At 52.1% G+C, this 68629-nt stretch overlaps 14 protein-coding genes across 14 annotated transcripts; 7 read left to right on the top strand and 7 right to left on the bottom strand.

The window, feature by feature from the left end:
• Positions 1-19409: 19409 nt before the first annotated feature.
• MYCGRDRAFT_99354 (uncharacterized protein) lies at positions 19410-20417 on the bottom strand (the record flags this gene model as incomplete). The annotated part of the gene is made up of 3 exons (XM_003855176.1): positions 19410-19541; positions 19595-20197; positions 20260-20417. 3 exons carry the CDS (start codon positions 20326-20328, stop codon positions 19410-19412), a joined length of 804 nt encoding a protein of 267 aa, XP_003855224.1.
• Positions 20418-20673: 256 nt separating this feature from the next.
• Positions 20674-21671, top strand: MYCGRDRAFT_103520 (uncharacterized protein; the record flags this gene model as incomplete). The annotated part of the gene is made up of 3 exons (XM_003855178.1): positions 20674-20999; positions 21049-21342; positions 21471-21671. Coding segments are annotated over 3 exons (576 nt in total), but the record flags the coding sequence as incomplete, so codon positions are not given.
• A 724-nt stretch (positions 21672-22395) lies between these two features.
• Positions 22396-24774, top strand: MYCGRDRAFT_91287 (uncharacterized protein; the record flags this gene model as incomplete). Its single annotated transcript, XM_003855179.1, has 5 exons — positions 22396-22807; positions 22857-24014; positions 24073-24181; positions 24236-24327; positions 24380-24774. 5 exons carry the CDS (start codon positions 22396-22398, stop codon positions 24772-24774), a joined length of 2166 nt encoding a protein of 721 aa, XP_003855227.1.
• A 741-nt stretch (positions 24775-25515) lies between these two features.
• On the top strand, positions 25516-26790 carry MYCGRDRAFT_91286 (uncharacterized protein; the record flags this gene model as incomplete). The annotated part of the gene is made up of 2 exons (XM_003855180.1): positions 25516-26209; positions 26285-26790. The coding sequence occupies 2 exons, from the start codon at positions 25516-25518 to the stop codon at positions 26788-26790; spliced, it is 1200 nt and encodes a 399-aa protein (XP_003855228.1).
• Positions 26791-30568: 3778 nt separating this feature from the next.
• Positions 30569-30961, top strand: MYCGRDRAFT_91285 (uncharacterized protein; the record flags this gene model as incomplete). The annotated part of the gene is made up of 1 exon (XM_003855181.1): positions 30569-30961. The coding sequence occupies one exon, from the start codon at positions 30569-30571 to the stop codon at positions 30959-30961; it is 393 nt and encodes a 130-aa protein (XP_003855229.1).
• Positions 30962-32534: 1573 nt separating this feature from the next.
• Positions 32535-34958, bottom strand: MYCGRDRAFT_37351 (uncharacterized protein; the record flags this gene model as incomplete). Its single annotated transcript, XM_003855175.1, has 2 exons — positions 32535-32637; positions 32701-34958. 2 exons carry the CDS (start codon positions 34956-34958, stop codon positions 32535-32537), a joined length of 2361 nt encoding a protein of 786 aa, XP_003855223.1.
• A 5949-nt stretch (positions 34959-40907) lies between these two features.
• On the bottom strand, positions 40908-43030 carry MYCGRDRAFT_69186 (uncharacterized protein; the record flags this gene model as incomplete). The annotated part of the gene is made up of 4 exons (XM_003855174.1): positions 40908-41011; positions 41120-41230; positions 41321-42252; positions 42314-43030. 4 exons carry the CDS (start codon positions 42526-42528, stop codon positions 40908-40910), a joined length of 1362 nt encoding a protein of 453 aa, XP_003855222.1.
• Positions 43031-46252: 3222 nt separating this feature from the next.
• On the bottom strand, positions 46253-46791 carry MYCGRDRAFT_103519 (uncharacterized protein; the record flags this gene model as incomplete). Its single annotated transcript, XM_003855173.1, has 1 exon — positions 46253-46791. The coding sequence occupies one exon, from the start codon at positions 46785-46787 to the stop codon at positions 46419-46421; it is 369 nt and encodes a 122-aa protein (XP_003855221.1).
• Positions 46792-52590: 5799 nt separating this feature from the next.
• MYCGRDRAFT_91281 (uncharacterized protein) lies at positions 52591-53623 on the top strand (the record flags this gene model as incomplete). The annotated part of the gene is made up of 3 exons (XM_003855182.1): positions 52591-52817; positions 52871-53030; positions 53090-53623. The coding sequence occupies 3 exons, from the start codon at positions 52591-52593 to the stop codon at positions 53621-53623; spliced, it is 921 nt and encodes a 306-aa protein (XP_003855230.1).
• A 228-nt stretch (positions 53624-53851) lies between these two features.
• Positions 53852-54682, bottom strand: MYCGRDRAFT_26456 (uncharacterized protein; the record flags this gene model as incomplete). The annotated part of the gene is made up of 1 exon (XM_003855172.1): positions 53852-54682. A coding segment is annotated over one exon (831 nt), but the record flags the coding sequence as incomplete, so codon positions are not given.
• Positions 54683-55241: 559 nt separating this feature from the next.
• MYCGRDRAFT_69185 (uncharacterized protein) lies at positions 55242-56217 on the top strand (the record flags this gene model as incomplete). The annotated part of the gene is made up of 3 exons (XM_003855183.1): positions 55242-55319; positions 55372-55523; positions 55580-56217. 3 exons carry the CDS (start codon positions 55279-55281, stop codon positions 56215-56217), a joined length of 831 nt encoding a protein of 276 aa, XP_003855231.1.
• Positions 56218-56753: 536 nt separating this feature from the next.
• On the bottom strand, positions 56754-58148 carry MYCGRDRAFT_108377 (uncharacterized protein; the record flags this gene model as incomplete). The annotated part of the gene is made up of 3 exons (XM_003855171.1): positions 56754-57085; positions 57673-57787; positions 57842-58148. The coding sequence occupies 3 exons, from the start codon at positions 57881-57883 to the stop codon at positions 56754-56756; spliced, it is 489 nt and encodes a 162-aa protein (XP_003855219.1).
• A 2399-nt stretch (positions 58149-60547) lies between these two features.
• SDG2404 (histone methyltransferase) lies at positions 60548-63004 on the top strand (the record flags this gene model as incomplete). Its single annotated transcript, XM_003855184.1, has 2 exons — positions 60548-60779; positions 60840-63004. Coding segments are annotated over 2 exons (2397 nt in total), but the record flags the coding sequence as incomplete, so codon positions are not given.
• A 1560-nt stretch (positions 63005-64564) lies between these two features.
• Positions 64565-66653, bottom strand: MYCGRDRAFT_36290 (uncharacterized protein; the record flags this gene model as incomplete). The annotated part of the gene is made up of 3 exons (XM_003855170.1): positions 64565-64658; positions 64698-66382; positions 66459-66653. 3 exons carry the CDS (start codon positions 66651-66653, stop codon positions 64565-64567), a joined length of 1974 nt encoding a protein of 657 aa, XP_003855218.1.
• Between the last annotated feature and the right edge of the window lie 1976 nt (positions 66654-68629).

The raw sequence follows: 68629 nt of genomic DNA, 5'->3' as shown, positions 1-68629 counted from the left end.
TTTATGCAGTGTAACAACACCGGCGCAGACTCCGAATACACCTCTGAAAACACCACCTCCTAATACACTACTATAAACATAGCCCTTAAAACTATGCCTACTATTACTAGATACAGCTGTATTGTATCTAGCCGTACAGCACGACAATATAATACACTAGCCTTAAGGTAAGGATCCACGACAGCTATATATACGACAATACAATACAATACAACAAGGATACAATACAATAAGCTTACTGCTTGCCGGCAGACCCTTTACGAAGGATTTTCGGGTTTCGACTATAACTAACAACACCCGAGCAAGACATAGTACTGCCGCGGAAGAGGATAGTAAAGAGGAAGCGCGGAGGAGATAAGGTCTAGCGAGTTATCCAAGTATAGATTCGATCTAGACCTATCCGGCTCCTCTGATTCGTCAACCGCAAACTCTAAGCCCTACGTCTTGGTTAATTAACCAAGGTGGGTCCGTGTCCGGTCGCGTAGACGAATCAGCCGCGACGGGAGGGCCGCTACGTCCTCCCCTGCCTATTAGCTGGCCGCAAACTCTGAGCCCCACGTCTTGGTTAATTGACTAAGGTGGGTCCGTGCCCGGTTACGTAGATATAGAAGCGTACTGCTGAACTTTCCTACCTAGACTCCTCCCTCTCTGCTACGACCTCGCTGTCTCCTCTACTCCGAACTCCTCCATCTCCTAGACTCCGACGTGGATTTCGTGCAATCCAAATCTGCTAGCGGGCGAATGAAGATCTGATATATATGATATCGAAGATTGAAAACAGACAATTCTTCTTGTTATAACCCGCACTCGGAGCTTGTATTAGTTTCGAAAGAACCTGTCGTAAGGTTAAGAAGTTGGGTTCTAAAAGTATACGACGAGCCTCGAATTCGTCTGTTCGCCCCGACTAGTCGGCAGACCCTTAAGGAGGATTTTCGATAGTTAAGAGGAAGCGCGAAGGAGACGAGGTCTAGCGAGTTGTCGAAAGAGCCCTGCTCTAGACCCGTCCGGCTCCTCTAATTAGTCGACTATAAACTCTAAGCCCTATACCTTGGTTAATTGACTAAGGAGGGTCCGTGTCCGGTCGCTAGGACCAATTGGCGCACTGCTGAACTTCCCGCTAAGACTCCTCCCTCTCTGCTACAACCTCGCCGTCTCCTCCGCTAGGATTGCCTCTATAGCCTGCACTACGAACTGCTCTACCTCCTCCGCCTAAACGCGGATTGTATCGCTTTCCGGAGCTATAGCTGAAGTCTACCCTTCTCACGATATAGACGATGCTAGGGCAGGCCGGCTACAGATTACGGGTGTGGGCGGATTTCTCGCCTAATGCCGGGATAGGCGGATTTCTAGCCCACCTTGCCGCTGGGCGGATTTCTCGCCTAATGCTAGGATAGGTGGATTTCTAGCCTACCTTGCTGCTAGGCAGATTTCTCGCCTAATGCCGGGATGGGCGGATTTCCAGCCTACCTTGCCGCTAGGCGGATTTCTCGCCTAATGCCGGGATGGGCGGATTTCTAGCCTACCTTGCCGCTGGGCGGATTTTCCGCCTAATGCCGGGATGGGCGGCCTCCGCCTAAAAGCAAAACGGAAACTTCTAAGAATTATGGCTTTCTGCTTTTACCTCTCGTATCTCGCGTATATAGCTAATTTCAAAGATTCTAAGAACACGGAGAGTAACTCTAGTATAAGAAGTTCCTTTCTATGTGTCTATATTTAATTTGAGATCGTTGTTGTAGTGTTAAAAAAGGTCGAGAAACTTGAGGTGTCGCTGCTAGACTGTATGTCGGAATTTCCGTTTTAGCTTCTACACCTTAGGCGGATTTCTAGCCCACCTTGCTGCTAGGCGGATTTCTCGCCTAATGCCGGGATGGGCGGATTTCCAGCCTACCTTGCCGCTAGGCGGATTTCTCGCCTAATGCTAGGATGGGCGGAGAGCTGACCCAGCAGCCGAACACGTAAGCGGCCTACACCTCCTGCTCGACGCTTAAGAACAGCCACCGTAGAAACCTCTACGGACATAGAAGTCCTACGATATAAGAGCCTGCGACGCTAGCGCTACTACGTGTAGCTTTGTTACGCTTTCTACTAGGTGCCCGATAAGGAGGGGGTAGTGCTGAATGTAGGTAGGAATTACTACGACGGGAGAGCACTACACTACGTCGTCGAGCTCCTCGTTGGCAAAAATACGCGGATAGCAAGTCTAACGTAGATTTAACGGCCTATAGAGGACGGCTCGGGTACGAGAACAGTACGAAGGAGAATAGATTAACGAGAGTAGGGCGGAGGAGGAGGAGGGAGAAGACGTGGACATAGGAGATTCGAAAGCGAGACGGTAAGGTAATAGACGAGACCGGAGACGAGCTAGGCGAAGGGAGAGGAAGACGGGAGGATAAAGAGGATATAGGCCTAGTAGGATAGGATAGTATCGAGATGAGGACGATATAACGATGCCTAGAGAGGACGATATAACGATGCCGGGGATAGCCTATTCTTAGACTGGGGAGTGGAGGAAGAGACGACGAGTAGGACGAGTAAGTACGGAGGGGAGGGTGGCCCTTTATACTACCACCTCGTCGAGTGTAACGATTCTAATTAAGCCGTAGACCCTAGTAGACGGCGAGATAAGAGGATGGCTATCGACGATAACTATCGACGATCGTAAGGCTAACCCTGCTCGTAATTGTAAGAAGGACGACCACACCCCGGCCCTATAAGAGCCGGATGTGTTCCCTCCTCTCTGGAGCCTCGCTACTATCCGTTTACGCTCTTAGCCTCGGTTTTCCTCTGCGGTAGAGACTTCGAACTATCCGTAAGCACTCTCTGCCTAGGTTGCCCTCTCCTTCGAGTGCCTCCTACTACCGATCCCGACTCGTTACTTCGCCGACCTCTCCCTCGACGTTCCTTGTAGCTTCCTCCTCCCCTCTACCCTCGGCGTTGCCCTCTCTGCCCTCTAACCTTCGGATGTTATCCAAACCGTCGACGAGCACGGTACGGCCCTAGGAAGGTCTGACGGCCTTTGCGGACGCCCTCTAGGAGCTCTATAAGGGCATTATCCTATGCGGCGGCGAGATTAACTACTTTGGCGTCCTGAGGAACAAGACCGGACATCCCGACACAGAAGGACGATACTACCGCACCTTCGAGTATAAGAAGTGTTGTACAAACAAAAGGCGTACTGTTAAGGCGTGGATTAAGAGCGTTACCGCGGAAATCGGCTGGTCGAGACTTATACTTGTAGCGCAAACGATCCTGGACCAGCTTCGTAACCGTAGTAAGGATACAGCCTAGCTCGTTACCTAGATTGAAGATCGACTAGAGGAGCCGGTAACCGCGCCGGCGAAGCGAGCACTTAAGTCCGAGTTTTCGATCGAGACTGCGTCCGCGGATTGTCGGTTAAGGAAGACGATCCGGCGTAAGGAGGACGTGTTCCTAGATATTGTCTCTACAGATCTTCCTTCTACGAGCATCCCTTCGACGAAGATTCCGTCGACGAATCTTCCTTCTATAGACATTCCTTCTATAGACATTCCTTCTACGAGGCTCCCTACCGACATCCCTTTAACCGGGCTGCCTTCTATCGACATCCCCTTAACGATCCCTACTGTCCTCGTCCTAGAGACCGACCCTGCCGCGATTCCAGTCGACCCTGTACCGAAGCCTATCGTATAGATACCCTTCTTTTAGAAATACGCCGAGGCCTGCCTAATCCGCGTAGCGAAGGAGACGAAGCGATCGGTTGACCGCCTCCTGTACACCCTAGGCGAAGGTCCTCCTTATTGCTCGGACGAAGGTCCTCCTTATTGCTCGAGTGAAGATCCTCCGGACCCTCCTGGACCTAAAGACGGCGCGAGCGAGCACTAGAAGGAATCGAGACCCGCTACGAACAGAGCCCTACCGCCTAGCCGGAACGACGCGCGAGCGGAGTCGATCGAGGAGAGATAGTAGAGGAAGAGTCTTCTGTACTATTCCGTTAAGGAGAAGCGCGGAGGGAAGAGTGTTCCTCCCGAGGTGCGACCCTACGACCTCTTTCCTAGTAAGGACTACAACCTTCTCTCGCCCTTTTCTACGGCATCCGTCCCTCCTCCCCTTATGCCCTCTCCGGACACGCCCTCTCCTGCAAAGGCAAAGGAGCTTACTCCCTTTCTGTTCTCTTCGTCGGGACGGTAGAGGCCGTAGATCGCGGACCTAGCCGCGCGTGCCGAACTAGTAACGCCCTCCCCAAAAGCGAAGACCTTCTGGATTCTCTCCGCGGAGCCGAAGCTACAAACGAAACCGACCTCTCCTTTAGCGGACCGTAAGCGGAAACTACTCTAACCCCGCTTTGTAAACCTTCCTAGAAGATTGTCTGCGGATTAGGTCCGCGAGTTCGTTGATTGCTATGAAGAAGCCGATAACAAATTCAAAAGGCAAGTAGTGCGGCAGAAGGCAAAGAGTGCCGGCGTCTTCGACGAGTTTAAAGCCGAGCTAATACGGCAGGGGCTAGAAGAGGAGCCGGCGGGACGGGAGGATAGCCTAGGCTCGAAGAGAGAGACTCGAGGAGCATCCTCTAAGAGAGAGAGTCGAGAGGCATCCGGGGGAGGCGAGTCCTCTCGCGGGTCGCGAGACTAGGAGGAATGCTAGGATTAGATATATTAACATCCGGGGCTTGGGGGATAATAGGTAGCCGATCCTAGCGGCGCTAATTAACAACGACGTCCTCGACTACCTCTTTATCGTCGAGACCTAGTTCGTCGAGCATAAGAAGCGCTAAGCGGATTACCGCGTAATTGCGACTATAGTAAAGCCCGATATAGTGCCAAGAAAGGGTCGCTTGGGCTGTGGGATTCTGGTAATAGGGACAGTACGCGCGCGAAGTTAGCTCACCGGCGAGGCGTAGATTATTAGGACAGACGCTATAACCCTGCCGACGGACCGGGGAACGATTAGCGGAGTCTACTTTCCCCCTAAGTAGAAGCCGGATAAGGTCCAGTCTACGCTTAAGGCGGTTGCCGGCTCGGATGTCGTTCTCGGAGATATTAACGTCCACTTTGGTAAGATGTCTCTCTAGAGCAGGAAGGCGTCGCTGCTTCCGAGACGGAAGGTCGTCTCGTAATAGATCGAGGACTCCGCAATAACCTATCTAATACCGATCTAGGAGCCGATCACGATTGCGGACGCTATGTGCGAGAAACAACTAACGACTAACTACTGCTTTGTCCGCCGGACGCTGCTGCATGCGACGCTAGCTCTACCGCGACCGACGGAGAAGATGAATACCGACTATGTCTACTAGCTCTACCTCTAGCTAGACCTAACTATAGGTACTCCGGGTAGATTAGCCGTGCCGTATTAACTTCGACGCTATGCGATAAGCCGGCTAAACGACGACGATACGGCGTAGGCGCTCTGCTATAGCTAGGAGAGAAGGGCGCAGCATCGACAGCATCTGTACTATATGAGCGCCGATGTAGACAAGCGGAATGCGGAAATCATATCGCTCTGCCAGCAGGTAAGCGAAGCCGTGCTAGGACTCGCCTCTGCGCGTCGTCGAAATCGTCCTCTGGGTAGACAAAAGGCGGAGGATATAAGTAACGGAGGTGGAGAGAAGAAGAATAGAGACGGAGAGAAGAAGGATAGAGGCGGAGAGAAGAAGAATAGAGGTAGAGAGAAGAACGATAGGCCTCGAAAGGCGATAACAGACCCGAAGCGAAAGCGAGCTGAGGATAATAACGACGCTACTCGCAAGCTAAAGCGGCTACGCCGCTGTGGCAAGAAGAAGAAGGACTAGCGTCTTAAGGCGATAGCGAAGCCGAATCTAGACGCTAATAGCGGGACGCTCGAGACGGTCCGTCTCTATAAGAGAGCGTAGCGCCGCGCGAACGAGAATATACCGCTAGTGCCGACCCCGGCGGGGAAGGCGAGAGGGATGACGGCAATCGACGAGGTAACAGAGGGATTTGCCGGTCGATTCGTCTCGACAGCGACCCTCCTAGTACAGGAGATGTTTCCTATCGACGATCGATCCGCCTCGCTCTCCTTCTCGATCGACGAGATAATACAGGAGCTTACCTACTAGGATGCTACGAAGGCCTGCGGAAACGATAGGGTACATATCCGTCTAATGAAAACCCTCGCGACGACGAGCTTCCTCCGGATCCTGGCCGCCTTCTATAATTCCTATCTCCGGAATGGTAAGACGCCGCGGAGCTGGAACGAAACTGTCGTCTGTCTGGTCGTTAAGGATAAGACCCGATAGGAGGATAGTACGATGCCGGCGAAGGACGCTAATAATGTTCGTCCGATCTCGCTGGTAACGATGTTTCGAAAGGTCTTCGAGCGCCTGCTCCTCTAGCGCTTTAATAGCAGGACATAGGCGAGGATGCATCCTAACTAGGCGGGATTTCGAAGTCACCACTCTACTATAACGAACGCCGCAGTCGTCTACGCCTTCCTCAAATCGAGCCGGATTATATACGCCGTGTTCCTCGATTTTCAAGCCGCCTTTAACGTTGTAGATCATGTACTGCTCGCGGACGTTCTACGCTAGCGGAGATGTCCGGAGAATATGCTAGCTCTAATTGCGAGCCTCTGCTTTTTCGACGTCTGGTCCTTTGTCGTTTCGGATTGTACGGCTTCTTAGTAGTTTCCGCGGACGAGGGGAGTTCTATAGGGCTTACCCCTCTCGCCCTATCTATTTAACATCTTTATCGATAGCTTGCTCGAGGACTTGAATCGACCTAGGACACTCGCCCTGGCCGGCTCTTCCGACGTAATGCCCGCGGCGCCGCCGATTCTTCGCGCGCTGTTCTTCGCCGATGATAGTGTTCTCCTCGCTAGCGACTTAGACAAGGTGCGTGTACTAATCCAGATCCTCGAGCGCTGGTCCTCCGCTAACCGCATCGCCCTAAATATTAAAAAATGCGCCTATCTAGCACCGGCGTCTTTGTAGGAGGCGATCTACCTCTTTAGTGCGGAGGTACCGAGGAGAGAGGTATATACCTACCTCGGATTTCCCGTAACGGCGCGAGGGATTAACTTAAGGAGGCACCTTAAGAGCCGGCTCGAATAGGCCAGGAAACGAAGCGACTTCCTGACCCTCGACGCGGACGGTTAGGGCTTCGCGCATCGCCTGCGAGTCTATTAGTAGTATCTCGCACCGATGTTCGAGTATAGCGCGCCTCTCCTCGCGGCGTTTGCCGAGGACTCTCCTAAGTTCTAGGACGAGACGACTAAGGACGTTACGAAGCTGACGAAGTAGATCTCGGGTTATGCTTCTAACCCTTACTTTACTCGCAATCTCCTGGGAATCTCCGCCCTACCCTCGCGATTTAAGGCACTAAAAACTGGCTTTTAGGTCGTAAAGAAGCACGCTCTGGAAGAAAGTCCGCTGCGGAAGTTAGGATTACTAATCTAGAAACCTAAAGCGTTCTTCCGGCGCTTGACAGAGGACAAGCTCTACAAGAAGTACCGCAAGACACCCGAGTCCTGGCCTCGCGACCGAAGCCTTAGCGAAGACCGCCGTTCTGTCTAGCGGTTCCTGCGCTAGGAGAGAGAGGAAGATATAGCCGAAGAGGCTAAGAAGTGGAGCCTAACCCGGATTATACCGGAAGAAAGCCGCCTAAAGCGGGACTTACGAGGAGCCGATTACTTTTTAAAGGCGCCGCAGTCCTTCCAGAAGCGCTTCCTCTAGTATCGGCGTAGAACCTTCTATACCTATGGTTTCTGCGTCTGTACAAGCAAATTCATCTAAGGACACGAGACTTGCTACTAGGAAAACAGGACGAGCTAGCTCTCGAGGAAGGAACGACGGGCGAAGCAGAAGATGCATAAGAAAATGGGCACTACGAACACGAAGTTTACCGAGGTAGACTTCCTTCTAAATACAGGATGCTAGGAGCGAGCTAACGAGATCCTCGAGCGAATCTCGACGAAGATTACGAAGGAGGAAGCTGCGAAGGAGGAAGCGGAGGAAGCGGCGGCACAGACCTAGTGCACACTGTCCTAAGTAGGACGTTAAAAGGCTCCGTCCAATGAGTAGGATGTAAAGTGGCTCCGTCCGATGAGTAGGACGTAAAGTAGCTCCGTCCGATAAGTAGGATGTAAAGTGGCTCTGTCCGATGGGTAGGACGTAAAAAGGCTCCGTCCGATGGGTAGGACGTAAAGTAGCTCCGTCGACCCGGGACGTAAAAGCAGAGATCATCCCTCGAGGATAAATTGGGTGTTTACCCTATTAAAAAGGAGTCTCTTCCCTTAAGATAAAAGTAGGCGTCCGATCGGTAGGACGTTAAAAGGCTGCGCTGCGACGTGGGAGACGTGGGCGACTAGCGAGGCCCGGACTGGCTCCGCACCGGACGATTAACTCTATCCGGAAGGCCCAGCGGTAGATGTAAGGCGTGTACCCTAGATCTGCGGCTGCTTCCTCTCAAAGCCGGGGAGCGGGAGGAAGAAAACTAGTACCTCTATAGAGCAGTAGGAGGCTTAGAGGAAAGCGAAGGCGACGGCGTAGTAGGGGAGAGGAGTGGACGACGACGATCGCTAGAGGAGGAATTCTAGCCGAAGGGAAGACGGCTCTCCCTAAACCGTTCGGGAAGTACTTGTGGACTAGTGTGCAAGCGGCTCGATTGGAATCGAATGTCTCCGACAGTGGATACGCCGGACAGAGGGAGGACAGAGCTCCACCGAACAGTCTTAAAGCAGGATGTTCCCCCTTAACGAGACGGGGTTATAGTTTCGGGCGGATGAGGAGACGCACACCTTGTCCGTTACCTAGGAGGTTTGGAAACCTAAGGTACGATAGATAGTAAGCGATTGCTAGAGCGATATTGTGCGTTAGGATGCGGATTAGCCTATCGGTGGTCTCTCTTTTTGGCAGTTTGGTCAACTCAGGAGATGGTAAAAAGGACACCGTAAAACGTAGTTAGGCTAGGAGTAGCTGCGGTGCCGTGCATCGCGAGGCGCTTTACGTGGGAGCGTGGGTCTGTTTCCTCCCCTCTAAAGACGGCCAAAAGAGCTAGGAGCAAGGGCTTGGATGGGGCTTCAGTTCAGATCAGGTGCAAAGGTAGACTAGCCTATATAAACAAGTACAATGAACCCCTAACCCTAACCCTAAGAGGAGGAATTCTGGCCGAAGGGAAGACAGCACTCCCTAAACCGTTCGGGAAGCACTTATGGACTAGTGTGCAAGCGGCTCGATCGGAATCGAATGTCTCCGACAGTAGATACGCCGGACGGAGGGAGGACAGAGCTCTACCGGACGGTCTTAAAGCAGGATGTTCCCCCTTAACGAGACGGGGTTATAGTTTCGGGCGGATAAGGAGACGCACACCTCGTCCGTTACCTAGGAGGTTTGGAAACCTAAGGTACGATAGACGGTAAGCGATTACCGGAGCGATATTGTACGTTAGGATGCGGATTAGCCTATCGGTAGTCTCTCTTTTTGGCGGTTTAGTCAACTCGGGAGATGGTAAAAAGGACACCGTAAAACGTAGTTGGGCTGGGAGTAGCTGCGGTGCCGTACATCGCGAGGCGCTTTACGTGGGAGCGTGGGTCTGTTTCCTCCCCTCTAAAGACGGCCAAAAGAGCCGGGAGCAAGGGCTTGGATGGGGCTTTAGTTCAGATCAGGTGCAAAGGTAGACTAGCCTATATAAACAAGTACAATGAACCCCTAACCCTAAACCCTAACCCTAAACCCTACCCTAGACATCGTAATAGCGATATATAGCTTAGTATCGCAAATAGGGAAATAGGAAGTAAGGAGTATAGATACGTATTCGGAAGGCGTATAGGAAAAGGTTAGTAAGTCGTCGTCGATACCGGGGCGGCGGGAGTAGACTATTTAAAGCTCTCGAGGGTTTGCTAGACTATTAGTCTAGGAAATATTGTTACTACTAGCGGTGTACTATAGCTAATTATACTGTTTATATATAGTCTAGGGCTATATTCGATAGTCTCCTTAGTACGGGCTAGGTATAATCGTACGTTCCGGGTACGTAGGACGGCTAAGTATCTAGAAACTCGGGAATAAGGCGGGATCGCTTCTCGTACGGTATAAAAGAGTCTAGGGTAGGGAAATAAGGACTAGGGATACGTCTAGGGTCCGTAGCTTAGTATTATTTATTTACTAGACCCTCTTCCTAATTTAGTCTAGGAAACATCGTATCCTCGAAAGGTCGTACCTCTTAGACTATTCTAGCTAGCTAGAGCCGAGAACTATATATCGCATTCTTGTACCGAGAACCTAGTATCGGTAGATCTAGGTAGGGCTTATATACTCCCTAGTTCTAGTATAGGGTTCGTAGCGATATTATCTACTATTACCTCGGAAAGTAATACTAAAGAGCAGTCGGACGATCGGTACGATAGGGCGACGTTTCTTAGGGTATTTGCGACGCCTACGCTATAATAGCTAGTTAGTCTCGTTTCTTATAGCCCTTCTATCGAGAGCGCGGGACGGCTTACGTAACCGAGTATTCTCTAATGTCTAGTATATCTATTATAGCTACTACGGCGGTCGGTAAAGTTTTCTAGGTACTTAAGGGCTCTTTTTCTACCCTATTTCTCTTTCTTTTCTTTACGAGCGCCTCGTATAGGGTTTACCGTACGCCTAGCGTACCTACCTCGGTAGGTAGTCGGGTATAGGAAAAGCTATAGCCGTACGATTTTAGCCCTAGGAGGCTTGTTTTTACCCTATTTTATATCCGCTAGAGTCGATATTATCTCCGTAGTAGTGTCGCGTTTTAAAGGCGTATAGCTAAGCTCGGTAGCGTAGTCGTTCGTATAGGTATAGGAGCGATAATCTCTAATGTCTATTATATCTATTATAACTTTTACCGCGACCGGTACGATATTCTAGGTACTTAAGGAGGCATATTTACTCGCTCGTCCTTCTTTTTCGGAGCATATAGGGCACTACGGGCCGCTAAATAAGAGATAAAATACGGTCGCCGCTCGTCTCGCTTACCTTTACCGGTAGGTAGTCGGGTATAGGAAAAGCTATAGTAGTACGATTTTAGGCCTAGGAGGCTTGTTTGTTTGTTTGTTTGTTTGTTTGTTCCATTTACGTCCTGTAGGAGTCTATGACTATGTAGGACGGCTGTCTCGCGACAGCAGTCTATCTATGTACAATCGTTGTTCTCTCGTATCTCTTAACCTTAGGGAAAGACCCGTGCCTAGGATAGTAGCAAGCTAGTATCGAAGGACTTTAAAGAAAGACAAATAAGGAAAAGTAAAAGGAGTGTAGGCTAGACGGTCTCGTCTTCGCCTCTTGCTAGGTGCTAGGACCTAGAGGCAATCTTTGTATCCGAGAGAAAGGTAGTAAGGTGTTTCCGGAGTTCCTTATCTTCTACTATTTCTAGTAGAGATTGTGCTTATCGTAGCGGTAGTAGCCTAAATACATCGTAGATAGGGCAGCTACATACAAGGTGTTCTGCTGTTTCTCGTCGTCCGCAAGGGCAGTCTAGCGTCGTTACGTGTCTAAAGCGATAGAGATAGGACTTTAGGTATCCGTATCCTAATAGGATAGTATAGAAGGCACTAGTTAAAGCGCGTCTTCCTCCTATTCTATGTTTTCCTAGCGAGCTCCATAGAAATCGACTAAGGTAGCTATTTGTATTCCTAGGTACCTTATTAATCTCCCGTTGTCTTACTATTTCGTATCGGGTTTTCTAGACGCTAAAGAGATCGTCTTTTGCGTAGTTAGCCCTCTCGTATTCTACGAAATGCTTGTATTGTCGGAGTTAATAATAGAGTAGTTATATCTATGTTCTCTGTCGTTTTTGCGGAAGTATCTCTCTCGAGTCCTCGTGTCGGACTTCTCGCGTATCCGAAGGCGCGCTTTAGATAGCGAGTCTTACGGGGTAGTTTTCGGGTAGCTTTGCTGCGCGTAGAGAATATAAAATTAACTATCTCTCTAGGCGTAGATCCGGGGGGAAGAGATTTGACTCTACTTCGGACAGGACGTTTAGGGCGGTACGGAAAACGCCTAGGATCTTTCTACAAGCTTTACTTTGTAGAGATACTAGAGGTTTTATACTCTTTTTCGACCGCTACCAAACCGGGGCCCCGTAGTCTGCTATTGTAGTAACGTAGGCTAGGTAGATCTTTCTTAACGATATAGAAGATAGACCGCGTTCGGTATTTGCTAGTCTTTCTAATCGATAGAATGCCGCTTGTGCTTATGCCGATCTTATTGTAATGTACTCCTTAAAGGTAAGACCGGCGTCTAGCTAAATCCTAAGCCACCTTATCGCTTTCTTTGCCGGGCGAACAATATCGCTGTTTAGAAGAATTACTAGGCAATCGGACCCTTTCCCTTTCAAGAAGTGTACTAGGTCTGTCTTTGCTAGGTCGAAAGCAATCGAGTTCTTCTTTCCTAGGTCTATTAGCCTTCTTGCCTTACGTTCTAGTACCTTAGAGTTCTTCTTAAGGGACGTAGACGAGGTAGATAGTCTAATATCGTCGACGTAGGAACTAGGAGTAACTCCTTATAGCGAGAAGAATATGTCGCGCGTATAGATAAGAAAGAGGATAGGAGATATCGGGCTGCCTTGCGGAACGCCGATCTCTACGTCCTAGAATTCCTATATCTGTCTGTCGAATGCTATTTGTAGGCGTCTATTACTTATAAACAACTAAACCTAATGTATAAGGCTATGCGGAAGCCTTAACTAGATTATTATTCTTAATAGTCGGTTCTTTGCAACGTAGTCGTATACTCCTCTTACGTTAAGGAAGATAACCGAAGTCTTCTTTTTCTTTCTTCGATTCTCCTCGATTTCGTTTGTTAAGAGAAGCACCGTATCGATAGCCGATTTCTTCTTTCGCCCTCCTAACTACGAGTCGTATAGAAGGGGCTTCGTCTCTACGATAATCCCTAGGCGTTTTGCGAGTATTCTCTCGCTAATCTTACTAAGGCAGTTTAGGAGAGAGATAACTTAGTAGGCCTTAGGGACCGAATAGTCTAGTTTTCCCGGCTTTGCTAGAACTACGCCTGTCGCAACTTTCCAGCATCGGGGGTAGTGTCCTTCGTCGAGTAGCCTACTGTATATACGTAGAAAGGTAATAGGAATAGCGCCGTACGCTTTACTAATAATAGCTTACGTAATACCGTCTAGGCCCGGCGTTTTTCCTTTTACTATCTTCGTACTATAGGCGGCAGCGAGTTCCTCTTCGGTTAGCGTAGTCCAGCCCTAATCCCCGGCTGTATACGCTTCCTAACAGCTAGGTAGAGGTTCCTCGGCAGGAGGGCGCGGAAATAAGGCTTCGGAGAAGGCCTTACATTTCCCCTCGAAAGAATCTTCGTTATTTATTGTAGGTATCTGTCTTCGGCTGCTATTCCTAGTATAGGACATAGCTTTAAAGATAGATTTCAAGTCTTCTTTTTCGAGGAAAGCGTTCTAGTAGTTCTTCTTAGCTGTTTTAATAGCTTAGAAGTACTCGTTTCTCGCTTTCGTATACGCCTCTTTCTCGTCTAGCGTCGGCGTACGTCCGTAGGTAAAGGTCTGTCTATATGTTCTAGACATTATACGGCGTAGCGTACGTAGCTCTCTATTCTACTAAGGTTTTGCGTAGGCGTGTACTACTTTCTCTAGGATTGCTCCCCGCATCGATTCGGTAATACACGAGGTAAAGGAGTCTACGATGTCGTCGAGGGAGTTCGTATAGTTAATAGACGTCGCCTTGCTTATTAGGAGATCTGTAAACAGTTCCCAATCCGCGGAAGCTATATCTAGTACTACTTTCTTCTATTAGGCTCGATCTTACGCGCTAATAAGGTCTATAGATATAGCCTTATAGTCTAAGCCTGTCGGAATCGTTCTCTAGTCGATTTCTTTCGTAGATAAGGATCCTCTTATAAACGTAAGGTCTAGGACCGACTCTGCGTCTAGGTACGGCCTATAGAAGGTCCCGACACCTATCGTATTACGTAGAGTAAAGCCCTAGTCTTCTATCCACTTTATAAATTCGCGGGCACTAGTAGTATCCTTTCCCCTCGGATCCTAGGACGGGTGTCTAAGGTTAAAGTCTCCTACTAGTAGAGTGTTTAGAAGGAACGTGTTGCGTAGAGAGTAGAGGCTTCTCTCTATTGTTCGTCGGTTTTGCGGGTTCTCGGTATCCCGAAGGTCCTTCTCGTTATAGAGATTAACTATCTAGATCTTGTTGCCCTTCTTATCTAAAATAACAAAGGAAAGTATGTCGCTGTCGTCTAATAAAATAGGAGAGATATTAATGTTAAGTCTTATGCTAATATATAGCATTATTCTTAGCCGGATCGTCGAATCCGTAGTCGTTAGGAATAGCTAGTTGTAATCCCGGTGTGCGATAGATCTTGTCTCTTTGTAGCCTGTTATCGGGTCTTCTATAGTCTACGGTTCCTAGACTAGTAGAAGGTCGGCTTTCTGCTTAACCGCGACGTCTAAGGTAGACTCTGTAGCCTCGATAGATTAGTTAAGATTAACGTAGAAAATCCGTAGAGAGTATTCTAACATATAGAACGTTCTAGGGGCCTCCCTTTCTGTTATATACGATCCTTCGCCTTCTCGACTCTTAGGCTGTCCGCGCCTATGTATAGACGGTTTTAAATAGCCCTTTTTGCCTCCTCCTCGGTAGCAAAACCTACTAGAACTATCGCCCTAGTAAGAGTCCTTCTTCTCTCTTCGTTCGTTAGCCAAATCGGGGTGCCTACGAGTTTAAGACCTCTATTAAAGGTCTTAATTTCTTGTTAAATGTCCTATAGGCCCGTTAGCGTGTTAAAGTTCGCGGTCGAGACGCCGTAGACTACGACCTTGTGCTAGAGAGAGTCCTTTATTACCTATGCCTCGCCTACGATATTAGTAACCTTAGTAAGGCTATTGATCGTTCGTTAGCGGGCTTTCTCTATTACAAAGTTTAGGATAATATTACCCCGAACTAATTTCTTTATCGCAAGGACAGCTAGCTCTTAGTCTTCGCCTTTAAGAGCGTCGTTAATTTTGTCTCGGGTTGCGATCTAGTCGAGTTCCTTCTCTTTATCCTTTGGTACAAGGATAAGAGGCATCGGTTCTACTTGTTCTTTCGGCTTGCTAGCCCTCCGGGAGACGGTCGTCTAACGTTGTTGTTGTTGTTGTTGTTGTTGTGTTGTCTTTGTTGTCGAGGAGGTAGAGGTAGAGGTATCGGATCCGCTATCTCCCTTAACAACGTCTGCGAAAGTAGGCTTCTTCGCCTGTGCTGCTAGTTTCTTTATTGTCGTTTCTAGGTTCGAGACTTGCTTTGCGAGGAGGCTTCTTTTTACCCTAAATCGCGTCTATTATAGTCGATATACTCTCCGCTATAGCGTCGCGCTTTAAGGGCGTACATCCGAGTCCGGTAGCGCGGTTATATATATTAGTACGAGAGCGCTTTATACCGAGCCTCTATACGATGTTAGTATCCCTTTTTTATATACTCTTTTGCTCCCTCGGTTTCTTCCTTCTCCTTCTTAGGCTATATCGACGAGCTGCCCGGCGTAGGGTATATAGCTCGGTAGGGTATAGGGAATATATCTATATATTCGTATATTTAGGGTATATTCGGTAGTAGATCTAGCAATATATATATAGCGATTTGTATATTAAGGTAGGGTATATTCGGTAGTAGATCTAGTAATGTATATATAGCGATTTGTATATTAAGGTACTTTATATTTTAAACTTAGACTTTAATCTTAGGTACTTAAGCCTACTGCCCTAGCTAAGGGGTAGAGGTATATCGTAATCCTTTCTTCGAGGGAGGGTATTCGTCGTATATATCGTAAGTACTCGTAAGGCGACCGGCGCTATTATCGAGGCCGTAGCTACTCCGCACTTCCGTACTACTACCTACCCTTTATATATCCTCCTTCTCCGCTTTCGCGAAGGAAGGAGTCTTATATCGTCTACTAAAATATAAGGGGGGAACTTCTAAAGGTTCCGATCTCCCGCGGATAGTAGTAGTACGGACGTATAGAGTAGTATAGGGGGCAAAAAGGGCGGTAAACTATACAATTAGAGTAAAAGGTATAGGGGCAAAAGAGGTAGTATTAAGTGCTCTGTACTATTAGGCCTCGTATACGTATCGAAGGTCCTTCCGGAGGTACTAGTAGTCGGTGTCCTATTCCTCCGGAGGTCGATGTCTTTATAATCCTCCGACCTATATACGAAGCTAAAGCTAGATATAGACTATACGTAATAGTACGATATTCCCTACTATACTATCTAGAGTAATAAAACGTTAAGTATAAGCTATACGTACCTATAGCGTTACTTAGTATATATATAGCCTTCTACTCGGCCGAAAGGAAGCTTATTCCTAATTTAGCCTAGTAGATTTCTAAACCGGCGTTTGTCCGTTAGGTATTAGTCTAGGTATCGGTATAGCTAATATAGCCTTAGGCTCTAGCCTCTAATAGATATCTATATATAGACTACTTATATATATTAGTTACTACCTAGTTATACTATCCTTATACTATAGTATAGAGATAGCTTAAATTATATAGCTCCTAGCTCTCTTAGTTCTTAGATTAGCCTATTAGTAGTTCCTACTTAAGATTCCTAGAATAAGTAAGTATTCTTAGCCTTAATTAGATAGCGTCTATCTTAAGTTAGGTAATATATTCTTTTATTTCCTTTAAGGCGGCTATATATTTACTAAAGTAAGTAGGGCCTAAGCCTATATTTATAGATTAACTTAGGTAAGTAGGAGTATAGATAGTAACGTTAGCTCTTAGTAGAGTAGAAAGATTCGTTTAAGAATAAGTCTTAGAAAAGAGATAAGTAGGAATAGATAATACCGCCTCTATATTACTAGCTCGTTCCTTAATATAATTAAGTTCGCTAGTTAGGCTTAGATAGCTTTATTTATCCTCCTTCTTAAGCTCTTCTTCTTTAGTAACTATAGAGTTTAAGTTATAAAGGAAAGGAAGCTCTATAGTTTATTTAGCTTGGCTAGTAGCGGATATCTTATCTTAGTAGAATAGATTATTAAATTAAATTACTATTATTATTACTTCCGGTAACTTAAAGAGTTCTAACTTCCTTCTTATAGTTTCTTAAGTAGCTAGGTAGCCTCTAGCTATTATTATACTTAAATATAGTATACTTTAAGTTAAGAACTTAAGATAAAATAGGATTTATACTAAAGTTTAGATAGAAATTAGTAATTCGGAATATATAATACTATTATATAAGTTGTTATATTAAGGAGCCCTAGCTATAGAAAATCCGGTGCTTCTAGTTAGGTATATAGTCTAAGTAGAAGGTCCGGTATAATCTATAGTTCTAGGAAGGTCTTAAACTATAATCGTTTTAGGCTAGTTTAGCTAAAGAGGTAATAAATTAAGTATCCGGCTAGCTCTAACCCTTAAGTAGTAGAGCTAGCCGGTAAGACGGCTAAGGAGCTACCTTAAGTACTCTTAGCTACTAGATAATTAAAAAGTAGAAAAAGAGTAATACTAATTTATAAGGGCGGAGCCCTTATACTATATAGACTAACTAAAACGAGCAAGTTATATAATAGCCCTTAAGTAAAACAATGCCTAAGGCTTTTAAGGGTTTAAGTAAACCTAAACGGTTTTTAGTGTTTTTAAATACTAGGAATTTATTAAGAGTCTAAGGGGCTGCAACAGAGATAGTGCGGTAAATGTGCTTCGTACAAAGCACCCCACGAAATCTGTACGACACATGATCTCTATGCGGACCCCAAACCAGTCGCTGCAATCCCGCCGTCTCGCCATGATTCCCTCCATCTCGCCCTGTCGCCTTTCTCCGACACCATCTCGTTAATCCTAGGCTCATTCCAATCCTCGGGTCGTCGCTTTCTCCTCTCACCCGAAGCTGGCGACGAACTCCTGAAACTGCATTGTGCGAGCGTCCAAAGACCGCCGCAACGCTTCAAGACTACCCTTGAGTTCCGGCAGTCTCTGCGACGAGATCTGGTGTACTTCACGCCCCTCAGCTTCTGCGACTGCACGATCTGCGTCCGTCGCAATACCAAGCTCGATCAACGATGGAATCTCGACTTCGAGCCACTTCCGCTCCGCGTACAAACGCCCTTCGATTCGAAAGCTGAGGATCTGATCGCGCAGGTTGGTGATGCTTATGTCCTCCTCGAAGGGCTCTGTTGGTGCGCGGACCGCATGGTCGTCGTCCGAGACGACAAAGACTGGAACTTTCAAGTCCCGCCGCATTTTCTCGCAGATGTGCTCCGAGTGCTTCGTCGTACATCCCGGAGCGTTGCTGTATTGATCCGCACGGTCGTCAATGCTGTCCCGCTTTGTAACCACGACAGCAACGCGGTTGGGTCCATTGTCCTTCATCTGGCGGACACGACTGAATAGCGTGGAATCGCTCAGGGCGAAGTCGGCTTCCGTCACAAAAATGGCATACCAGACCTCCCGGGCAATCCGTGACAGTCCCGGGGCGTCCACGATGGAGATACCCTGCTTCATGAGAGGGGCGTGGAAATGAAACCGAATCATAGAGACCAGCGGCCACATTGACGAGCTCGCGCGGATGACATATGGTTCGAGCTTGCGTAAGAGATCGGCGAGGCCAGATCCATCGCGGCCTGCACCTCTTTGACGAAGTTGTGGCCGTAGCAGTCGCGCACGAGTTCGGTCAAGACGGCGCGCTGGTCCGTCGATGGAAAGAAAGAAACCTCGGCAAGGAACGGTGCGGTTTGATCTGGCTGCGCACCGCAGTACTCGTTGAGGATAAGGCTACCCTCCGCACGCGCGATCTCGCCAACCTGATAGAGCGAATTGATCGTGGCGCTTCTGCCGGAGCCCGTTCCACCAGCAACGTAAACGCCGATGCAGCCGCGCATTTGCTTCTCACACTCTTTCATGCGCCCGATGAGATCGTCCGTAGCATCGCCACCCTGCTTGGCGATCATTTCGATCATAGGCCAATATTGTTCATCCAGCTTTGCGCTGAAGTCGTGCCAGGGAGCACGCTTCAGGGTGCCGATGTTTCCTCGCTTCGTTGCCATGCTGTGACGTGGAGTTGCTGGCTGTCAATACCGCGCGGGTATATCGGATGGTGGATGTACTATTCAAGGCGATATAGCGTCGACAATTGGAATGCTGCAGAAGTAAAAGGTAGTTTCAATGTCGAAGTCGAAGGTTGCGCTGCTTAATCGTAACTGGTTTCGATCAGCAGGAAGAGAAGAGAGTGAATGGAAGTGAACTTGGGTGGGTCCTGAGGGTCACTCACCTACGAATAACGTAATTGGCAATGTAGCAGAGCCGCTCAATCAACGGACCGAGCACGAATATGGAGACGCTTCTTGTTGTAAGGAGGCTGACTGGCGCATACGATGAGGAGTCGGAGTGTGGATTTCAAAGTGACTGAAGAGAGGGAAGCTTGGAGACTTGTCGGTCCCGAGAAATATTACATACCGAGCTTCAAGTCAATACCGCTGGTCACAGCCAGGCATTAGCAGCACCCTGCCTTCTTGGCCGCGTTCCGATCCGGTCCTCCCAGTGTCACTGCACGCCCGCCTCCAGCTCCGGGTCCTTTGACACCGCTTCTTCGATCGTTCAGGTCGTATTTACCTGCTTCAATATTCTGTTCAATGAGGTCAGCATACACTTCCAGCCCTCAAAATAGAGGACACGTACCTGGTATATCCTCTCTGCAACCTCCAAGAACGCCCTCTCCACGTTCTCTCCACTCTTCGCTGAAGTCTCCACATACTGCATGACTTTGTTCTCTCTACACCACTCTTCCGCCTCCTCCCTTGTGACCTGCCTCTTGTTCGCAGCACTCTGATCGCCCGACACCGTTGACGAAGCTGCCAGATCCGATTTATTTCCCACGAGTACCACCACGATATCGTCCTCCGCTATTTGCCGTAGGTCGTGCAGCCATGCTGTTACGGATGCAAATGTGTTCCGCCGTGAGATATCAAAGACCAGCAATGCTCCTGAAGCTCCACGGAAGTACGATCTCGTTATCGACTTGTACGTCTCTTGCCCAGCGGTATCCCATAATGAAAGCTTCATGTGTTTCTGCTCCGGTGTTTTCGGTTTCGTCTGTGCCTTTGACTTTGCATCTTTGGCAGACTGTTGTGCGGGCACAGCGGCGGGTGTGTGTGAAGGGTTGTTGATGTTGTACTCGAGACTGGCAGGTGGCCCTACGGGAACGATTCGCGAGCCGAATTCAACGCCGATGGTCACGTCGTGGTGGGAGACAAAACGACCTTCGCAGAGCCGGATTGTCAGCTATGAAGAGCAGATACATCAGCGGACTGCTGAGCGGGACGACAAGGGCGGAGAGGGCGTACACTTGATTTGCCGCTGCCACTATCTCCCAAGCTCACGATCTTGCTGATGTAGTCGTAGGGTTGCGCCATGATGGCGGTGGAGGTTGCGTATTCGTGCGGCAGAGTTGCGAATCACAGTAGCAGCTGGTAATATGCGTCGGCGTGTATCAAGTCGGTAGTGTTATTCTCAGGTTGATGTCGAGACGCAAGACAAGGCACATGCAGTCGAACAAGGAACAAGCTGCCGCGGAGCCACCTCCGCCATTTGATCTCACCCTGACCGCTGACCACGAGCTGCAGCCCTCCGTCATCCCACCCCCTGCAACGTCCCCATCCGGTCTGGCCATGGACAAAAGCAAAGGTTTACACTCCACCGTCTCAATCCGTCTGGCCTATTGAGAGGCTATTCGCTAGGTTTTCATTCACTTACCAGACTATCCCTTGCGGGGACCGGGTCTCATTGCTCTTCCAAGGTTCACCAATAGCAAAGTCTACGTCCGGCATGCGCAGCGTCCCAAGGTCCACTGTGACTCGATACGCTGACTCTTCTCCTTCACGCCTTCCACCACATATATTATTGTGTCTTTGCTACGAAGATCTCTTCCTGTCCGATTTCTTTTGTCAAAGCAGTCTTCTCGCCAACACTCACTCTCCAATCCATTCAGGGCGTTCGCAACCATGGCCGCCGCCGCTGGAGCTGATGTCAGCGCTCTTGGACAGATCGTGCCTTCGAAGACCAAGCCGCCTACTGTCTGCGTATTGTATGTCTAGCTCTTTTGATGCCCTGTACGGACTGACTTCTCCTCCCAGCTGCGGCGCCTCGCCAGGAACCTCTCCAGCCCATCTCGCAGCCGCTCGCGAGCTCGCACACACCTTCCACAAACACGGCATTCGACTCGTATATGGCGGTGGCACCGTCGGAGTAATGGGAGAGATCGCGAAGACGCTCGTATCCCTCGCTGGGCCGGACGCAGTGCACGGCGTCATTCCTGAGGCTTTGTTGCAGTATGAACGCAGCAACCGAGAAGACGGACTGGGCGAAGAGAAAGTACAAAAGTTGATCGACGAGGATGTCTACGGCCGGTTCACAGTGGTGAAGGATATGTAAGAAACTGAAGGACAGAAGGCCTGTAACCGTCCGAGATTATCTCTCGGGCAATGTCAGCAGGTCTCAGTCTGTCCTTACACCATGTGTCCGAACTACTGCTGACCCTTCTGCCCTTCTACTTCAGGCACACACGTAAGCAGATGATGGCGCGAGAGGTCATCGAGTCCGGGCCAGGCGGCGGATTCGTGGCGTTGAGTGGAGGCTACGGAACATTGGAAGAGTTGATGGAGGTGGTGACGTGGAATCAGCTGGGTATACATGAGAGAGGAGTGGTGCTGTATAATGTGGAGGGATACTGGGACGGCATTCTGAAGTGGGTCAATACGGCTGTTGAGAGTGGCTTCGTTTCGGAGAGCAATCGGGGGATCATGGTGGAAGGCAAGACTGCGGAAGAGGTGGTGCAGAAATTGAGCGGATACCAGAAGACGGCTGGCAGATTCAAGCTGGAGTGGGGAGCGAGGTGATGAGATCAGGTCGTGCATTTGCATGCATGGGATACTGGCGAAGAGAGGCCAGAGGGAAGTCCTCCGCAATAGAGTAAGAATCTAGACGTAGAAAAATGGCTGACTTTCGCTACCATCCCAGGCCTACGGATCTCCTCCGCGCCGTCTTGCTTTTCCCAGCGCTGGACTCATTCCACACCTTATGTTGCTGACAAACAGAATGCTAACGTTGAGCTCCGGCGGCTTGGGGAGGGTGTACTCACAGTGAGTTCCTTCGCAGAGTGGAATACGAACCCCATGAGAAGAGGAACAACTGACAATACTTCTCATTAGCGAGTTTGACTCATTGACCGCTAGGCCCTGTGACTATCCATCATCACGATATCGTCTCGGTTCAGTTTATTCCGCGCTCACTTGCCTCACAGCCTCTCACTATCAGCTGCTGTCGTCGGAATCTTTTGATTGAGGACCGTGCGTTTTCGATGGCATATCAGTCTTGTTCTTTGGGCTCGAAAGCGAGACTAAAACATCTACCTCTCCGACCATTTGATCTTGGTCACCACCTTTGACACAACTCCTTTCCGAACAGCTTCAGATCCTTTCATCATGGCGACGCCAGAGACGATCCCTTTCCCAGCGAGCGAAGACCGAAAGCGTCGAGCTGAAGACCCGTCTGTCGACACCATCAGCACGAAGAAGGTGCGAGCGGACGACCACCAACAGGAGCAACGGTCCAATGCTGTGGTCCCGCCTCCGTCTGTCGACATTGTAAGCACGAAGAAAGTGCAACCGTACGATCATCAGCAAGAGCGATGGTTCAGTGCTGTGGCCTTGACGAAGGCGTGGGCGACGCTGGAAGACGGTCGACGCCGTATCTACGAACTGATCACGGAACCTTTCGAGCTTGCGAAGCATCGTGACCAATACACCGAGCGGCACGTGAAGTCCTGCAAGGATACTCTGCTGTACATCAAGCAGGAGAGCATCACGGTCGGCATCAGTGGCGGGTCCGTTGAAGGTAAGTAACGACGCTTGTTAATATTTGACATCTGCTTACCCTTTCCAAGACAGGGACTCGACGCTCAAGTCTCTCCTTCATCATTTTGAAGATCCGCTCAGGAAGCTTGGTGTCATCATGGTGGACGCTGCGGAACGTCAGGCCGCTGGACATCTTATTATCCTGACAGATGTCGCAGGCTCGAAAGACGACCCTGTGGTGTCCGAACAAGTGAAAGCTATGTGTGCTCTTGGAAACAAAAGAGTTGTGGTAGTGGTGCCACATCCCGACAAAGTCGACGGCGATGCTGGCCTAGCGCAGACACAAGACCAAGCGAACAAGATCCTGGAGCTCCTAGCCGAGTGTGCTCGGCTGCGGTCATTGGTAGATAATATCGACAACAGAATAGTGGGATATGAGGAGGCCGGCAACTTCGCTCAAGCTGGAAAAGACGGCCAGGAGAAGAGAAAGGCCGAAGTGCAGGCAAAGCTCGCCGACAACAAACTTGAGGCGTATCGCTTAGGCCTGCGAAATAAGCACAACGCAGCTGTGGTTGTGGAGAATCTTGCGAAGTCTTGCAAAGCTGCTGCGTTGGTACCTGTTCTCTACATCGCAAATGGGCCATACGCCGAACACCTGGCTGGCCATTCAACGAAGGCCAGTCCAATGCTGTCGGTCGAGCAAACGAACATCCCGAAGTTGCGCGGACTGATTGCCTCGTTTCCTAACGAAGTACTTCTGAAAGAAGCGCGCCTTCGTCAAAACACTGCTATTCCGGAGCTGTTCATGCGACTGCATTCATACGCCTCGGGAGAGGTCAGGGAGCGAAAACTGGACCTGGACGTACACTTGAAGTTCCCAGAGTCCCAGTCCGATCGATTGATTCAGCAGCACTTCGAACAGCTCGGAAGGAAGCTCCGAAGTGCCATCAATACAGCCGTTAAGGACAAAGTACAAGGCTGGGCGACCCAAGCTGGCATCCTCTGCACTAAATACGAGGCGCAAGTCAGCTCTGACGTGTTCCTTACGATCATGAAACGCCACGGTCGCCGCCCATCCAGTGGCGGCCGTCCTCCTATCGATATGAGCTCGGATCTGGTCGGGATTAGCTCATCGACCATGCAGCACATATTCGGCAGGCCCGTTGACCTTGTCGTCCACAAATTCGTCCGTTCTCTTACTCGAGACATCGACACATTGTCTGGCAACCTTGCCTCGAAATTACAGGGTACGTGCAGGAAGTCAACTTGAACCTGCACCAGTTAACACCATACTAGAGCATTCAGACACTTTCTCCGTCAACTTCGACGCATCGATACGAAGTCTGAATAGGGCCAAGACTCGATTCCAAATAAGCGTGGAGACCACGACCAGCAATATCCTTGGTGGGATGAAGTAAGATCTCAAAGCTTCTCTTTGATCATTGGCACGATGCTAATCTTGATCTAGAGAACTCGAAAGAAAGGCATGCGCGCCGGGAGAGGATACATACCTGCTCACTGCGATGGTTCCGATCTATGAGCAAGTATGGCAGCTTCAAGGTATGTTCTTCTTGGGCTAGTGGAACACTGCCGACTGACTTCGTCCCCAAAGTCAATGCCATCGATCCCGTGACCAAGGAGAAAACCAAGGAAAAAAACCGAGACCCGCGTCCGCCAGAAGGTTGGGCAAATGCACGCAAAGCCGCAATCAGAAAAGGCGTTGCCCAGGTCGACGGGGTGTGGGCTACGGTGCGCGGGCTCATGAACCAAGAACTGGAGACTCTGCTTTCGGAACAGATGACTGCACTGCAGAAGGAAATTTGCACGGCGTTTCAGGCTTTCCGTCGGGAGTTCGACACAACTTGCGCGGACAAGTTTGGCAGCTCACCAGCGGAACTGGAGTTGCAGCAAGCCTTGCTGGAGAACCTTGAAAAGGCTCGGGAACATTTGCTAGGCCCCATGCGGCGTGCCTTTGATGCGCTGGAGAAGGACCCCAAGTATAGATGACGGACAGACGAATCGGTGACCCGCAATGAGACGAAGCGAATCTGTAAGGATTGCTTCACGGCGGACAGACGCAAGTAGCGAAACATGCTGAAAGGTAGCGGCAACGAAGCGAGTCGCTTGTGGCATGGATTTAAGACTGCGAGCTGCGACGGCTCGAACTGATACCGGAGGAATGAGCTAACGGCGGGAGAGCGATACACGATGGCTTGCGTGAACCTCGAAGCAATGCAAGCCACGAGCGAAAAGCGACATGTCGTACATTGAAGCACGGCCAAAGCAAATGGTTTACGGCGGAAAAGCGAGGTTTGTTTCAGTAAGTATTGCTTTCGAGACTTTCAAATTCTGTCATGTCCAGCAGGCTTCTTTCACGTGAAAGACTATATAGTCACTCCGCGCGAATCCTAGTCCGAACACACAACGGAGCATTCACCTACAACCACGGCCCGCGGAACTCCGATCTTCCTTCCCGCTTTCGCTGAGCACAAACAAGGACTTTCAAGTTCTTCTCAACCTGAGACCTTTTTCCTACCTTCATCGTTCGGCAACCTTGATCGTCGCCCCTCCACATCGACCTTTTATACTTCACTACTAGACATTACATCGCACTATGACATATCACCTCTAACTCTTTGGCGCACTCAGCCACTCGGCAGATCTGCGCTCTCGCAGCACCGGAGCACAGCTCGCGCAGCGCTCCAGCAATTCAACTCACTCCGCACTCGCAGCCTCGTCGAGCTCAGCATGTCAGCGACTACAGAACGAATCACCATTGGTGTCGTGGGCAGGTCAGGGTCCGGCAAAAGTGCAACTCTGAATTCTGAATTCCAGGTCGGCGAGATCGCGCGATATGGTGGATCGGTTTCTTGCGTCACCTTCACCACCAATCTGTACTGCGGGAAGAGAACAGATCAGATCTCGCCGTTGCTTGCTGAAGTTTTCTTCTTCACAGAAGCCGATCGGTACAAAATGATTTCGAGATGGATCCACGACTACGATAGCGCCGCAGCTCCCGACCCTACGCAGAGAATGATGGCCACTGCCGCACAGCTGATGGTATGCCAAGCGCTGGAGACCATTTTCAAGGATCATCCGGAGTGCGAGGACTACCGCGCTGTTTATCGCTTCTTGGACGACGCCAAACCCGGCAACAACGGAGCTATTGGCGCGAAACTCGTGCAGTGGTCCAACGACTTGCTTGCGCGTACTATTGGAGCGAAAAAGACAATCACAGTCACTGGAGTCCACGCCACCGATCTGTTGACTCAGCTCAGGCCGTACGACTCCAAGATGCGCGAAGGTCCGTCTTTATGGCCGTTCGTCTCTTTGATCCGTTTTCATGTCGATAATCCACTCACGGCGAAAGGTATCCATTTCCTGGACACTCCTGGGCATATCGTGTCGGATTTCACGCGCCAGTATAACGCAGCAAGATACCGTGAGTAGGTCACGCATGCTATGATTACGACAAACACCTGTGGGGCTCTTTCGGATTGGACTGTGAATCAGGAAGGTCTGAGGATGCGACATCTGGGCAAAGATCGAGTCGTTGTCGTAGTGACGAAGACGGACATCATCGGCGATCATTCCATGTCGGGCAGCCTGCGTGACGAAGCTCTTGCCCGCAAATTCAAAGACCGCTTAACGCAGCTGGAGGCTGAAGATAAGTCTGTTGACATCGACATGGAGGATGCCCTTGAGGCGGGTATTCAGTCAGGTGACTTGAGCAACTATTTTGCCCCGAGAACTCGACACACAGAGTTGAAGACTATGGTTCGGTGCGCCACAGCCCAAGAGAAGGTGCACCGTATCAAAATGCGCGGCGAGATAATCTTCAATGCGCTACAACCGGACTTGTTTGGTTACACGGAGTCTCCCGTTCCAGTCTGTTCAGTCTCGGACTCCGAGTACGCAAAGCATGTCGACGGCTACGAGGCGACATATGACAAAGAACCATTCATGTCATTGGAGGAGACGGATATTCCTAATCTGCGGCGGCTGATCGGCACCTTTGTATAGGAGAGCTGGAGGACAAAGACGCAAGTGAGCCGGCTGGAGGTGTCTTGCTGACTCCGGAGAAGCGTATGCAAGCTGAGGGCGTGCTTACGATGCGATATGGGAGCACTTTCCATTGAATTTCGGCGTATGGACGAGTAGTACATTGTAACGAAGCCTGTTGGGGCAAACGGAAGCGCAGCGAACTGTTCGTGGGTAGGAAAGCGGCGCTCGAGACGATGTTAAGCTGGAATAGAGCGGACCATGCGGTATGCTCTGGTTTATGCGCTCCCAAAATCTCCCAGCAGGTTGAACAAAAGGCGCAGGTGACGGCAAAAGACTACGAGACGACATGATCCGTATCAAGGTTGAAGTAAATGTTCTCGCGGCGAAAAGCGAGATTGCGCTCATCGGCGTCAGGTCTCGAACTGTGCTCATTAAGAATTGTAAGCTACCAGAGTCCAACTTTCTCGAGTCTTCCCGGATGCGCAGATCGATGTGTGCACGAGTGCTAATACCTTACGTCTGCCTATTCGATCGCACCTGTCCGTACTCGCGCGCCACACGAAGCTCACTTCACTTCATTTCCTTCTGTACTTTTCATCCGAACACAACGCCACAAAGAAAGACGTCCGAAAGCGATTGCGATTCAATTACCGCCATGGCCCCGTCTCTCATCTCAGCAAAGCTGCTCAAGCGCCTCGAACTACACGATAGCGATTTGGATGGATACATGGATAGCAAACAAGTCATCCGCGAAGGCCTAGACCTCCTCGTCCCAGAGACAGCTCCTGAGTACCGGGCCGCTCTTTTTGATTTTGCCGAGATCACCATCGAGGGAGCAGCCGAATAGTCGCTGAATAAACAGAACAAAAAGGAGCTGGAGGAAGCGAGGTCTGCCTTGGCTATCGAACAGATTGATCTCGCTAACGGACAGCGTGAACTCTGGGAAGCACAGCAAGATCTGACCACGGGAGAGCGCGACGTCGCGGAACGAGAGAAGATGGTTGCTAAGAAGGAGAGAGATCTTGCGAAAGCGCAGAAGGGGTGGCACGAAATGGAAGCGAAGCGAATGCAGTCACAGCTCAGGGATCAGAGCGATGCTCTGAAGAGGCTCGCGCAAGCCGTCGGCCAAAACACCTCGGCCGTCGACCAGCTGTCAAAATCTCTCGGATCGACCTCGACGTCCCCTGAGAACGAGAGAAGAAGGTCCACTTACCACGACACAGCGAATCAAAGCGTTCGATTCAGCTAAAGGGGTTCGCGTTACAAAGATCCTGCTTCGCTTTCAAGACGCCAATGGGCACCGAGGGCAATGGTCAGTTTGAGATGCGAATTCAGGACGTGGCTAAAGTGTAAGGTGGAAGAGCTTGCGGATGTAATAGGGTTTCTCCAGACAAAAATCAAAATGAAATGCTACGGTCTATGAGTGCACGCATCAGACAACAAAGAAACGAACAGGTCCAGCCACACATCCTCATCCGCCTCATCTTCCATCCACATAGACAAGCCTGCCGGAAAGGTCCGACGCTTCGCGATCGCCGTACTCTGGTGCCTTCCCTGATCCCCTCGCCCGGACCGAGTCTTCTCAGGGGTAGTGCACACACCACCACTCGCCTTGTCTCCCTCCCGGAGTGCATTGAGAGGGGTTTCCACCCCCAGGTACCGGGCCCGTCTGGTCGCGCGGTTGGAAAAAGATTTCGCCCAATGTGGCCGTGGCGCATTTCGGATGTTTGCGGATCCTTCCATCGCACTGGAGAGTGTGTCAGATATGCACGCGAAATGGCGGAGAGGAGTCTTACGCAGGCGGGAATTCCAACAGCGCATCTGCCTTGACTTGGATCGTAGTTGGAGACGCAGCATATGTCGTCTGCCATGACATGATCTGCGATTGCGAAAAGAGCTGCGATGAGAGTGGCGGCCTTCATGTTGGAATGGGGTGGGATTGGCAAAGAGAGCAGAGGTAGGATGGACGGTCGGTATGGATGTTGGACTGGTGATAGACTTGGAATGGAGTTGACAACAAGCACGGAGGTCAGATCTGCTGGTCAAGATGGGTGTTGGTCGAGTGATGGACTTGGATGAATCAGTGCAACGAAGAGGAAGAGTCCTGCCTTTTGAATGCGTTCCCTCGAGCGGTCGAGCGGGTCCTCCTTGCGACTGACGCTGGTAACGACACCGACGAGCACGCTGGCCGTGGATGACCTTGCTGTCGCCCTAAGTCAACGAGAAAACTCTAGTTCAGATACAAGATCCGATGGACATTGGTGGGAGCTTTTCGGAGTCAGCACATGGTGTCTCAGGAGCTCGCGGGCACGATTCCAGAATATCGGTCTTGTGATGAGGTAGTATCTCGTGGGGGACCATCATAGTACGTCTTGGTGGCGTGCAGGTGCGATGCCAGTATGTTGGTCTTGTAGTAGCGTCGAGATACTCTCATTATTGTCCGCGGCGGGTTTATGTCGAGGAAGACTGAGAATCCATCTTCTGATTGGACGGGGACAAGTTCGGAGCAAGACGTTACGACTTGCCCCTTCGACACGCCCCCTGTAGATTCCGGAGCAATTCAGAATGCGAGATCTCGCGCTTGTCATTAGCAGAATCTCGATAGCGAATAGCGAGTTCAGGCGAGACCACGGAGTGAGCTCCACCCCCCGGGGTCTGCCCCTTAGGGTGACCAAGTGCTCGAGCACTTCGAGAAGCTTGCAAAGCTTGTGGTCATTTCTCCGGATCGCTGGTCTCCACGTGGGGTCGCTAATCAACAATAAGCAAGACATTGCACTTGGGCTAACCGCGAGGCGCAATGGTGACACATCGGAAGAGTCGGCTTCGGATCCGGCGTGAGTGCAAAAGCCTGTTCAGCAAGGGAGCAGACCACGGGCATGAGTTCGCATCGGCAGTCGCAGCCGTAGCCCTATAGCGTGTATAGACCAGGATCCGGACTTCACCTGTTGATGCCACAGTCGTCAACCTACGTGTGTCGAGAGGAATGGGACTCAACTCGCCCACGGCGCTGTCGAGAACAAGACTACATTCCGTACTGCCTTCATAGCCCGATAATCGTGACCGATCATGTACAAAGATTCCACTATGCTCCGGGTTGATCCTTGTTGTTTGCTCAGAGGCGGCGTTGGACGATCTCGTCTCGTCACACCTTAGTGAGTTTCCAAGGAGCGCCCTAGGAGATCTCGTCTCGTGACTCTCGTGTTATCTTGACCTCATCTTGTGACTCTTGACCTACCCTGACTGTGGTTAGAGCAACTCGTTGCAAGACGCCGTCTCATCTCATCTTTGGAATTGTCCGAGCCCGCTCGTCGTAAGGCAAGACATTGTCTCATCTCCGACTTTGTACGAAGTCGAGCATTACGCGGCTCGTACAGCGTTTCCCGCCGAAGCTCGAGTATATCGCTCATACAACGAACATTGGAGCGACGCCAACGGTCATCTCAGTCACTCGGCGCATTCTTTGCCTAGTATCACCGCGAATGTTCCAATCCAATACATCGGCGATGAGGCATTTGGACAGGAACTACAGGAAACGGTGTCGGATGATTGGAAGAGACCATTCGACCTTGGTGGTTCTGCCGTGGAGACGCCTCACGTCCTCACGAACGAGCAACTGAATGGAGAGGGAAAGAACAGATAAATACCTTCGATGTATTCGCTCAAACGGATCTTTTACTCGACATCTCAATCATCAACTCTCAACATCAGCTTCAGTACAATCATCCACACTCAAGACCGCAATCACCAATCACAACCAACAATTCTCATCTACAATCCCTCAATTCCAACAGCAACAATGCAATTCTTCTACACCGTCGCAGCGGCCCTCTTCATGGCCAGCTCCGTCTCCGCCGGCCTGGACTGCTGGGGATACTGCCAGTGCTTGCACAACGACGGCAGCCATTGCTGCGTCGACACCACCTATGGAGCAGCTGCCAACGGTGGCACCGCGACCAAGTCCGGGGAGGACTGCGAGGCCCGCTGCGGGACCCGCCAAGTTTATGGCAAAGACGGCAAACCCGTAGGCTGCGGCAGCAGCAAGTGGAGCTGCGTGTCTGGCTGGAACGGACAATTCCGCACTGCTTGTGTTCCAGAATGGGTTCAGCCCACCAAGAGGGAGCTCGGACAGGAGGAGCCTCGAAGCATTGAGGCCAAGCCTATGGGTCAGGCCTGGCCTAAGGTCGAGTAAATGGGCGAGACGGTCGTCCAAAACCTGGCCGAATCTGTGCGATCGATCCCGACGTCGAACTGGAGAACGAAGAAAGGGACGATATGGCGCGACGCATTGAGCTGGGGGCCTTCCCTCTTCAGCTCAGTCTCAAGGGTTTTGGATTGCGAACTCGCGATGGTTTGGTTGTGCTTTTGCTGAGAAGACATGCACTGGAGGAATATTTCATTTGTGAATTGATGGGCAGGAAGTAAGCAGGGCGTGAGATTTAAGAGGTTGCTGAGGTACGACGGGGCTGGTGGTGGTTGGCAGATAGCAACGGAATTGCATGCTTCTTCTCCTTGATTTCGGTACTTCTCGTGACTGACAGGTTTGATCGTGCCCTTGAGACTGCGGCTTCATTGCCGCCCAAAATACCTGCGTGGCCGCGCTCAAATTTTGCTGGCACCCTCAGCTGCTTAGAGTGTGCACTTTGGGCAGGGCGACAGCAAAGTGGGTACTGGACAGCAAAGCTGTACCACACTGCGTGGGTATACCTCACCTGCACCCTCACTAGTCGTAACCTTACTTCCTCGGCTCGCGGGCTTCCCCCCTGGAGGGGCATGGACTGTGCCAATGGGATCGTCGGTTCGCCTGTGATCGGAGAATCGAAGCGGGAAGTGCAAAGCTAGATGAACAGGTAGCCACCCCTCTTCTCGCTTCTTCTTCGAGGCTTCGACTGTGCCAGCATGACCGGTGCTGTGTGTATGATCCGTGAGCCATTTTCAGAGATTCTGCACAGCAGTAGGAGTGGCTCGACGCTTTAGGTATGACGAAGGCTGCAAATCGAGAGCTGACTTCAGGAGCCTACTTCACTAGAATCCTCACACAATGGTCGGACGAAGTCTCACCCTGCAGTAGAGGCGATCCATTGGACGTGCTCGGTGCTTACGGGTCGCATACTTGCGCCCTCGTTTGCATCACACATTCTTCCTCCATCTCTTTCACGGCAGTATCCCGGTCACCCTCGACGCCATCCTCCTGCCAATCGGCCCGTGCTATGCGATATCTCCCTTGTCAGCCGGTTCAGCTCTGCTCGCGAACATTGAATAGCAGGCCGGGCGAATGTGAATGCTGCACGCCGGAACGGGGACCATGCGGAGATGTGGCGAGAGCTGGATGGAGCTGGAGGGAACTCGACGAGTTGTATAGATTGCGTCTCATGTTCAATTCAGAGGCCGTAGAATATTGATATCGGCCGAGTCTAAACTCGGTCCATGGCCGGCGTTTGACGGCAGTGACTGCTTTAGCCTCCAAGACTCCCTGGCGTGGAGGGACGTACAGCCCTGCTGGGGCATACAAAACGTGGCATATAGGAAGTATTGCTCACGCCGAATACTCCATCGTCGACCTCTTTGGGCAGCCTGCAGGTTTAGACTGTTTCTCGGGCTGCATTGGCTCGGAAAAAGTCGGTATCGCCACCATTGGGCGAGCGGACACTCTCCTAGCGCGGTGATGATGGGATAAGAGCTCACGTCGCCAGTCGAATGAGTGTGCATCTCCGAGAGGAAACACATTGGCACATCCAGATGTATGACGTGCTTCTGCAATTACTCTATCCAGCTAGCAGCCCGAACAGGAGATACGTCCTTCTCCAGCTCTCCTTTGCACTCCTCATCAGCCTGTCTTTCGCCGCAGTATCCAGGTCGCCCTTCGTTCTGTCTAGGCATTTCTCGGCTAGAGACGCAAGCATAGCCTCCCGCTTTTTGCCCGCATCGGACTGCGGAGCAGACGGTGAAGCCGACGCTTCGTCGGCTGAAGCATGCAGCATGCCTTGCAGATAGAAGATGTCGAAGAGAATCTGTAGCAGCGGAAGGGATGGCAGCGACGTCGTCGTGGCTGTGCTGCTCTGCGGATCGACGCCCGCATCACCCGCATCGGAGACATCCTTCGCCTCGGCTTCTTCTCCATTCGATTCCTTCTGCTGTGATTCTGCGTCTCCCGTCCCGCCATCCTCAACGGATTCATTCCGATCAATGATCTTTCCCATTTCCTCCCCAACGTTCCTCTCAACTTCTCGCTTCACTGCCAAGACGGCATCTCGACTCCACAAGTCCGTTCCCTTATCCGCCATTTCGCGATGTAGATCCCGCAAGAAGCGGAATGTGCAAGTGGAAAGTTGAACGGGCAGAGGAGGAGTGCCATCCCATAGCGTTGACGTGTTCCGCAATGCCGAGGATGCGAGAGATTGTTTGTAGCGCTGTATAGGTCTAGAGATGACGGAGGATGCGAGACTGCGGTGCAGAGAGGCGATGAATGATTCGTCTGCGTGAGGTGTCGATGTGGACGGCGAGGAGGTGGATGACTTGGCAGTGAGAAGGCTGACCAGCGCACGCCGACGATGATCGACTTCGCGAACCATGCGGAGTGTGAGAGCTGGATCCTGGGACGATGAAGACTTGCAAGAGGCCTCGAGCTTCTCGTAAGCGAGATTGAGATTCTTCGCGACAGCGGTTTGAAGCCTTTCTTCGAGTGACTTTGGGTCTTCCTGACTGAGGGAGTGATGCAGACCTTCGGCATCTGTCAAGTCGTCGAGGTCCAGATCAAGGTCATTTGCCCATTTGATAGCCTTCATGCCGGCGATGGCCGCGGTGTAGGTTTGGATATTGCTAGACCAGGAGTCTAGGATGACGGAAACGTTTTGCGTGGCGGAACTATGGCCATGTTGATGAGTGAGAATTGCTTGTCGAAAGCGGGAAGCGCCGGCAGGTGAGTCGAGATCGGAAGTCGAGTGAAGAGCCCATACACTCGGAGGACTGGCGGATGAATGAGGGAGATTGGAGGTGAGGTCGGGGAGTTCAGCGGCCTGCTCAGTAAGTTGTGAAAGCCTGGCGAGGAAGGTAGAACGAACAGATTCGATGGCTCGAGTATGCTGCTCATTGCGGAGTTGAGTGCTGAGGGAGATGTACTTCGACAGGACCTGCTGTCGGATCCGTAGCACCACGTCCACATCAATCTGAGACTCCAGAGCGGCGTGTATACCTTGAAGCACAGTCGTCTGCGCTTGCTTCGTCCACGCTGCGAGCCCACTGCTCACTTCGGCCGTAGTGAGTTGTTCATGTCGGACATATGGGTGGAAGTTCCTGACGTCCTCTGGTATCCATTTCTCGTACACATCCAGGCTCAGTCCCTCCATGGCACGGACATCCGGATCTTGCACCAGCGTGGTCTTCTCCAATGCAGACAGCGCGTCTGTGAGCTTCCGAGGAAAGATACTCTTCACGTCCACCAGCGTCTGCGCATACGTATCCAGCACTCCAACCAAACCATCCTCTTTCTTTCCTGATTCGATCGCCTCGGCTCTCCTCTCAACCTCTCCCAGTCTGACCTGCAAAAAGAATCTCAATACCTCCTTCGGCGCTGCACTGACCACGAGCGTATATGCCGTCAATGCCCTCACAACTCCTTGTCTCCCTTCATCCTTCCGTCCCACAACCTTCTCAATCCACCGCAACAGCCTCTTTCTCGCACCATTGACCCTCTTTCCCAACTCTGCGGTCTCCTGACTCGCTTCTCCAGTCTTCTCCATGCTCTTGACAATCAACCTCGCCAGCACAACATCCTTCCCAGCAGCCAGCACATGCCCACCCCTCCCTCTCTTTCCCAACCTCCCCGCTCCATCGACCAAACTCCTGACCACCCGTCCTCTAACCAACGCCTCTGCTTCTCCTCCTCTCTCAACTCTTCCATCCTTCCACTTCGCCAAACCTCTGGCCTTCCTTTCCACCATCCCCGCTGAACATCCTCTCCCCAGGGTGCCCATCAATTCTTCGACTCTTTCCACGTCGTCCGCCATAGTCACGATTCTTTCGGCCGTGGAGAGCAGCTCTCTGTACCGCGATCCGACTAGTGAACGTTGAGCCGTGGCATTGGCCGTGAGGGTCTGGCGGAGGGAGACGGAGAGTGAGTGGAGAGCGGGAAGAGAGTGGGTTTCGAAAGCGGATTCCCACGTGGGAGGATATTCTGTCGAGAGGGCCATTGTGGGTGAAGGCGACCTGGCCTGGCCTCGAGGGTGGTGTGCGAGAATGTGAGTAAAGAGTGTAGTTGTGGTGAGGTGTAGTTGTGGTAAGTTCGAAGGTTATACTTACGAGATCGCGATTGGCGGGGCGAGCTCCGGCTGCCAAGAATTTGCATGTGAGCACGGGAGGACCTCACTTGGTGCTTGCTGTTCTTCATCTTGCAACATCAGGAAGCACGATTTACGGTACGTTATGACCAAGGGAGCCAGCGATACGACTACCCCTTATCATATACTGGGAGTCTTCTTACGCGCCCAAATAAGCTCGCAGTACAGCTTGCGAAGAGGCTCAGGTGAATGACTGCTTTTGCTGCTCGTTGCAACGGGAACGATTGAAACAACGATCGTCTTGATGGCACAGACGGCAGCCGTCCCATCTCGATATGCTCACCTTGAGCGAGACTTTACAAGGTCGCAAGCTCTAGCTGGGTTTACTTTGGAGTCTCAACTACACTTGGCCCGAAACAAAACCAGATCAGTCCGCTGCCAGGAGGTAGGAATGGAAGGCCCGCAACGACCAGAAAATACCAAAACATTCCAACCGCCAATCAGCGCTTTGAGGTGGACTCGTCGCCTAGCGCAGCCAAAGCGTTTCGCATCGGACCGTCCAAAGTCCTTCTCGCTTTCAGCAGACTCCCTACCAAATCTTCTCGCAGCTTCTGCTCCCCATACTCTTATCCTCGTCGTGCGAAGCTTCGTCAGAGGCAAGTACATCAAGTCGGTCAAACAGCGCTGGAATTGTGACGTCCACCAGCTGCTGCATCTCGTTGCAACGAAACTCGTTCGCGAAGGCGGTAATTTGTCTGCGCAAAGTCGGAATATTTGTCTCCTCGAGCGATAAATAAGGTCCGTCGAAAACCGTTGGCGGCAATCCGGCTGCGTGCTTCTTGTACTCGCCATTCGAGGTCGAGAGGATCGGAATCGGGTTGATCTTGAGTTCCCCTTCGACAGCTTTGCGACGCAGATGGAACCTATGGGCCTTCTCCTCCACGAAAGCAGCGCACTCGAGTTGCACTAGCTCCCATCTGCGCTGTGTCATCGCGGTGTATGCTGGGGAAAATTCGGACACCGCTGTCAGATTCTTATCGAGGGATTTCTGCTCTGTCCTTACGTCGGCGAGTTGGTTCTGCAACTGTCTAGCACGGTCTCTGGGGCGTTTGTTGTGTTGTACAGGACCATCGTTGAGCGCATCGGATTGTGTTATGATTGCAATAAGTCGGTTACTGCCAAGTTGGCGCATGGTCCTGATATGGCTGTACACAGCCGGATCCTGGACAGCTCGACCGACTGTTGTGGCGATAATAGCGTGCGTTGCGTCTCGGTGGTATCGCAAGTCGTTGAGCTCGCGAATGTAGTGCGGAGCATCCGCAGGTAGCTCCAGGAACGAGATGTCGTCGTTCGTCAGAGGACTGTCCAAGTGGAAACTGATGGAGGAGACGAATGGCCAGAACGAGCGCTCGCTGTACCGACATTCGTATGGTTCGAGCTGGTCCAGAAGCTCAGCCGGCTTGGAAGCGCTGAACACCACACTCTGCTTACCTTCCATCAGATCGTCACCATACTGCATGAGCTCCGCAACGATGGAAACATCGTCTTCTGCTTCTGCTTCAGCAAGGAGTGACGCCACCGCTTCGTCATCCGTGCAGGATGGCCAGTCGTTGAACAACTATCGCAGAGCGCGAATCACAACAGGCGTCTTCGAATTGTTACGGTAGCAATCGCGGACGAACCCTGCGAGGATCTCCCACCGATAATTTCGAGAGACGAAGGAGACTTCTGCGAGGAATGGGGATTTGGCCCGGCAGCTTTCCGTTGAATGATTGCCTAGTTAAAGTCGTCGCTCCAAAATCGTCGCCATCTCTTGCAATATCGCTCACAGCGAGGAGCGAATTGATCGTGGCGCTTCGACCTGAGCTCGCTTGTCCCACTAGTGCAAACATAACTCGGCCGGGTTTCTGCAGAACCTCTTCGATGCTGCTAGTAAGATCTTGCGCCGTCTTGCTGTAAGCTTTGATGCTTTCGAACGGTTGCGAGAGAAGCTGACGCAACAGAAGAATCCCAGCTTCCAATTCTTCCCATTCCCTTGTTGTTTTGATACTCTTCGTCGCCATGGTGGAAGTGCTTCGAATCGGATGCAGATTCCAGTTCTGTGATACCGCCGAGCGTCGTCGTTGTTGGGGTGGAAGATGCTTAGGATTTCGATCGAAGAGGAAGAAGCGGACGTTGTTGTTGTGATAATGATGGTGGAGGCCAAATGATGTCGATTGAGCGAGCGGAAGAAGCTTCTTAGGCCCCTTTTCGAGCTTTCACATGCAAATCGGCAGCCTCTGGGAGGATCGAAAATGTTAGTCACGAAGCTAGTTTAGCACACCTGTTCACTTGGCGGAGCTCAGGAGCTGATCTCAAATTTTGCGCCGCGAACTCGGAGTAGGTGATTGTGGATTCCGCGCGGATGCGACGTCGGCGATATGATCGGTCGATGTGGTAGGTAAGGAAGCGGTGTCGAGAATCCAGCGCCCAAAAGTTGCTGCTCAAGAAGAAAGACTGCCGGCCTATGATCTGTGACAGCAGAAATTCGTGAGGTCGTGGTCTGTCACATGCAGACAGTAGGGTCGATCGTTGGTGGTGGAAGTCAAGAGAAGGACTTCGTCAGACGTGAATACCTCATGTAGCAGCTGATGATAGTATTGGTCTTTGGCTACAGTGCACTCTATGGCAGCAAACAAGGGGACTGGGATAAAGAAACGAATCACTTGCTTTGGCTCGCTGTTCTCCTTACTGCACGAGCTTCTTGGTAAAGGATCAGAGAAGTGCCATGGTCACATTTTCTTCGTGAGTCAATGAGACGGAACAATTTCTACAGTAGCTATCTACAGTAGCCAGCAAAACTATGTAGTCTCACCGACCTCACCAACACAATACCATAAGCCAACAGCGATTCGGAGGCAAATCGCCAGTTCCAGCCATTGCGAACGGAGAGCTTCTGAGCTATCTGCCATTCCAGTCCGCCTTGGAGGAAGTCCTCGCATCCAATCTCCCTTGGTCGCCGCAACTCAACGTTTGATCTCGCCTCTGCCCGTGTCTCGCCATCATTCCATTTGCCTTCAAAGCAAGACCTCTACTGAAAGTCCCTGCACAACGCATCAAAAGCAGACCTCACCGGCCCATCCAGCATCGCCCTTGCCTGAGGCAGGACGTTCATCAAATCACTCCGCAGCCTGTCATGCGTACCCTCCTGGGAGACAAAGGCATCCAATCGATCGAGCTGAGCCGGCATAACAACCTCTACCAACTGACGTACTTCGCCCAGACGAATCTCATTCGGAAAAGTAGCAACCAGTCTGCGCAGCTCCGGGATATTCGTCTCCTCCACAGATAGAGCTGGAGCATCCCGAGGCAAGTATCCAGCAAAATGAGTCTCATACTTGGTGTTGGAGAGCGGAAGGACTGGACCCTCGTAGGTCAGCGTTTCTCGCAGACGGGCCTCGATTCTTTCGTTGTTCATCTTGATGCGGTGCACTTTCTCGGCGTCGTGGGATTGCTTGATCGAAGCCCTCGTCTCGTCAAGCTGTTGAAAAAGTTCAGGTAGTTGATGACAGTCGTCACACTCATCGATCTGCTCTCGAAGGCTGTTTTCGATGGCGTCCATCTCGACGCACTTTGCCTTCAGTCGGGTAGCCGTATCCTTTCGATCCTTCGTTCCGCGCGGCGTGTAGTTGTCGCCGACTTGGTCGGCACCAGTCACCACAACAACGACTCGATTGGATCCAAGACGCTGCATCTTGCTGGTGCCGATGGATACAGTGGGCACAAGACACCCGGACTTCGCGACAACCATGGCATGCGTGATGTGCCGGGATTTCGGCAGTTCGCTGATGTTGTCGCTCAATTTGAGATCGGTGAGTTCTGGAGTGTCCAGAAAGGAGATGCCGAGATCCAGGAGAGGGTTGCTGAAGTGGATGCGAGCGATCGAGACGCAGTGCATCAGCGATGGGCCAGTATAGACATTGCCTTCGCTCGTAGACGTTGCGAGTTGAGACAATAGCTCAGCCTCGGTCGACGCTGTGAGCGTCACCTTCACCTCGTTTCCTAGAGCTTGTGCAATCAGACCGTCAGCCCATCGCACAAGCTGGGCAGTCACCGCTTCGACTCCACGTGGTTCGGCGTTGGCCAAAAATCGGCGGACCGCGTCAACACTCCTGCATTCCGAGAATCCCTTGAAAAGTGACAGCAAGGCCCTGACTGCCCTCGCTCTCTGGAACATCCCACTGTAATAGTCGCGAACGAAGCCTGCCAAGACATCGTATCGTTCAGCTGGTGACAAGAAGACCACTTGCGGCAAGGTACTTTGCGATTTGACCCTCTTGCCGCCCGCAAAACTCGTTGCTGGTCACAGTAACCTGGCCTCCACCCGCGTTCGAAGGACCGATTTCGCCGATACTGAAGAGGGAGTTGAGGACCTTGCTCTTGCCACAGCCACACTTTCCACTGACGCCAACAAGGACTGGACTCGGTTCCTGCAAGATTTCAGCGATGCCGCTGATGAGATCTTGCGTAATGTCATCATGATCGTCGCCGTGCTTGAACGGTTGCGACAGCAGACTGTGCATATGCCCGGCCCAGAAATGCACAGCTTCCCAGTCTTTCGCTTTCGTGATCGCATGAAACGGCTGCTCCTGTGTCGAATCGTACGGTGGAGACGTCTCTAGGCGCAGTGTCCTCGGCTTTTTGGTCATGGCGAGGAGTTCCTCCTCGGATCGCTTCCGTGTGATACCCATGGTGAGGATGCAGAGCGTTACCGTCAAGCTTGATAGTGTGGTCTCGATTCGTGCGAGGAGCGAATTGAATCGCTGTCGGCCGAGGTTCCCGTGCCGGAAGAATGGCGTGTGAGATGGTGTCGACTGTCGAGGGAAGTCGCTGTGATGCGCTGTCGAATTCTGGCCTTTGCTGTAGGGAGTAGGTGAAGGATTGTTGTATGTCACCAAGAAGAAGTCGTGGGCTTTGCTAGCGCTCCGTGGAAGCAGGCAGAGAGAATAGAAGCACGACCGCGAGTCGCGAATTGGTAGTGCACGGAGCGGTACGGCGCCGTGAGAATGGCTGGCGAGATGATGCCGAAAGATATCGATGCGATGTGTCGAAGGAGGTTGAGGGGGTATGCTCCTGAGTTCCGGCGATGTTGCAGGAAGAAGGTGAAAGGGTTATAGGTGAAGAAGAAATCGAGAAGCGTATTGGCGCTCCGTGAAAGCAGAAAGAAAGAGGGAGTCCACCACCATAGGCTGCAGCTTCGTGGTGGGTGAAAAGAATGAAGTTTTTCACATGAAGGAAGATCTTTTATGTGCGAATCAATCCGGTGTTGCAGGAGGTAAGTGGACAGGTCGTTGATGGAGAAGAAAGGGAGGAAATTTTGGTGGTGGGTGAAAGCAGGCAGAAAGAGTCGGAGCATCGCCGCAGGCCACGGCTGAGTAGTATCTAGGTGAATAGTATGACGTGATCTCAGCTCGAGTCTGCACCGTGTGAATAGTCCTTCACATGGAAAAAGGCCTTTCAGGTCCCAATTGCAGAGATGTCGTTGCCGTGAGAGCGAGTGGTCGAGCATTTCGAAGAATCAATCAAGCCCCGTGCTCCAAAACCTGCAACCAGACTTTCCGCCCGAACATTGAGCAGAAGCAAAATGAAGTCACCACAAGCGAGTAGCTGACCTACAGTTCATGAATCCGTTAGCTGGCCAATACACAACAACATGAAAGGTGCAAGGGGAAACGCAGCAAGAACACTCATGAAAACCTCCGCTTCATTCATCCTCGGACTTCATTTTCATTACCACCTTCCTCATCCCATCATTACCAACATCCCACCTCAAAACCTTTTCACCACTCAATCCTCAACAAGCGATCTCATCTCCCGATGAGATCAAGAATGAAATAAATCCCAGGCCCTCTCACAAAGTCTCAAAAACTCCTCCTTCTTCTCCCGACTTCCCATTCCTCTTTTCCAATCCTCCTCTTCTCTGCCTCCTCGCTCATCCCTCTCGCCGTACGCACCTCGCTCCCTTTCCTCGAATCTTCGAGCGCCAAAGCCATTGGCCATGACGTTCTCAAAAGCAGCCCGTTTCTGTTGTTGACTTTCGTGGGAGTGGGAATGTGGCGGACTGTGGTTATCCTGCTCGAATTCTTCTCTCGTCCGCCTTCGCGAGGAGGGGAGGTGACCGGCAGATGTCGTGCGAGCCAGAACGTCTGGTCGTTGGGAGCCGGGGTAATGCTGAGCTTGCTGAGCGCCTACTGTGGTGTGTCCACTTTGTGCCGAGGAGTGTTGGTGATGATGACCTTGGAGGTGGCCAGGCATAGGCGAAGGAGGAGTAGGAGGCTGGACGCCACCGTAGTGCACCACCTTTGGCATTAATTCGTCGCGGCCGCCGGAGAGGCCTTGAACTGCTTCCTCGGCGGAGCGGAACTCGCGTGCTCTGGCGGAGAGCGGTGGCTGTCCAGTACCACTCTGCGCAGAAGGCGGAAAGCCAGGCGATGGAACCGGCGGAGGATGACCGTTCGGTGAATTGCCGTTATTGTTGTATCGTCTCGACTCCAGACGGTCGTTCGCAAACACATCCGCGATCGGAGGAAGGCGGTTGTTCGTCTGCGTGGCTGGAACGTGATGAATATGTGACGTCTGGCCGAGTCCACTAGGCCCGTGTTGCGCGTGACGGGAAGCCGGATATTCGCCAGGTCGCAGGCCTGTGAACGTCTGGTGGATCGGAGCAGATTGTATCACGCGGTCGTTCTGGAATTGTGCGGCGGGAGGTGCGGCGATGGACAGACCTGCCGGTGGACCCTTTCGCCGAGAAGTGAGAGGAGTGCGAGTGCCGTTGGTTGGAACGCCGAAGAGGGTTGTATCCTGAGTCCGTGGACCATCGTTGTCCGCCGAGCTGCCAGACCCTGATTTTCCACTCTTTTGTCTTGCTTCAATAATCATGCGTTGGCGGTCGCGCACGTTGAGACTGCGTTGAAGTTGTTCCCTCATGCCCGGGTCGTTGGTCGCAAAGCCTGGTGATAGACATGCCAAGCCGACGTCTTGAATGATGAGGCCAGCCGACTCGCGCGAGGTCAACGGCGCCGATGGTCGTCCGGTATGCGGTCCGCTTCGGCTGTTGTTCATGCTGGAGGAGAGATCGAGGCGTTTCGGTCGTGGGCGGGAGGATGCTGGCGCGGGTGAGCCTGGCTCTCGCTTGACTTTGATCGGGGGAGGAGGTCCGGAGCGTGATCTGTGAATGTGTTCGTCAGTGGGGAAATTCATCAGTAGATATGATGTCCATGTCCACGCACGTCGCATTTTGCGGGCTGTTGCTATTCGACGCCTGTCGATCTGTAACATATTCGGGAGAAGCATTAATTCTTGCTCGCTTGGCAGCGGGTTCGTGGAGTTGCGAAGACGAGGAGGGTGAGGAAGTCGGCGCGATGGAGGCGTATTGTCGCGGAGAAGGGTGACGTTCGACGGGTGTGGGTAGAGAGGCCGCGGGCGTTGCGACGGCGGTAGACATGATGGTCCAGTGGTGATGGAAGGCGTGAAATTCGTGATGTCGTGGCGCTTCGTGATGGGAGAGCGCGTGGGGCAGGGTGGAGGTAATGTTGAGGAGGATTCGACAGGTAAAGGATGATGTCGCGGTCGGATGAACCAAGCCCGAGGAGATGGAATCTCAGGTATCAATGCAGGTGAATGAGTAGAAGGAGTCGAAGAGGCTGAGAGGTGATGAAGAAGCGTTCCCGTCAGTTCGCAAAGACTCAGGAGCGACACACACGAGTCGCGCGGGACTCTCCTCTCTCCTCTCTGAGGTGAAGTCGGGAGTGGTTCCTCTGGGACAAACCGGCACGGCGCTCCACTGATCTTCACGCCAAAGAATCGATGGTCATGGACCCTGTCTCGTTTGATCCTCCCGATTTGTGGACGGCGACGACTCGGCGGTTGGGCGGAGGTGTTTCTTGGGGGGTGGTGATCGTCCTGGTGGTGAGAACGACGTTGGTATACACGATAAGGTAGCGAATGTCAGTGTGTATCTGTCGGGAAGTCTCAAGCAAAGCAAAGAGTGAGAAAAGAGATCTCAGTACCTCAAGGGTGATGGGATCTAGTTCTAGTGGCTCTGCCCCTTCGGGAGGGGTGAGCATCCCGAAACAGGCGTGTTTGTGTGGTGAAACGGTAGAGGCAGCAGGCGGATCCCGGATGACTCCCACTCATTGGCTGCGTCTCTTCGCCGAGCCGCCAGTGTCGCATATTCCAATATCGAATGATCGACGCCGGATGGGGCATCTCTCGCTGTCTGTCTTGCTCTCACGAATCATCCCGCATCATACTCGACGACACCTATAGCCACACGTCCATCTCGAAGACGCGACAGCATATGTCATCCAGAACACCCTTTGACCTCGGCGAGAAGAATCCCTTCCATCCCTCACAATCCCTCCCATTTGTATCTGCCGACGAACAACCCTTGGACCTAGCACAGTCACAGGCGAATCGCGGCGAAGGACCAGGGCGAACCCAGGCTACGCAATGCAGCAGTGGTAAGACGCTCAGCTGTTTCATCCATCGCCGGGTCTCTCCCTCCCACTGGCACAGACGACGGACACAGACACGGGGCCACGCCGACGCCACGCCTCGCTTCGACCATAGAATGCCACTCTCCGCCCGGTGAGACGAAGCAGGGTGAGTCACATGTCTCTCTTTGCTGTGCCATCATGTTGTTGTTGTCGTTGTCGTCGTCGTCGCAGAAAGAGGTCGCTTGACCACTTCTGAAGCTTACCTTACTGCTGGACCCCTTGACCGAAACCTCCGAGGCTCGACACGATGACATCTCAAATCTCCAGCCATGTGTCCAACCAAGCAAGATCCAACACCAAGGCACACCTCAAGGCCAAAGTCCACGTTGCCTGCTCCACCACGCGCGCATGCACCGCGTTCTGGAAGAACCGAGCGCTTTGATCTTTTTCAGTATTAGTGCGGAATCGCGATCGCACGCGCTTACACCGGCGAATCAATGGCTATACATAGCCCCGTCTCCGCTGCCGCTCGTTCAGAATAGCGCCGTGCGTGTGCGTGCACAACCTTGCTCCTCACACCCGACCTTTCCACGCCGTGCACTGAGGTGCCTCACACACTGGCGACAATGCAGCGCCGGCCCGTTCGGACCACATTCGTTGATGACGCTGCGCATGTCGATGCGACATCGTCGACAGCCGTGAAGCGCGTGGAGCATCTTCACTCCGCCTCGAGGCACAGCCAAAGACGCCCTCAGCAACGTTGAATCTCACCGCGATGCCTTACCGACTGCCGAACAGTGAATGGAAACCCGGAAAATGACAACAAACACATCAACAACTGCCCGGGCAGCTCACCTCGCCACGCCCACCTGCGACAAAACCATGCCGCAAACAATGGAACAACCTCTCATACAACCAACCTGGATCATCTCATTCTCCTCAACAGACCCTCACAAACAGCCAACCCAAACAGTCCACCGCACCGTCAACCCAGCCTTCAAAGAAAAAAAAACCACTTCCTGCAGAACTACCGACATTCAAGCCGAACAACCACAACAGCGATCAGCCCTGCCCGTCCAATCCTCCTCAAAATCAAATCTCACATACGCTGCGTCCACCTCCCAGACAAGACCACCTCCCACGCGAGTTGACAGCTCTCTCAACAACGATCATCCCCGCAACCCCGTCGACCAAACAGGAAATCACATTCTTCCAGAAGGACCAGTCTCGTCATCATCCGCCAGGGAACACTTCATCCGACAGTGTACCTTCTCAGGTACAGGAGCCGTAGCCGTAGCCGTGCACTACATCCGAGAGAGGACAGGCACCCTACAACGATGATCCCGACAGACATGCATCCTTTTCAAATTTCTGGTCCTTCGATGAACCCTCGGGCTCTTCCGCATGCTGTCGGGTCCTACCTAGTCTTGTCCGGAACACCCACCCATCCTCCGGGGTGCCGAAGGGAGAGAAAGGGACGGGAACGAGGATGGAAGGACTTTCGTGGTGCATGCTGCTCGGGCAGAAGGTGAGTGAGTGAGTTAGACTTCGTTCAACAGAATGCTCATGGCTTTCGCATGCTTCTCGTCGGTAAGTAGCCACCATCTCTGCCGAACCACACCTTTCTCTCCCTTCGCTCGCTTCTGCACGCAGTACAAGGCAGCGACTCTGCTCAGGAACGAGCCTACAGCAGTGAGAGCGTAGCGTACCAAAAGCGTAAGCCATGCACCACTCACCTCCTCATCCCCGCGACACCCTCCGCGATCCTCTTCCAAACCCCTTTCCTCTATCTTCCCGCATCTCCGGCACGCACCAACCCCTCCGTACGAAAATCCATAGCGTTCGGACGCATGCGGTCTTCCTCACTCGGACCTCAACACTGCCAGCCAGCTACTGTCCTTTCCTCGGCAGCCGCGAGGAAGGGAGAAAGCGGTCTGTCCTTATCGGCCTCTCATTCCAGTTCCAGGCATCTGGAGAGTTTCCTCTCTCCGGCTAAAGGCTCCGTTGTACTCGTCAAACCTCTTGGATTGGTATAGTCCTACGAAGGAGGAATGCAGAGCGAGGAGCATACACTCGTAAGACTTCGTGGAAGCACCACTACATGAGTAAGAAGGTGAAATCAAGCTCAAGCGGGAGACCAAAGCAAGGAAATCCTCAGCTGTAGACAACATCTTGTTCCTCCTGTTGACTCTTCTTCTCCAGAAGCCCACCTCTTGGACTACGCTCACGGCAGTAGCGCTAGCATTTCCATTCCCGTTCTCGGGCAAGAGAAAAGCTCGGTAAGATTCATGTCCGATAAATTGTTCGCTGCCCATAACGTGCTCTTCCTCCATCCATTCCACTTCTCCACGATTGTTCCTTCCCATCTTCGATCCCCTCAGCAGTCCTCCCGAACCGAAATGCATCCCTATTTTCCGGATCAGACACAACTGATCCCTCGACTCTCACCCATTTTGTCCCGCATCTTTCCTCTGAGTTTCTCATCGCGGATGATCTAGGATTCGTTTGATTCGGGAATGATGCAAAAGTGCCCACCCAAAGGTGAGAAAGGCGCGCAGGCTTCCTCGGTGGCTGGCGATGGTGTGGATGAGGTGTAAAGGTTTGTGTCCATGTCCAAAAATTTGCTGCTGAAGGATGTCGGTGTGGGAAGGTGCAGGCTGATGGTGATACCCGGTGGGATGGAAGGAGATGTGGTCTGGGCTGAGGAAGTTGCGGTGGTGGTTGGTTGGTGGTGGATGCCTGTTGATTGCGTTAGAGCTGGGCCGTACTGATTTCGGGGAGGATGAATAGAAGTGAGAAGGTGGAGATATGAGGGAAGGGTTTGGGACGGTACTCACTGACCATCTCCTTTACTTCGCTTCCAGGTGTGCTCGTGTCGACGCAAAGCTTGGTGCCTTCATAGTGACTGCACAAGCACCTGACTGCGCTTCTCAGAATCGGTTTGCTGGCTTTCGAGGCGGTGCTGGTGTCTCCAGCAGAATTCCGAGGAAGCATTCGCGGCGGCGATCGAGAGCGTATCCGTTTGCTTGACCTCAAGCGAGAGGGAGATGATGAAAGAGGTAGCTATAATGCCAGTGGGGAAATTGGGAGAGAAGAATCTCGTGAAGCATGTGGTTGTGAAGGCGACGGGGAAGCTGTTTCGAAGCAATTCGCGTTCCATCACATGCCCGTTCAGGAAGCGGAGCGAGATGAAGATGATGAACGTGGTGGTCATGATGTTGGCGAGGAATCCGGGCGAGTAGTAGTGGGTGAAAGAGGTGATCATGATGCCAATGAAGAAGCTTGCGAGGAGCAAATTGCGTTCGGTGATTTTGGGCGCCATGGTGTTGTGTTGGGATCGGCAGGCTTTGGTTTGTGTGGTGTGAAGGTCGAGACGTGGGTGGGATAGGATCAAGTGAAGTGAAGTGGCGAAAAGTGAAGTGGAGGTGAGAGACCGGACGCGAATGGCGCCGGGAGTATTTGAAGGTTGGATCGTGGTTGAGGTCAAGGACTTCGCGAAGAAAGAGCGGGAGGTAAGGCAGCAGCCGTATCGAGGGAAGGCACAGAACGGATTCAGGAGGCAGGAACACCAAACATGGAGCGAACACGAGTATTCGTAACGAACGGGCGGCTGCCATCAACTTCGCAACTAATGGTATCATCATTCGTGTGGTATCGTAATCTGTCTTGAACGCAGCAAGTGTCTCGCTCGCTCGCAACTTTCGTCGTAAGTCGTAAGTGCAAATTCAAGCAAGCATAACTTTTCTCCTGCCCCTTTGTGTGCCTGCAAAGCATCCCATCGTGACCGTTCTCCACCTAAGCCTGATGTCGGACATCTATGCTCAAGTCTCAGTGGTACGAGCCTTGATGGCCTTCATCTTTGCAATGGCTTCTTCGTAGGTCGCGGTAGCATGCTTGAGATAGTTCTTGATCGCAGTCTGCACCGGGACCTCGGACTTGTTGCTGGACTTCTTGCGGGTCATGGTCTCGAAGTCCTTGTCAATCAGCGCGTGGTATGACTTGATGTCTTTCTTGAGAGCGGTTGTGTGTGCCTTGATAGCTTTCTTCATGTCGGTCCTGACGGACTGGTTCAGGGCCGCAAATGGGGAATAGTGACCGCCAATATCGATGTGGTTGCTCAGATACCCGATACATCTCGCTTTGAAACCGTCGCCTGCTTCAATGTTAGATATGTATGAGCGATTCAGGGAACGTGACATACCGAAATCGTCCTGACACTGCGCGTACGCCGTCTTCATCGCCCTGGCGAAGTAGTTGTCCGGACCGTCGATGGTAGCGTCCATGTAGATTTTCCTGTCTTCGTTAGCGAGGGATAATTGTAGAGCAGCTCAAGACTTACCGGTTCTCCTGCTGAAGATCCTCCTCGTGCTCCCTCATCATCTGGCGCATAGCAGCGAGGTGACCATCTAGCGCTTCGTTGAAGGCATGCACAGGAAGCGACACGGCCGCCGGAGCATCTACGAATCTGTCAGCTGCTGTCCCAAGGCGACATGTACATATGACTTACCCTCCAATCGCTCCGAGATCTCTTGCAGACTGTCGATGACTGCCTCCTCCATTTTCGTGGCTTCCGATTCTTGATCGGAAACGAAAGGGTGCCAAAGCTTCTCCAGGGACAGCGTCGATTCTTCGGCGAACAGCTCATTCCAGGAATCTGCCATGATACTCGAATTGAACTTGCCATCACGTTTGGCGAACGCACGGATTGTCTGATAGGGCAGCATTTTGATCTTGTGTTTCACCACGCTGGCCGCGTGGATCGTGAAGCTGTCTCGATCTTCCTCCAGAACAGAGATGACCTTTCTGTCGACCTGGTCCTGAGCAGAACCTTGATACTCTGCTAGTCGGGCATCGATAATACCACGAGGCCGTTGCACGATCTCGTGAAGCGCTGCACGCTGTTTGTTCTGGACTGTCTTTGCGCTGGTCCACAATCTGAGACCTCCCAGCCAGACCTTGAATCGATGGTTGATGTAAGCCTCTTTCGCTTCCAGTATACGAGAAGCTGCGAAGAGCAGGACATGCTGGCGAAGTGCTGGGATGCCTGTTCCTTCAGGGGACAGGAGAAAGTTGTCCTTGTCCGGGGCGCCTTTGTGGATGCCGTAATGCCTGTTTGATACACAGAAGACCATGAGCTTCATGCCGGCGGGCATGTGATGGCCACGTTCAGACTCAAGGTTCTGCACCATGTACTGGTTGCGCGCTATAACGACCAACTCCCAGCGCGTGTTCTCATCATTCTGACGGTCGGCATCGATGGCGCTGATCTGCCCGGAGAGCTTGGTGTACTCTTCCTCGCCCCTGCGATGCCTTCTGCGCTTGCGTTCCAGAGCCCTGATGTGCTTGGTCTTGAGTTCAGAGGACGCCTTCAACTCCCCATAGTTCTTGATGTCCATTCCGGCAGCCTGCAGTGCCATGGCACAGGCATGGTCAACTCCTTCATCAGTTCTGGTTGCCACGACGGTGATGCGTCCACCAAATCCCATTGCAAACTTTTGCAGCAATGAGTTGACAGCGGGGCTGATGATGACCCGCTTTGCGCCAGCGACGATGAACAGGTGGTCGCAGATGCGAATGTGTTGAAGCGTTGTGTTGACCCGAGTCTGGTTGGTGTCCGAGATCCCAGGCATGTCGACAAGCGTTACGCCGTCCAAGACTCGGGAGCCCTTGACTGTGATTGTGACCTTTTTGACCAGCGGCCAGATCGTAGGCCCTCCGTCAGGAGAACGCTCAGAGACGTATGGGTCAATCTCGGCCCACAGCTCATCAGCGTCTTCCGCCACGAACGTGACGACGTACCGTCCATCTGGCTGAAGCATAGGCTTGAGAGATTTCGCGGCGTGTTTGACAAGCAGTTTAATTTCCTTCTCCTCCGTCGTGAACCTCTCGATGAATCTGTGCAGAGACTCAGTCGCAATTTCGTCCGTCTCAAAGTTGGCGATGTCATTGAAGATAGCACGGAACATGGATCGACAAGTCGACGCTTTGTTGCTGTAGTATTCGAGGTCGTCCTGGCTCCATCCTTCTCTCTTGTCGGTGTAGAAATATGCCCAGTCGGCGAGTGCTAATGAAAGAATGCTCCCGATCTTTGGTAGATCGTATACTTCAATCGTCGCATAGAGATCGGTGGTCTGGCCTGGAGCCGCGCCTTGGTACTCCATAACGGTGGAGGTACAAGCTTTGCCGATTTGGAGCTATTGAATGTCAGATTGGTTTGCGTGTTCTTTCTCAATATTACTCACTGCTTTTGCGAGTCGTGGACAATCGCTCAGAGAGTTGATCAATGAGCTCTTGCCTTCGCCCGCATCTCCCAGCAACCCGACGATGTGGCGCTTGTGATCTGGGACAGCCTTTGCCTCCTTTGCCTTCTCGCGCAGCTCGCACACATCTGGCGTGTCGCAGGTAATTTCCGCAAGCACATCGAATGCCACCTGTGCCTCCGATACCAGGCTTGACGTTACCTGGTCGGTCTCAGGGTCAAAGGCTGCATGATCCGGGTATGGCTCACGGCTCTCGTCGTAGTCTCCGTCGTCTTCATCGGCCGAGCTGTCGTCGTCATCGTCATCTTTGCTGTCCTCGTCTTCGGTCTTGATCTCCGTGGCCTGCTGGGCAGCGCTTTCTGGCTCAGATTGTTGACTTTGACTCATGCCAGCAGCGCCGTTCGTGCCGTGACTTTGCTTGCCGGCGCGAACCATGTTGAAGGTGTGGGATGAGTTGTGTGGGTATGTGTTGCAAGTGTGTCAAGTGATGTGTGATTGGTGTTGGAATAGGTATGGTGGATTGTTGTGGTGTGAGATGTTGTTGCGTGGGATGTTGTTGTGTAGGAAGTGGTTTGAAAGCGTTCGTGGCTGAAGGTATATGGAAGGAAGTGGTCGGACGCCGCTTGTGATGAGACAGAGCGCGGTGACCGGTGATAGCTTGTGAATCCGAAAGGTCTCACTTCGTTCGCATATGAATGCTTGTACAGTTCACATCGCACGCGAAAGGCGCCGTGTAGTTTGAGGCTGGTCGGGAAAAGAGGCAATAGCCAGGTAAAAGGCCGCTACGGCTGAGCGGACAGCAGGTTTTCGCTCAGTGTTCATTCGGGCCATACCTTTGACACACAGGTTCAATCTGCACCAGATGATCGCTGGCTGTCACCGCAGATGCTGAGAGCTATGCGAAACATGCATCGCAGAGTCAACAGCGCTCATCCCATCGTACTTCTGAGCGCCCTTGTACTTCGATTCCAGTACGATGTGCGGTCAGGACCATGCCATGGCATATGTGTAATCTCAGGGGTAGTGACAGCAGTCGAAGCAAACCAACGTCAAAGCAAGGTGTGTTGCAACGACTTCGAGGGAGACAAGCTTTGCAAAGGGTGCATCCGGATGCTTTGCGATGAGACCATCAGAAAGGGTGTGCAACAACGAGATGCGCAGCTTCTCTTCCAATGGAGCCGCCAGATGCCAGAAACGCGATGCGACGGAAGTATTAGGAAAGCCATGCGAAAGGGAAGGCAGAAAGGCCTTGTCGTAGAACTCTCCAATTGAGTTTGCGGCGGACTCGGCAGACCAGGCCTCGTTATCCATCAGCCGGGAATGCTTCGCGGCGAGACTCACCACCGCGGCCTTGCGACTTGAAGTCTTGCCCGAGAATAGCTCGAAGGAAATAGTACGCTTTGTTGCTAAGCATCACAAAGCCTTCCAAAACAAGGAGTCGGCGTGGTGAAGTCCACGAATGGTATGCCAGGACGGAGCAAAACCTCCCCTCCACTTGTACATGATCTCGCCGTTTGACGGCAGTCTCATACGGCGGATCATAGCGCTCGGCTCATGGTGAGAGCGGGCGCAGAATGTTCTCCCTGGCTCTCTTGCCTTTGGTCGGTCGATAGCGGCGTGCAGATGGAGAGCTGCTCTGAAGTTCAACGAGAGAACGCCATGGAGGCTCGTCCTGTAAAGTCCCTCATCCTCGTGGAAGCTCTCATTTGCGTGCAATTGCTCACCGTCGTGGAATATTTCATCCTCTCGGGTTCTCTCCTTCTCGTGGAATCTGTCCTCCTCGCAGTGGCTCTCCTTTTCGTTGCGAGGCACCCTGCCCACCAAAGCTACTATGTAGGCATAGCATGCAATTTCGTTCAGGAGATGTTTACCGAGATCGTCTATTGATCTCCAATACCACAAGGCAGTCAGTTTCTTCGTGCTGGATCTCACAGAGTTGCTCACAGCGCTCTTCATGATATGGTGCTGCGTGTGTCTCAGCCGGCCTAGACCTGCAGAATTTGGATGTAAGGCGATGAGACTGATTTTGCAAGGAATTCGTGTTTGGACGTCTTGATTTGTGCCAGCATGGAGGCCACTGAATCGAAGAGAACAGCAGCTGCTTCACGCAAAACTCGTCAGCACAGGGTCGGGTGGTCCAACGATACTGTCGCGCGGGATTACAGCGATTGACTTGGATAAAAGCTGGAGAGCAAATCCTCGGTGTGGCCCACTCGTGTCACATCGGTCGGTGATGGCGTACAGACGCTGAGGGTCCTTTGGCATGTTGCTGAGATTTGTCGAAAGTCCAACGGAAGTCTCGCTGCGGGCGGTCTTGTGAAGTCTTAGGTTTCATCCTCGTGGGGCTCCTCCTCGTTATGGGTCCACCATCTCTGTGAAGTATTGACTTGTGATCCTGAAGTTGCTCGCCCTCGTGAAAGTTGTTCGGGCCAATCCAGTCAAATCTTTGCGTATCCTGCCGAAAGGCTTTTCTCTCGAGGTCGTGATTCGCCCGACCGACAGAAAGATAGATCGTAACGCTAAGCTTTTGCGGTAGTCCCGCGCGAACCCAAGCTGGATTTTGGCGGGAAGTGCGTGAATGAAGCCCGCTGGTACAGAAGTGGTCCGCAGCAGCTTTCCCACGAGGAGAAGTCGTCTCGTCTTTTCTGGATCGCAGCTCCTCTTCTTCTTCTTCCCACCACAACACCTCTTTTCTCCTGCATGCGCATGTTAATTCAACATACACCACTGCGCATCGCATACTATTCTTGCGCTTTAGCACCCTCATCATCACATTCTCTTCAACATTCTCATTCATTCTTTCCAACCATGGCCGCTAGCCTCGACTTGGGCCCGACACCGTACTCCGATCTGGGCCTGGAGTACAACGCAACCCAGCAGCAAATCGACGCGGCGCTCGCCAGATCGCACACCCACATCGAGATTGATTTCGAAAATGGCCTTCCCGACGATGAAGCGCACGAAAGGATTCGGGTGATCGGAGAGGCGCAGCTCGTCCTGGAAGACAGCCAGATCAGGGCACTCTATGATGCCTAGTAAGCAGACAACGCTGCCACGAACATGCGCCGAACGCTGACCATCATTCCAGTCTCCGCCGCGTCCACGGTGTCAGGGACTTCGAGTATCCAACGTACCACTCCATCCTCCAAGTGGATAAGGACGCGACTGAGGAAGAGGCCAATGCGAATTATGAGCATTTCATGGCGCTCTGGGCAGGCGGTAGATACGAACGAGTTCCCCAGATGGCGGTAAGTCGAGCGCGCACAATCGCGACTTGCGAAATTTGCTGACTTCGACCTTTGCGCAGCTCGGAGGAGCTCGCGATCGCATGGTCGCCAGGGCCAGGAGAGCCCAAAAAGACAGTGAGGTCCGAAAAGACAGTGCCGCGACAATCCCAATAGTAGGGACCGGGCAAGCCGCAGTGGTCGCTACGACAGAGCATGTGCAGGCCTCTACAAGCGCTCCGGCAGGCTTTGCGCCGACCACGACCCAGACGACCTCGAAAGCTCCCAAAGCCCCTAAGAAGGTTAAGGACCCGAATGCGCCCAAGATTCCGAAGGCTCCTAAGAAGGTCAAGGACCTGGATGCGAACAAGAGCAAAGTTCCCAAAGCGCCGAAAGAGCCAAAGGTTCCAAAACCCGCCAAAGTCACCAAGCCGCAGAAACCAAAGACCAACAAGAAGGCTGCAGGAGCTCAGAATGGCGCACCGATCCCAAACGCTGTTGAAATCGGAGCAGCTCCAATGGCGGAGCAGGCTGCGGAAGGTCAGGCTCCCGGGGACATCCAGCAGGCGACCAACGGCCAGAACGCACCAGTGGCCGTGATGGGAGCGCCAGTTTAGCAACCTGCAGCATCGCGGCCCAGATTGCGACTAAATGTCAAGAAGCCGAAACGATACCGAGAGTAGGCCAGCCAGTAGCACAGTAGCGATGGGATCTGCCAGAAATGATGCCACGGATCTTGCAATGACGGACAAACGATTGACACAACGAATTGGGCAGGCAGGACACAATAGAATGAGACCAAACCTTAACGTAATACTTACTCTTCATCATCATCCCACCACCCTCCTCGCCTCGGGCATACGCTTCTTCTCCTTCTGACCCTCCTTCTTCCTCCGCTTCTCGATCAACTTCTCGCGATCCTTGCTCTTCATACCCTTGAACTTCTCCACCAGCGCCTGCTCCTTGATATCCTTCTGCTTGAGGTAGAACGGCGTCTTGCCTTGTTCGACCTTCGCGCGCTCCTCTCGTCTATGCTTGCGAAGAACCTCTTGCTGACTCTCCTTCTCCGCCTTCGCTTTGAGCTTGTTCTCCATACTATTCAGCTTCCGACGGAGGACTTGCTTGTCTTCTTCATTCTTGGTTTTGCGGATCGCAGCGCGGAGCTCATCCATTTCTGATTTCTGGTAGTCGCGGAGGAAACTGTACGCTTTTTCACTGTCGCCGGTGTGGGCTGAGTGTTGTTGTAGTGCGTCGAAGCGTGGATCTCGAATGACTCGCTTGGGAACGTCGACGACTACGCGCTTGCGAGTGACTTGGTATTTCGAGGATTGAGCGCCGGGTGCGTGTTTCGAGGATCGAGATTTCATGGGTCCGCCTTCTTCAGATGGTCCTGAGTCTGAATCCGAGTCGTCGTCTGATTGTGCTGTGTCTGCTTGTCTCTTCGTCTTTGCAGGCTCTGATCGCTTCGACTTCTTCGCCGGTGCAGGCTCGGACGCTTTCTGCTCCTTGATCTGCCGTAGCCGTGCTCGCAGTGCCTCCAGTTTGTCCTCCTGCTCGGCGTTGGTATCTGATCCGCGCTTTCGCTTCTTCGATATTGACTCTTGTGCCTGCTTCAATGCTCCGAATGAGACATTGCTCAGCGTTGCCTCTACAGCCTCCTCGTCGACTTCGCTGTCGCCGGTCCCGGCATCTCCTTCATCTTCGCTGCCACTGCCGGATTGGCCGGCTTCCTCTTCATGCGCCGAGTTCTCTGAGTCGATCTCCAGGTCGTCTTCCACCGCACCGGCTCGCGGTCGCACGTTCCTCACGGCTTGGACAGCCATATTCGCGATGTTGCGAGAACCTCTACCCTGCGGCTTCCAACGTCGAATTGCTGTCCAGTTGATTCTCGGAATAAAGCGTTCCTTCGCGACTGCTGATGCTCGTCCCAGATGAGCTCCGAATTATGTAGCCGTCTCCACCAAGTTGAACAATTCGACAGCAGACACTTCGTTGCTCGCTCAAACTAACCTGAAGTCGATGCGAACGAGCGACATTTCGAAGAGTGGAGCTTTCTCGGCTCAGTTCAGCCGCATCAGACAGGGTTGCTTCCGAAAAATACTCGCGTGCCGATGACATAGCTCTCCCAAAATCAATAGCCGCCGTAGCTCCGCTTTGCCATTGCATATCGCTTGTCATATCAGACGACTTTGAAGTTCCTTCTTTTGCTTCTTCATTCACCTGATCGCTCCTTCTCTTTCCCCTCAAACATCTCCAGCACACCACCGCCAACATGAAGATCCTCACGAAAGAAGAAGAGTCCGCTCACTACAAGTACGATTGCGATCAAGCCTATCTCACGCGACAGCACTGACGTAAATACCAGAGCCACCTTGACGGGTGGTTTGATGGGAGGAGCAGCGGGCACAGGTCTCGGCGCACTGGGTGTATATGCCGCCTCAGCACGATACCCAGCATTTCGAGGCCTCACACTGCCCTTTCGCGCATTCTTGATCGCCTCGACGGGTACCTTTGCATGTAAGCTTCCTCGGACTCTTTTCACGTCTCTCCTCACAATCTGACTCCACTCCCAGCCATCGTCGCCGCCGACTCCTACTCCCGCCGCTTCGAAGCCTCCAAACAACCTGGCCGAGACTACGCCGACGACCAGCAGATTCTCCAAGACCAACTCGATGCCAACCGAACGACCAAGCAGAAGACCATGGCCTGGCTCCAAGACAACCGCTACAGCATCGTGCTCGGCTCCTGGGTGGCGTCCATCTCCCTCGCCATGGGAATCGTCGGCAAGAACCCCTACCTCACCACCCAGCAAAAACTCGTGCAAGCTCGTGTGTACGCCCAAGGTTTCACTCTCGCGGCCGTGATTGTCAGTTTGGCGTTTGAAGGAGGCGATCGCATGAAGGGTTCTGGACGCTGGGAGACGGTCAAGATTTTGGATCCGAATGACCCGACGCATAAGAATATGATTGAGAAGAAGATCCACCACGAGAAATACGCGGGTGAGGATCAGTGGATGGATATGGTGGAGGCGGAGGAGAAGAGGATCAAGGAGCGGGAGGCGGCGGTCAAGGAGAGGGAGGCGGAGAATGAGAAGAAGAATGGGAATGGCAAGGGAAAGGGGAAGGAGACCCATCACAAGAAAGAGAAGACTGAGCATTTGGACAAAGGCAACCCCGAGGAGGCCAAAGATAAAAAGGTCAATGCTCCTTGAGGTTGAGGAGGTTGGGCAGTTGACATATACGCCGTTTTCAGTCGGCAGAATGACTTTACGTGTTGCATAGCCCGGCGTTTCGGGTCTACCAACAGATGGTATGTAGGATAAGAAGACGTCTGAAACAGATTACTGTATTTCGATTCGATGACTTGGCAGGACAAAAGTGCGAGCAGAGGAGATGGCAGTGTACACATGAACAGCGTCAAGGTGATGAGCATCATCATTGAGCGCTCGACACACAGTGTTGTACACATATACGTGAAAAGAAAATTGACATATAATTCATACATTTCCATCGAAACATCAACATTCGTCCTCATGCTCCGCTTTCTGAACACCATCATTTTCCGAAAAGGGAGAAGCCGTGACAGCGTTATTGTAATATACATCATTGAAAGGGAAGCGCGTGGGCGGAAGAAATTCTAGAGAAGGAAGGAAAAATCGGGACATTCAATGGCAGACATTGGGCGAGAAGTCGGCGTGAGATGCTGATTAAAAGGTCCAGAAGGGTCGTATCGTTGTTCTCGTTGCTCTCAAACATGATGCGTAGACGTCGTAATCAAGTGATGGACGTCAGCGTGGTCTAGGCTGGCCGTGAGTATGAAAGCTCGGCGGCGTGCCGCTCGTCGTGCTGGTAGGGTGAGGCGAGGCGACACGCAGGAGATCCGGATGTCCTTCGCGATGTCGTAGCACGGCGGTGCGGGCTGGAGGATCGTCCGCTTCAGGTCCGGGCCTTCCGTAAGGCGATTCGTATCGTGGTTCGCCTTGGCCGCCCCCTTCTCGTGATGTCCCAAATTCGTCCTGCTCAGCCTTGGTCGATCGGGCTCGGCGTCGCTTGCCGGACGAGGAGCCAGAATGGCTTGAACTTTTTTCTCGTGGGTTTGGCGTCAGCATGGCCGCGATGGGCATACGGGCTGCGACTGTCGTTGGCGGCTTGAGTTCCTCCGTTCTCATCGATGCCGCTGTGTTTGGTGGAGGTGGGAATGTTGCAGCAGCCTGTGTCGCTGAGCGTGATGTTGTCGCAGATCCTGGATCACCGCCACTCATTGCCGCCGCAGCCTCTGCCTTGGCCTGTGCTTCGGCCTTGGTTGGACGCCCGCGCTTCCTCTTTGGCGGAGGCTCGTTCGGAGAAGGTTGTTGGGAATAGGCGCCGCCAGCGACGACGGCAGGTCTTGGCCTGATCTCGCGATTGCTTGGTCCCGCTGAATATGATCCTTCAAATTGATATGGTCGTTTGTGGGGTGGCATTGGTGCCGACAATGGCGTTGGCGTGTATGGCATTGCCATCGATTGCATGGAATGAGACCTCCATAGATCCTCGTATACGGCTTTGCAAGAGTTCAACGAGCGTCCTATGAATGAACGAAGATTAGTATGTGGACTCCATGCCATACGGTAAGGCATCGTTGAGTGTTGATGATATGGATCCATAGGATGATGTCAGCGACGCACCCAGGGGAAGGGGAATATCGTCCCAGCGAGGCTTGACATTCATATTCCGAACCAAATTCAACAGCACATCCGGCGTGGGATATGCGCCTTTGATGATCTCGGCCAGTAAATAATTCTATCTCGCATTGTCAGCATCGTGTTGTTTCGCACCTCTCCGCACAACACACACCTTTTCATGAATAGTCCAAGGCTGCTCTGGCGGCGTCGCCATGCCGAACGAAAAGAAGCGAAACGAAGCAAAGGCGTGCCGTGGTCATAGAAGATATCTGCCGGAGTGGTACGGTACTTCAACAAATTGTAGCTGGGCGCGTATCGTCGTGAGTCGTCAGTGCAATGGAACAAAGGAAAAGCTGTAGCGACAGGACAGTGCTTCGACTCGAGATCGCACCGGTGGAATCGGGACTTTTTCCCCAGTCAAACGAGTGTATGAGAAGACGCGCGCAACGATGAGAGAAGGATATGCATCACCACAGCCAGCACCCGACACAGAGGTACGAGGATGTTCTTGCCAGAGTCGTTGAACCAAACAATGAGAGTAAGACTGCAACAGGAAGAAAGAGGAAGAGATGAAACCCGGTAGGGTGCATGATGCAGGAGAGTCGGCATTGCTTGCATTAGATCGCAGTAGGTGCAGTAAGCTGCCTGCAGTCCAAATGAACCCATGCCGATGGTAAGGGAGCGCTGGAAAGTCTACCGTCCGACAGTGGGACATCTTCCGCTCCAGTGCTGCCCATGCAGTGCCGACTCCTTGGGTCTCGAGATGCCGTGTTGTGCGTTCGTGGGTGGCATGCAGTGGACGGCGATGTAGTTAGCCGTCCCGCGTGCGACTTTGGGAGAAGAACAGAACCAATGTGAAGTGCGTTGATCGACACGGCAAAATCCTCGGAGAATTCTTCAGCCCACAAGGCGGGGCGACCCGTCTACGTACCGCTCGTTCCAAATGTCCACGGGTCCGTCAAAAGACCACCAATATGGTCAACGACAAAAGGTGATGTCGCCCATCGTGCCTTCCGATTCTGCAGCTCGGTTTGACGCCAATGCTGCCAGGGCCTTAGTCGGCACTTCTACGCCTATGATCTTCGAAGATCCCTTCTTCACGATCATTCTTGCCGCCCACCTGTAACATGCATGCGCGCATATATATGATGTGCATCGTGCAGCAGGCGTTATAGGCTCTCCTTGTCAGTCTCGGCACTAACAGCAGCAACGCGGGATCGAACTCAACAATACAAGGACAACGGCGCGTTTGATACACTTTTGACCTTTTAGGGTTGCGACGCGATGGCGGGGATAAGAAAAGGCGGTGAGCCCATGCTAACTGTCATGCCGAGGACTTCCCTACTTCTACGCAACGTGGGCATACGGCGACGTCTTTCGCTGCGTCTGCGGCTTACGGCATTGAGGATTCCTTCCGTCAGTCTCCGCGATCGTGCCTCCTTTTATCAACAGCAAAACCACCCGCTGCCGCCGAGTCAAGTCGCCCTGTCTCTTCATATACGCAGGAGAGCTATGAGATACAGGCCGCCATACCACGCAAGACATCTGCAGTTTTGTATTGCGTGACCGCTATGATCGGGAAAGTCCGAGAGGATCAGGTCACAGCATTGTCTACGACTGTCCGGCGAGGAGAAAAGACCACGAGCCTCACAGGTGTTTCCAAGCTCGCCAAACACACGGTCGCGCTCAGCAGCTTCACTTCAGAGTGAGATGTCTGCGGGAGAGATCATTCTACCAGACTCGAGCGAGCAACATTTACAATTGCTGTCTTCACGGCCCTGTGCTACCTCCATGCTTCCACTGAAACCGCACGCTCCAAGCCACCGAGGGTGCACTCTTTCCGGTGGATCTCAAGCAATCAACAACCACAGGCTATTGTATATGTCGCAGTACGGAGCCCGACACGCAACTCGCCACCTCGCCGCACTATCTCCACCGCACAGCTTTCGCTTGGATGTGCAGTTTGAGCAGGAGAGCAGAGGTAACTAGCATGGCATCGTGAAATACATCCGTCACGTGAGCCGGGTCCGGACATCACACGGGTAGTCCCGTTGGGCTTTCCTTGCGTTCACGAACTTGAATCTCTCTCTCCTTCAATCCCCTCTCGTTCACCACCTTTTGTTGCGCACCCTTCCCAGCTGCGCGCACACGCTCCTTTGATCACCGTCGATCGCGTCCCGAAATTGCGCATTCATCGGCACAGTGCCGCCTCGAGAACAGCGAAGAAGCGGGTATGCAGACGGTCCAAGATTGCCACAAGTAGCGTAATCCACGTACTCATTTTCGCATGAAGCAGTATCCGTTATATGTTGTACTCGCGAGAGAGCTCGTCCACGATCCCGTCCATTCGCCGTGCTTGTCTCCACGATTGTGGCCAAGAAAGCCAGAACGTCGCATACCCGAGCAACTCCCACCCAAGGACACGAGCCAACCGATTGCCGAAGTCTCTGCTGGTCATCTGTACTGGCATGACACGCTGAGCCTGGCACATGCACTGAAGTTGCTGCTGTTGGCATGTGCGTGAGCGTGGTGGCCAAGTCCCGAATTCGCGCAAATTGGAAGCCAGTCACAACCTCACAACCTCCGCCTCCTCGTTACTCGACTTCACCACAACAACTTCACCAACATGGCGACATCCGACGCCACAGCTCCGCGCCTGGAGTCGGAAGTACGAGATATGCATCTGAAAGAGGAAGACGCGGATATGGAGGCGGACAGTGATGCTGCACCAGCCTCAGTCAAGGAAGAGGAGACGTCAGTGCCAGCCAGCGTCTTGAGCAGCCGGACCGGCACACCCGCAAACTACAGCAAGAGGGCGTCTCGCTCGGGATCCAAACTACAAAGCGCGGCAGACTCGCCTGCTGTCAAGTCCGATGAGGAGGAGATCGTGGGAGGTGAAATTGTTGTCAAGGCAGAACCCAGAGGCCTCAAGCTGTCACGCTCTACCTCTCACAAGATCGAGAAGCGCGCACCTCAGATGTACCACGAGTATGAGGACAAGACCAAAGAGGCCACATCGACATTTGAGCTTCTGTCGGAATGCACATACGCCAACAAGTACTTGGGCACCACCGAGCATGCGCTGGAGTGCGACTGCTCTGAGGAGTGGGGTAAGACAAGACATACCAAAATTCGCAGCCAACGGACAACAGCTGATTTGTGAACGACAGACGCACCTTCCCGCTCGAACCATGCCTGTGGCGAAGACTCTGACTGTATCAACCGTGCGACCAAAATGGAATGTGTTGCTGACTGCAATTGCGGGTCAAAATGCCAAAACATGCGGTTCCAGCGGAAGAAGTACGCCAACGTCGATGTCATCAAGACGGAGAAGAAAGGCTACGGTCTCCGAACGCAGACTGACCTTCGACCAAACGACTTCATCTTCGAGTACATCGGTGAAGTCATCGGCGAGAATGTTTTCCGACGTCGCATGCAGCAGTACGACGAAGATGGCATCAAGCACTTCTATTTCATGTCCCTCACAAAAGGCGAATTTGTGGATGCAACGAAAAGAGGCAATCTGGGACGATTCTGTAATCATTCTTGCAACCCGAATTGCTACGTCGACAAGTGGGTGGTGGGCGACAAGCTGCGTATGGGCATCTTTGCTGAGCGCGCTATACAAGCTGGAGAGGAGCTGGTCTTCAATTACAACGTCGACCGATACGGCGCCGAGCCACAACCATGCTACTGCGGCGAAGCAAACTGCACGGGATATATCGGTGGCAAGACACAGACCGAGCGCGCGACCAAGCTTCCCAACTCCATCATCGAAGCTCTTGGAATTGACGATGCCGACGCTTGGGACACAGCGGTTGCGAAGCGTCCTCGGAAGAAGAAGGCTGGGGAGGATGACGAAGAATATGTCAACAACGTCGAGCCTAGAGGTCTTGACGAAGAAGGCGTGAACAAAGTCATGTCCTCACTCATGCAGTGCAAGGAGAAGTGGATTGCCGTCAAGCTTCTCACCCGCATTCAGCGCGCCGATGATGAGAAGGTCCGAAACCGAGTCGTTCGCTTTCACGGATACCGGATCTTGAAGACCGCTTTGACGAACTTCGCAGATGATGTGAATGTCTGCTTGCAGATCATTGACATTCTGGAGAAAATGCCGCGACTCACCCGAAACAAGATCCAGGACTCAAAAATCGAGGAAGCTGTGGAGACTTTGGTCACCAATGCAGACGAAGGTGTTTCATCACGAGCAAAGACACTTCTGGCCGCATGGGGCAAGCTTGAGATTGCATACCGGATACCACGTATGAAGCGCGATCCAAATGCTGTGGTCCACGACCGCAAGCTTGATCGACTCGACCGACCCGAAAGGCGCAAGTCACGGTCTGTATCAAAGTCGCCAGAGAGAATTGTTGCTCCGACAGGACCTCGAAATGCACCGCAACGACCGAATAACTTCTTTGGAAATGCCAGGCCTCCTCCTCGCTTCCGACCGCCACCACCTGGTGCACTACCTCCCGGCTGGTTCGAGGCACAGGCAGGGCCCGGCCAGACCTACTATTACACTCAGAACGGAACCACCACATGGCAAAGACCTACCATTCCTGCCAGTGCCGCACCTCCACCGCCTCCGCCCAAGGCGATCTCACAACAACAAGTGCTTGATGATCTTATCAAGAACATTGTTGCAACGCAGAAAGAGGTGGCGCCGAAGCCTGCATCCGCTGCCGCGACTCCGATGATCACTCCAAAGAAAGAGCGCAAGGAGGATAAGTGGCGGTCTCTGCCTGAAGAGAAGCAGAAGAAGCTATACGAGGGTACACTCTCACCACACATCATGCATGTGGTCGCGAAATACAAGCACAAACTGCCCAAGGATGAGCTCAAGCGCTGGGCGAAAGAGTTCGCCAAGCAGGTGGTAGATTCGGACTTTCGGAAGAATAAAGTCGCCGATCCAAACAAGATTGACGACAAGAAGATCAAAGACGTCCGAAAGCATGCGCAGACATTCTTTGAGAAGGCCGTCAAGAAGAAGCAGGCCGCCGAAGCGAAGAGAGCTGGCAAGGATACATCCAAGGATATTGGCGGCAACTCCGCCGAGGACTCTCCTGCCGCGCCTGGAAGCCCGATGCTCGTTGAAGACAACGATGATGACGATGCTGACCAAGGTCGAGAACAGGACGTTGCCATGTCTGTCGATGCCATCGATGCCATCGATGCCACGCCTGCCACGCCGACCGCTGCTGCTCTGAAACGACTTCGTGGAGATGAATCCATGACCGATGCTGACAATGCCTTTTCCAAGAAACAGCGCACGGAATCTGTCGAAGCTTTCGCTCCGCCTCCTCCACCGCCTCCTCCGCCCGCCGGCGATGATGCCATGCTTGACGATCACGATCCACATTACGGCGGCCCTTCTGTCGTCTTTCATCCTGCGGTCAACGGTGCGGCAGAGCACGGCTTTTCAATCAAAGGTGCAGCTACAGGCAGTCGGCCATCATCGAGGAATGGAGAACCGAATCAGATCGCTACACCGCCTACCACTGGCTCGCCGGATCACGAAGTATCGGCAAAGGGACCGAAGATGAATCCGGAGAGGTTGGCCATGCTCGGGTTGAGCGCAGATCAATGATTGAGTGGACTGATTCCAGGGAGAGAGTTGGAGGGTAATAATGGGTCGGTGGACGAGCGCATGCGCTGTAAGCGTTGAGAACAAAATTTCATGGTTGTATTGGTAGCTGGGTTCGGAGGCACAATGCGTTGGACAGAACTGTAGTGGTTTCATAGCAGCTGGACCCGGTGGCTAGCAAAATGGCATACGGGATTGCTCTTGTTGCGAGGAAGCAAAGTCGCAACAGGATACGACGCAGGAGACTTGTAAGGATAGCTCGGAAGTGCTTCTTTTTTCATCCGCATTCTGACAGGCAGCGATGTGGCCGTCGACAGCGCGGAGGGAAAAATCTATACCACAATGAAAGCACTGGTCAGAAGGGAATTGTGTACGAGTAGCAGTTCTGTACCATTGAAAGCTCCGAGCCTGTGCTCGTCAGGTCTTATTACGTTCCGCTCTGTCATTCCACGGCCAGTAGAATCCGTTCCCAACACTCACACCATGAACATTCACCAACTCCCGCTGAACTGCTGAACTGCATCAACAAATCCTCCACCCATTTTCCAACCTCAAAAGCCTTCACACCACCGATCTCCAAACTCCCGTAGCCATCAGACGTCCATATTCCCACCTCAAACCTCAAACAACCCCTCCGCTCCCTCCCCACCCACAACCCACGAACTTCCCCTCCCATCCACTTTCCAACTCTCCCCCTTCCCACCAACCCAACCGCCCACAGCAGCCACCACCGCCGCTCGATCTTCCGCTGGAATTCTCACCCACACTTCTCTCCTCTCCGGGTCCAGTTTGAGAATGTCGAAAGGTATAGCGCTGCCGTGGAGGCCGAGGAATGTGGTGAGGGCGGCGGTGAGGTGGAGGTGGATTGTGAGGGCGTCGAGCGGAGAGGATGGGGATGAAGAGGGGGAAATGTGGGTTAAATGGAGGTAGTGGTGGGTTGGATGGCGGATGGAAAAAGATGTTTGTTGGTCCGCATTGGTGGTGGTGGACTTTTTGCGTTTTTTGGTGGTGGGTTTGGTTGGTGTTGTGGTAGGCTCTGATGCAGGTTGGGGATTTGATGGATCTGGAATGTCTTTTGACATGTTTGCAGTTGATCTGACAGATATTTATGATGTTCTTGTTGATGTTGGAAAGATGAATGATTTGCAGAATGATTGTGAGGTCTAAGTACAAATATCAGGCTAGTCTCGATTTGGTGGTATGCGACTGCCTGTGCCCGAAGCTGTATGATCCCGCCGCCGTATGCTATGAATGCAAATCACATCCGCCAACGCCTCGCTGTAAACAGTCGCACCTTTATCATATACATCACTCCGTCTTCATTCTCGCTCCGCCTCCCACCAGGATCTGCTCGGCCTTCCTCTTCCCCAACAAGGAGTCCGGCGTAGCACTCCGATCTCGCCTGCCACCTCCACTCACACTCGCCAATGCAGCCGCCAACGAGCCTCCCGCTCCTCCAGAACCGCCTTGTCCTTTGCTCATCTCCGCCAGACACGTCGCATGCACGATCCTCCCGTTATGCACTGTCGCATTCGTGAAGATCCAATCCTGCAAGTCCTCCGAGTAACTGCTCTTCATCTCCTCGAAGCAGATGTTGCAGGTATTCTTCGTCATGCCCGCCGGTGCACGAACAGACTGGTCTTGTGGTCCTTTCTTCGCCTTTACTGCAGCTTGTGCGTCGCCTGCCGTAGCCGTCGTGGTGGATGGGTCGAACTCGACGTGTCGAATCCATTCCATCTCATCGACGTACCAGTTCCGGTGATGACCACGGTTGAGCGCTGGATCAGCAATACGTTGATTCGTGCGGAAGTGCCAGTCGAGATGGCGGTTCTTCTCTTGTCGACCTTCTTCCGTGGCGAGGAATCGGCGTCCGCAAGTGCTGCATTGATTCGGTTGACCGTCGTAGAGCTTGTAGATCAATTCAGGCCGGAAGACCTTCAATGAGGCTGCGGAGATGGGCACTTGTGATGTCGCACCCATTGGTGGCATGGCAAGCTGCGGCGCGGCTCCTTGAGGTGGCTGTGTGGGTAGAATACTCTGAAGTGACTTCAGCAGAGCAGCTGTGGGATCCGCAGGTGGTGCTGATGCTGCAGGAGGAGCACTTGGCGGTAGTGGCGTCGAGTTTGGACCCACGTTGATGAGTCCTGCTTTCGTGAGGGAAGCAATGAGGTCTGCAGCACCGTTCACGCTTGGAGCTGCCGCATGGTTCTGTAATGAGTTCATCTGAGAATGACTTGCGTTTTGGAGGTCGGGCATGGCTGCGCGCAGCTGTGGTGTGCTCGGCTTGGGCGCATTAGCGAGCAGTGCCTGCAGTCCAGCCAATGGATTCGGAGCCGGCGCGGGAGGGCCATTCGTTTGAGGCGTGAATGACTGCGGCGGCTGGAATCCAGTCGGTGGTTGCTGATACGGAGGATATTGTGCAGGTGTTTGCCATTGGGGTGTAGGCGGCTGTGGAGGGGGTTGCGGCGCGGCTAACGCTGGTGTCATTGATGAGACCTGAGCTTTGATGCTCTGAAACTCCATTGCAGATACGCTCTTGGTGCTGAGAAATTCATGCAGCGCCTGGAGGGCAGCAAGCTGGCTGCGCAGTCGTGGATCGTGCGGGTTTGGTGCCAATTGCCGCTGAAATGTCTGAATGAGCATGTCGATATCTCGCTTAACGGCTTCAACTTCTTGGTAAGACGGCTGCGACGGAGGATACTGTTGTGGCTGAGGTGTTGGCTGTTGCATGCCATACGGATGCTGCTGATGTGCCTGAGGCGGTGGATGGTATTGACCATTGTGCTGAGGAGGTGTCGCTGTGGCGCGATATGCACCCTGCGGCTGTCCGTGTGGCGGTCTTTGACTTTGCAGAGCGGCAGTCTTCGCTTTGAGGAGCGCATTCTCAATCGGCCGCACAGTATCGGCAGGAAATACAGGCCGCGGATCTATCGCTCCAGGCACGCGCTCTTTCCACGTCTTCAGCATGCCTTCCATGTTTCTCCGAGTATTGCCGTCAACGAGGGTGTAGGCATCCATGAATATGCTGTAGAGATTGCGGCCAAGGTAGACTGTGTACGGCGTGCCAACGTTCTTGACTATGCTATCGAGCACGAAGAGGGCAGGGAGTTTTCGGCTTGGTGATGTCTATTTGGCGTATCAGCACAATGATCCTTGTCAATGGGAGTGGCTGGTCAGTCTTGTGTTACACAAAGGTTCTTACCGTTTTGATGTGATTCTCAAGCGCACGTGAGATGGCCTGGGCATGTTCTGTGTTCTCCTTGGCGATGATTGTGAGATTGCTGATCTCATATCTGTTGTTGACTTGCAGATCTTTCAACGATTCCTCAAAGTCCGCAGCCACCTCAGCAGACGTTGATGCACCGGAGAGTGAGCCTCTCGGCGAATGGGACGACATCATGACCTCGATCTCATACAACGACAATGTGGTACTGTACGGTGATGCACAGAAATGCTATCTATGTTGATAGGAACAGCTGAGCACTCGAGAGCGCGGTCGCGGCGACAGTGATTGGAAGTGTAGTCGCACTTTCAGATGATCTTCAAGCGCGTGCCTGTCGCTCAAATGAGCAGCGTAGACACTGAATTCTGTCCCTCGGACGAGGCAAAGGGTGCAACAAGTGTAGTGACTCCTGCTAATCTAATATTCCGCCTTGGGAAGAGAGCGTCCACAGCGCAATGACCGCAAGATCCGAAGCTCTTTCTGACCAATGCCGATGAGGCTACAATGTCTCGATATCACTTTTCCACTGCTGATCTGCCTTAAGTCTTGATGCGCACGAGGTCTTCTCGCCCGGCGCTGTCCGCTGTCCAGAAACCCGGATCTGGGCGCTTTCGAGTCTTCTTCTTCTTGAAAGTCGCGTGGTGGAGGTAGACCAGCTGTATCTTGATGCGCGCAGGATGTGCTGAGGTTCCGGACTGCGTATGCTGGTAGGATGTGGTAAGAAGGTGGATGAAAGAGAAAGCTGAGCGATGAAGTGAGAAGTGGTGATTGCTGGAAGAGTGAAGACAAAGCCCGAACGGAGCGTGACTATCCCGGTGTTGTGGATCATCAGACTGACCATTAGTGAAGTGCACGTGACTAGTGCCAAGGCATTCCTACACACAGATAGCTAAAGTGAGAATCTCACACTTAAGATTCTCTCTGCATAACAATATATACCTGCTAATCAGAGGTCTTCTTCTACTTAGCTTAAGTCTAATTACAACAGGTTATAAGCCCGGCGTAACTGCTGCACACTTAAGGAAGAATTGTCTGTTCTAAGCGCAGCTATTAGAACCTTACTGTACACTGTTTAGATAGTTGACTAGCGAGCCGAGAAAGAGCTAGTTACAACAACAGCTGCAATGCAGGCTAATAAGTTCAAGACTGCGAAGGAGAATAAAGTCCTAAGAAAGGGAAGCAACTTCTTAGACTAGTTAAGGATGCTTAAAGCAGCCCTTATAGACAAGGAGGTGTTGGGCTATGTCTTTTATAACATTCCCTAGTGCCCTGCCTAACTAAAGCTAGGAATTAAAGTTAGATATCCCTCTCTACTAACTAAGGAGAGTACTGCTTTATCCTCCTAGGCTCTAACTCCTTCCTAAAAAGAAGGAGGGGACACTCTAGTAACAGAACCTATTCTGACTAGTAGACTAAGACCAACTCCTCTCTAAGTCTGGCATAAGCACGACCTAATTGCATACGGGATTGTTAGCAAAAGGATTAACTAATCTCTAAGGCCTAACTTTAGGGATATAGAGAAGATAGCTAAGGAACTATATAATACTGTTGCAGCTACCTACAGGCCTGTTATAACTATAAACATTTATAATAGCCTAAGGATTCTTAGAATTAGCAACATTAAGATCTAAGGAACAAACACTTAGAAGTACTGTAAGGACTTCTAGAAGTAGCATTACAAGTACATCTCTGCAACAGAATAATACTCTAGGTCTAAGAGCATTCTAGTCTTAAAGCTTACCTTTAGTAATAAGCAGATTAGGCTGTTCTTTATCTAGGGCCTCTACTATCTAGAATACCTAAGAAGCTAGAGACAATCCTATTATATTAAGAACACAACTCTTAAAGAGCTAATTACCTTATTAATTAAGGAACCTCCTCTACAGACATAGAGGACAGCAGGAGGATTTAGGGGTGCTACAGTAGATAATAATTAGTGTACTAAGTGTACCTATTATATCCACACAAATGCAGACTGCTTTAAGAAGCACCCTAACAAGGCCCTAAAGTCCTGGGTATATAAAGGAAAAGGAGGATCTAATAAGGACAAGAAGAAGTCCTAAGATAAGAGCAAGAGACATAACAAGAAGGGAGGAAAGGGTGCTGTAGCAATTAAGCCTATCTCCTCTTCTAATGTAGGCTTAGGCTCT

Source organism: Zymoseptoria tritici, chromosome 2 (genome assembly GCF_000219625.1).
Source record: "Zymoseptoria tritici IPO323 chromosome 2, whole genome shotgun sequence".
NCBI classification, from domain to species: Eukaryota; Fungi; Ascomycota; class Dothideomycetes; order Mycosphaerellales; family Mycosphaerellaceae; genus Zymoseptoria; species Zymoseptoria tritici.
The sequence above is the reverse complement of the archived record's forward strand: the minus strand, read 5'-3'. Positions and strand labels throughout refer to the sequence as shown.